Raw genomic sequence first — 53,677 nt, forward strand, 5'->3', positions numbered from 1 at the left:
CTTCAGGTTCTTTAGTCTTTCAGTTGATTTGTGACCAGGACCTCCTCAGCCTTCCTGGGGCTGGGGGTCAGACATATGGCCTCGTGCTTTCAAGAAAGAGAACTAATGTTTAATGGCCTACCTTAAACACCTGCTATCACCACATACACAGGGATGATAGCAAGATCAGATCGGAATTTTGATGTGAAACAAAGTCACTGTTTTTCTGGTTCCATGCAAACATTTATTTATTGATGTTATTAATAAAGAACAGTTGGAAAAAAGGCAGGCAGGAACAAGGGGTCCCCCTAAGAGGACACTACTCTTTAAAGAATTTTATACTACCCTGGAGGGAGCCCTCCACCCTTTCATGTGTGATAGGTAGATGACAAAACCTGAATTGGGTGATGGGCACATGGAAGGCTAACCAGATTAAAACAGTCCTCCAACAAGCCCATAAAAACCCCTAGATCTAAATGCCAAATCTGCAACCCTCTTGGGTCCCCTCCCTCTTTGGGAGCTTTGTATTATAGCTCAATAAACTTTGCTGCCTACCATTCTGCTTTTGGTCTACCTCTTCATTCTTCGAAGCTGTGTGCCAAGAATGGCAGGCACCAAAGTAAAAGAAATCCTGAAACATTATGGTATGCTATGTCATAAATGTTAGTAATTTTCTATCTGTCTGTACTGCAGATACTTAAAGGGTTTTTGTGGTTATTTTAAAATAAAGAAAAATGAGAAAGTCTGTGTCTTCCATTCATGAATCTGAATATAATTTCCAATTTCAAGATAATGTAAAAGGAAGTATGTTTCATCTAGGCAGCATGGCTAGGAAACAAAAAGCAACACAACAATCCTTTTAAAACAATTAATCTTCTTCAAAGTAGTGTCTCTGTTGAAGACATAATCCAAAAGGAACCTTGGTCATTTATCTGCTGCCATTTGAGGTGATAACTAGAGCTAAGATATCCTTGGAGCAAGTGCTAATCACACAACTTTTATTTAAACATTTAAAAATCAACAGCAAACTGTTATTTTGGGAAAAAATTGCGACTTCTTTTAAGCTTCTTTATATTCACTGGGGTTGAGGGATTCAAAATCAAGGTGGAGGAGCACAGAGAATTTTTCAGGCAGTGCAAATATTCTGTGTGATGCTATAATGCTGGAACCATGTCTTGATGCATTTGTCCAAACCCACAGAATGTATGACACCAGGGTGAATCTTCTGGTCTCTGGGTGCTTATGATATGTCAGTGAAAGTTCACCAATAGTGACAAATGTCCCACCCTGGTGGGGGATGTTGATTGTTGAGGGGAGGGTGTGCTGTGCATGTGTAAGGATGGGGATATGTGGCAACTCTCTGTACCTTCCTCTCAATTTTACTGTGAACTTAAAATACTCTAAAAAAATAAAATCTTAAAAACAAAACAAAAACAAAAACAAAGGGAGACCAATTGTACTGAATAGCACTTCCCCAAGGTAGGCTGAGAGCAGCTGCATCAGAATTACATGGGCTGCTTCTTCACCACACAGGTTTCTAGACCCCAACAAGGACTACTGAACCAGAATCTTTGTGTTTTGGACCCAGGAAGCTGAATTTTAAGAAAAATGTTCAGATGAGTTTCTTTCCCTCGCCACCCACCCCCACTGATGCTTGGAAGCTACTGGTGTAGAGAAGAAAGGCCTGAGCTCTATTGTCTGATGGACTCGTATCTTGATTTTGTCATTTTGTAGCAGTGTGACTGTAGGCAAGTGCTTAACAACTTGATGTTCCAGCTTTCTCAACTGGAAAATGAGAATAATACTTTTTCCTGGAAAGGATAGATGGTCTGAACAACCACCGCCTGGGATAGCACTGGCACATTGTGAACACTTCACACCTAACAGCTACTGTTGTTACCCACGTGTCATCAGAGTGAAAGAACCTCTTCTGAAGCCAACAGAACTGCGAGTCTTGTAGTAAAACACCGAACATTTTCCATCAATTTACTTTTCAGGGTGTTACTTGAAGGAGAAGGAAGCAAGTGATCACATGGAAGTATGTGTTATCTTAAAAAGTTCTTCTTTTAAGCTGTGGGCACCTGTGCTTTAGGGGACATCATCTGCCAGAACAGGGGTTCCCTCCTACACCTCAGAAACTGCCAGAGACTCCCAGGGTACTTGTTGGACACCTGGATTCTGGAGCTCCAGTCCATATTTGCCAGATCAGACCTCTGACGCTGGAGAATTGGAACCTGTATATACAAGGAGCTCCTGCATTGGTTTTTAGGAAACCCAATGAAGCTTTCAATCATAGACTGACTTTGGGAAAGCACAGCCCAGCCCACAGTGTTTTATCTTCTGACATGATATCACTTTTCACTTCTTTCCAGTCTGAACACTGAGTCCAGGGAATATGATTGCTAGTGGTAGTGCTAATAGGAGCAGTAATAGTAATAATTACAGCTAACGTTTATTGAGCACTTCCTGTAAGCCAGACGTTGTTCTAAACTTTACATGCATAGGCTCTTCAATCCTATAGCAATCTTCAAAGATAGGTATTATAATTACCTACATTTTATAGGAAGGAAAACTTAGGCACAGCTGTTAAGTACAGAGACCTGGGAGCCCCTGCTCTTAATCACTAGGCTACCCTGCGTTTCTCTGGTTAATTAAAGAGAAAATGAGTTTGGGAGTGGACTGGATGCAAGCAGCCCCCTTAACCTGCAGCTCGGAGGTGAGGGGGCTTTCCTTCTTCAGGATGAAGGCGCCCCTGGGATGATGGGTGTGGGGGCAGGGAGGCCTGGAAACAGCAAGTACATCTTGGAGCTGCATCATCCCATAGTGTGGCCGGGATGTTGCTGAGGGGTTCTCTCCCAGCTGCTGTCACATGCTGGCATACCGCAGGAACCAGGGGCAGAGAACACCAGGTCTGCCGTGTTGAGTCCATCAGAGTGACTGTGAGCTGAGAGAAACATCTTCCACGCTCACCTCCTCACTCCCATCAGGAAACACAAGGATCTTCCTGCCTGGAACTCCCCATGCCTCATTTTCCAGGACTTGGAGGCCATTTTGTGGAAGCCCCAGAGCCTAAGGCTTCATTTATTCTCTGTTTTCCGACTCTTCCTTCAAAAATGGCAGGTATTTCCATCATCCATGTCCCTGCAGATAAACACATAAACTCTTTTCTGTAGCTGGTTTTGTTAATAATTGCTAAAATGAACAAGGAGATGGCAGGAATCAAACCAAATGCATACAGTCACCTCGCAAGGGGATCAGGAATCGCAGGTTTTCAATCCGGTTAATATATCTGGGATCCCTTTCTTATAGACTCCTCAGATCAAATTCTTCTCTTTTATTCATTATCTCACCAACCCTCCAGAGCCTCAGCCTTCAGGTGCTCTGGGAGACTGTTCTCCACCTTGAGCGTATAGCAGAGTCTCCCAGAGGCCTTGGTATAATTGCTGGGCCCCAGGCATGGGTTAGGTCTGCACTGGGAAGGAGGATTTGCATTTCTAACTTCCCAGGTGCACGATGCAGGGACCGTCCTTTGAGAACTGCTGTTCTGGTAGACACAGGCCTACAGGTACAATTCAGGCAGAAACATCTGTTATTTAAAGGGGAGGAGGGGCCACCAGACAAAATACAGAATGCTCAGTTGAATTTGAATTTCGGATAAACAAATAATTTTTTAATGTACATATGTCCCAAATATTGCATGGGACAGACTTCTATTAAAAAATTATTTGTTGCTGATCTGAAATTCAAATTTATTGGAGTGCCTGTGTATCCTGCATTTTTATTTGCTAAGTCTGGCAACTCTATTTCAAGGGCATAGCATTTGCAAGCTTCCTGATAGCATAATAGCTACTCGGTGATTCAGGCTATTTTCTTAGATATTTTCCTTCTACCATCTAGCTCTCAGGCTCCTGAAATGGATTTTCTAACTCTAAGATGGGTCTGTCCTGTCCCGGTCTTCCATTGAGACACCACTCTAGGATCTATCTACCTGTTGACTTACCACATTCTAGGGTTTAGTTTACTATAATCCCTTGGAGCTTACTATTGCCATGTCTTCCTACTAGAATATTCCTTTTCTGTATGTGAATCTTTCAATATGCTTTAGAAGTGGTGATTTTAGACAAGGCAGGGGAGAAGTTAGAGCCCAAAAAGCACACATGGTCAGCTCCCTACTTTGCTGATGCCAAGACTGGTCAAGCTGGTATACCTAAGAAGACCCCCAAACAAGGCCAGAGAGGGAAGGTGTGTCTATCAGAGCAAGCAAGCCTGGTGACTTTGCTATGCAGAATAAATATTAATAACATAGTGTGTGTGACTGCTGTTCGTTGGTAAGTTAAGGATTGCAATTTGTGTTTAATTTAAAATCCCATTATTGTGCCTGTGAAGGCATTTCTGAATTTGACAAGCTTACTTTGCTAGGATGTGTCAATTTCAGAATATTGTTCCTAAAAGCACAAAAGATTTCTTTGGCGTTGACAATGATGATGATGATAATGATAAGATAGATAAGGAAATTATTGAATGGAATCAATCTCACAAGCCTTCAGTTTAGTTGGACTTTAATGTCTGAGAGTTCATCTGCCACTTCTGGTCATTTCCAAAAGGAGCAACTGTATTCGAACTCACAGCCCAGCATTATTGTGAAGACCACAGAGTTTGGGTCTGACTATTTCCTGCAGATTTCTTGAGTGAATATTTAGAAGGGCAACATAGTTCTCTTCTTTCAAATACTAATAATTCTGATTCAAAGAGCAGTAACTTGAAACGTTTTTCCAGGAATGCAGCCGTATTTCCAGACACTCTAATAAAGCTAATCGGAACCTTGAGGGTTTATTTTTGTTTTTCTCTGAAGAATGGATTCCTGTTAAGTATTTGCATTATAAGTATGAAACCTACCATTGTTTGAGAAACAGATGTTAGAAGAGGATGCAATCAAAAGTAAGAAGAAATGACTGTAGCTGAGAACAGATATTTATTTTCACGTGATGGCTATGTATCTAGTGGCTTCCCATAATAAGCCATCAGTGAATGAAAAATCAAATAAGAAATGTGTCTGTTGTTTGTGTGCAAAAATGTTATTACTAACCCGCCGTTAGAAGTGGTATGCGTTTTGGGTGTTTTTCCATGAGTTCTGATGTATTTGGGCAATGTCACTCATAGGCTCTTGCCTCATCATACTATTAATCAGTAGCAGACATCTGCAAAAAAAGATAGCCATGATTTCTTGGTGTTTTCTGTGGTCAAGGAAAAAGTCCAGGTTTCTGCTCCTAAGGGGATTTGAGCCCATTTTCTCAAGCCCACTGGCATTGTCCTTTTGCATCGTACAGCACATGCTGCATTGCTATCTGGCAATAGACAGTGATAGCAGAGATTTGGAGGGTTTAATAAACGTGACAATTGAAAGGTATCATGCATTTTCTTACCCAGAAAGCCAATCTACTCTCTTTCTGCTATACACTTTGTGAGCTAATGAAATGCCAAATATAGCAGCAGGGAAAAACAGTAGTCCATTAATACATTCCCTGCTTACATTCCATACCGATAAGCTATTTTGTTTGTTTGTTGGGTTTAACAGATTGTGCTTTAATTACAAGCCATTAGCCAGTCATTAATACATAAAACAGTTTGGATTTCATAAATATTTTTGAATATTATTCAACTCATTTAACATTTTAGTATACGGAAAGAATATCAGATTTAGGTGAAATACTTGGGTTAACTGACATCGTGTCACTTGTGGATAGCCCAGCCCTTCTGACTCAGTCCAGAGGGGCCCTGAGGATGGGGGTGGGGGTGGGGGCTCTCTGGAGTTGGACAGCCTTTGTTCCAGTCCTGACTGCCTCTTACTGGTGAACGGCCTTGGGCAAGTTCAGTTCTCTCTTCCTCCGTTTCCTTATTAACCAAATGAAGGCAGTTGTATTACTATCATCCAAGAAATGTTTTTAGCATTAGTGAGATAATCCATGTGAAGTGCCTAGCACTGAGTGAGCACAGAATAAATATTAGATAAAAATAGAATAAAAAATTAAAATTTTAACTGTGTCTTCACCATATTTGATGGATCTCTTATTATATTTTGCAGTTGTGGAATGAAGTGGAGAGTATGTTGGCTACCTAATAAAATGTAACTAATGAGTATTTGAATTTTGGAATAACCTTATCTTAAACACTGGGGATTCATTGGATACTGGTAGTAAAAGTATTAAGGGCATATTTAATAAAATTAAGGATCTCTTATATTCTGTCGTCATTCAAGAATCAACTCTTGCCTATTGCCTAAAGCCATAAAGAGAACAGTACAAAATAAATGTAGTTTTATTTGGCTTCATTAAAAATGGTGTTTCTAATCTTATTATTTTCACATTGATTAATAGGCTTTCGTATTTTAAACAATTCTCAAGGTCTATGATTCTTGGACTTGGGCAGTGGCACCATTAAGCCATTGGAAAACCAGTGAATGGAAACTGCACTCTTCAAGGATGTGGTTTCTGTGGTCTGGCTCTCCCTGCTATAGCAGTCATGGCTTGGTGGGCAGGAAAGTAGGCATGGAAGGAAGCTGGGCAAGAGAGTGAGGTAGTGTCAGTGGTAATCTGAGTGGTTAGACCACTCGAACTGTGAAAATTTAGTGTTGGTGATTTCCTGGCTGCAACAGTTTTCTTTGATGTAGTCTCCAGTCTCTAGGACCAGAGAGATGCAAGAATCAACAGAGAGGGAGTGTTGGAAAGGGAGGAGGTAAGCTAAGAGAACACACAGAATAGTAAGTCTTCTCTATGCCTTATTTGCTTTCCCACTGAGCAACTTAAAGACCTGGGGATTTTTTTTTTTTTTTTAATCTAATTGGAATGGGCACTCACAGCTACTCCTGTCTCATTCTCTATGGTTAGAGATGAAGACCCTACCTTGGTAATTCTTGCCCCTATGAGGGACTCCATGTGAGTCATGGACATTCTCAAAAATAGTTTCTGCAAAAGTAAAATGTATATTTGCTGGCTGACTTATTCAGTGAACTGATTTGATAAAATTGATTTCTGCTTCATATCTTAAATGTTTTACACAATCTAACAGAAGAAGAAGAAGCTGAAAAGCATTGACTCACATCTAACACACAGGTCTGGGTTTTTTCCCATATCACAAAGCCACTTGCTTATTGTGTCTTGTACTGATTCATCTTGTTTCCTTTTGTTCAATAAATTGCTGATGTCATTTCTTTTGACTATTTCTGAAGGGCAGCTAGGCTTGCTTTGTTTACTGTTTTATATGCTAGCACATATCAAGTCATATTTGACAGAACTACCAGAATTATCAAGCACTTACATATATGCTCTGTATGCTGATCTCTCTTCAAGAAACCTTATATATATGTTACTTCATATGTCTTGTTGCAAGGCTGCAGGAGAGACATGCCTTCCTTTCACAAACAGAGATTCTGAAGCTCAGAACATTTAAATACTGTGCTCAAGTTTCAACATGTAATGAGTGGTATTCAAAACTAATATAGTTCAACTCCAAAGTCCATGTTCCTTCATTAGGCTATGAAGACTTAGACCTTTGCCTTCCTAGCACTGGATTACTTTGTATGGAACCCAATAATGTTTTTATAGTATTTTGCTGTCTTTCCAGACAATGCTATCTTTTTATTCTCAGGTAATTTCCACATTGTTCAGCTTATGCACAAATCAAGATTCTTTTCTCTGTATTTCAAATGTATAGACTTGACCATGCTATTTGTAGCACAGTGCAGGGCACTGCAGGACATACAAAAGTAAAGGAATCATGGTCTACAACTTTAGGAGGTTCTATTTTAATGGGGAAAAAACTGAACATGATAAGACCTGCTTACAAATGTCTATAATATGAGGCAGAATGAAAGTAACATTATTGAAATATAATTCATGATAGGAATTTCCAAGGAGAAGGCAACCACAGAAGCCTTTTCCCCTTTGGATATTGGTTGAGGTTTGGCTTTTGTACTAGGTATTTATGGGGAAGGAGGACGAGAAAGCTCACTGGCCACATTCCAATGGTTCATTGTCACTGCCTTATCTCTCACACTTAGGGGGAGTGGGGGTTTCTGATGACTAGCTTGCACAGAAGGAGAGCTTGATTCATGAATGGGTTGGCTTGGTATGTTTATGAATGTCAACATTGAACTGCTGCTGCATGACAACCCCATTTAGGGGTGACCCTGTTAGAGGTGAGTGGAGAATTCTTAATGGACATATCTTTGGGCATTGTACTTAGTAGTCCACTTCACATGGAGAAATTGAGGTAAGGCTAAATGTAGACTTCTGAACAGTGGCAAAATGACTTAGCTGATTGATCATATTCTGGAAGGAGCAAAATTAGCAGAATAGGAATAAGTAATTGGAGCAAGAGGACCTATGGGATTAGCCACAGAATGTAAAGATATTTGCATCCTGCACTAACATGTACCAGAGAGTTTCTGCTGTGGAAGAGGTACTACACAACCAAAAGAATGACTCAGCCAGTTTACATCAGCCAGAGACATATTTTTTTTTTCAGAGACATATTTTGAAGTTAGAGGCAAAAGAATTTCATGATGGATTGGATGTGGAGTATGATAGAGAAGAATCAAAGATGACTCCCAGATTTTGGCCTAGGCAACTGGAAAAATGGAGTTGCTATTAATTGAGGTTGAATGAAGAAGATTTTCGCATAAAGATGAAGAGTTCAGCTGGGACATGTTGGTTTGGAATATTTATTAGACACACAAATGGAGAGGCTAATAGGCATTAAATATATGGATCTGAAGTTGAGGAGAGAAGGGGTTAACCCAGAGTGTAAGAGTCATGACATGCTAGAAAAAAGTCATGGAAATGAACAAAGAAGGACCCAGGACAAAGCCTTTCCCTCACCTGTGTTGCTCATGTGTATAATGAGAGGACAGAAGGGTGCTCAGGATAAGATTTTGTCAACTTAGTAGTTCAGATTTCTGGGCAAATTTTACAGAGTAGGAAAGATTGAGAGCTTGGGCATTTTTTTTATAGGTAGTGTCAGTGTGTAGAAACTTCTAGTGATCACTCATTTCTGATACACCTTTTTGTGGGGGGAGCACATGGGAAATTTAAACTTTGCTGCATCCCTTGCAGGCTTATCTAAGTAGTTCTGGCTTTTGGGTTGTGAGATGGTTGCCATTTCAATGCTGATGCATTCAATTGCTGGCGCAGGACCTTCCAGTGCACTCTCCCCCTGCTGTAGTGAACATGGAATCATGAGAAGAGGCAGGTGCCACAATATGGAAGTAGTCAGATCACTGAGGACTTATGACCTTGTGTTTTGCCCAGATGTGTAGCAGATTTTGGTGTGTGCTAAGCTACTGAGATTTTGGTGTCACTTGTTATCATAGCACAATATAGCCAGGCTACCATGACTGACATGGTCTGTTGTTGGCACACTTGTGGTGGAAGGTCATGAAAATAAGGATCTGGTCTCTGGAGAAGGGAGACACCAAATTTTACTCATGTCACAATTTGCCTCAGGGCTATGAAGAACAAAGATATCGTCTCTCCCATAATTGTGCTATTCTTTTCTATTTTTATTTGGGTTTATGCATTGTTTTTCGGTAATGTCTCTCTTTTTTCTTTTCCTTGGTGTTGCAATCAAGAACCATAAGACTTATTTTGACGACAATAAGTCTATAAATATTTACAACTCAGCTTCTCCAGTTTTAATGAACCAGGTGATTAGCGGAGACCCCTACGATGCTTAAAGATGTCACTCAGAGTGAAAGTTCACCTACTGAACAATTAAACAATTAATTCACTGATGGTTAATGGAGTTTCCAGTGTATCTAACTAACATTTATTAATGATAATGATGACTTTATGTTTTTAAAGCTTGTCAGTTAGATTTAAAATATACTACACACATCTCTGTCTCAATCTTTTTTGCCCTTGGTGGGTCAGGCCTGAGGATAAAAAATTTGTATGAATTTGGAGGAGGGAATAATTTTATGATGCACGGTTTTAATCATGTGGTGTTGTCTACTCACTCATAGTCTGTCTTCCTGTAATGCTGCAGCAGGAATACACTGCTGAGTTTTGGATTAAATAAGTCAGATATACAACATTCTGTGGAATTTGTAGTTGATGCTTGGTGAATATTGGTCTGAGTCCAACCCATATAAAAAGCTCAGCAAAACTAAAAAATATATAACAACAGCAGCAACAAAATACAGAAACAAACAAAAAAAAATCTATCCAACACATTTTTAGCAGAAGAAGAATTTCAGCACGAAGTTAAAGAATGAAACTCAAAATCATATGGCTTTGGTAGCCTTTCAGTACCAACAGCTACATGTTATGCGAAATCTATGAAATTGGCCAATTGATAATAGCAGAAAGCTCATTACCAAGCAAATACAAAAAAGCTATTCACCTTTGAAAGATTGCATTTTCATTACAGAAACAGCAGAAAAGGACCTAGAAAACTAATGAAAAAACATAAAAATGCAAATTACTGCAGCTAATTGGTTGTGTCTTCAAACATATTCTGAATTATTAATTTATAAAAGAGTAAATCTCTTCCTTTACATATAAGGAAATGGTATCCTTCTCTCACTGTTAGCATTAAAATGATAACACTCCATTCTTCTCTAGTGTAATTGTATCAAAATTTTGTTGAGGGGACAAAGAGGAAGAACCAAAGAATTCCATTTTTTTCCCTAAAGTTCTAAACTCTTCTGTCGAATAGCTAGTTATATGTTAAATTCCCAGTCTCTATATGCAGTTAATAAAGAACCAAACTGAAGGCACAAATTAGTTCTGAGAGGGTCGGTATTCTCACCTCTTGGTTCACTGGGGAAAACCAATCATTTTTCACTGTCTGGCATGGGGCCATTAAAACAGCTCTCATCAAGGTAATCAACATTTCCAGCTTGACAAATCAATAGTAATACCTCATCCAATGTGATATTTGACACAGATAACCATTCTCTTTGTTTTGAAATGCCTTCTCCTTTGGCTTCGGTGATATTTCTTATTTTCTTCTTACTTCACTGTATATTTCTTCTTGATCTACTGGCTCTTTCTGACATTTGGAGGATGCCAGGGCTCAGTCCTTCACTTTCCCCTTCGGTGATAGTGTTTAACCTCATGGTTTTAAATACCATGTGAATGTTGAGACTCCAGAATCTTGACTGTAGATCTGACCTTTCCTGGGAGCTTTAGACTTGTATGTCTGTCTAATCGCTGAGTCAACATTGCTTGTTTTATACCGAATGGGATTCCAAATCAATCCGCAACAACATGGACAAATCTCAAAAGCATTACGTGAAGTGGAAGAATCCAGAAACAAAAGGCTGCATATTGTATACTGTGTAATTCCATTTATAGGACAAAATTATAGTGATTCCCAGTGGTTTGTGGTAAGGGACAGGATTGACTGCAAAAGGGCATGAAGTAACTTTTTTAAGTGATGGAAATATTGTATTTCTTAATTATGGTGTAGGATAATGGTTACATGATTATAAACGTTTGACAAAACTCATTGACTACACACTTAAAATGGATGATTTTCTGGTACAAATTACTTGTACTAATTATTCTTCAATAAACTTGATTTCAAAAAATGCTCAGCTATCTTCTCATTGCAATTATGATAAAATAAAAATACTTATCATTCTTCAGCCATTTGATCTTTGTTCCACAAAGTAACTAAACTCCTTTCAGTTTCCCTAATTCTTTTCTTTGCCTGGAAATTTATTTTTCTGGATTTTTGAATTGCTAACTACATTTATTTCAGAAACCAATATCTTAGAGAGACTTTTCCTGTCTCCGGTGTCTAAAAAAGGTCATCTTTCTCCTTCAAGTTAAACTCCGTCTCAATATTCTAATTTAAGCACTCAGCACTACTTGAATAGTCTTGCTTATATATTTACTTGCTTCCTTGCTTCCTTCTTCTCTGGTCTGTACGTTTCTGGCAGAAATGGAAACTATCAGTTGGATTCACTGCTAAATTTCCCAAACTAAGGTCAGGATTGAGCATATTATAGGCACGAAGTAAATATTTGCTGAATGAATAAATAAATGAATAGCACGAACTTAATGTTTGTTGACTGGATGACTAACTGAACTCTAAACCACAATTGTAAAACACTGGCACTTCATACTTAATTGAAGCATATGGTGCAAAGAATGTGGATCAATGATGCTAATGGAGTATGTGCTTAAAACATGCACATCCACCAGCAGGCATTTATTAAGGTCTATCTGTATGAGTGTCACTGAGCTACATGTGGAGGTCACCTATTTAGAAGGAAATGTTCTGTCAATCATTTCTACCCATTTGTTCAAACTTTCTCAAATGAATGCATTTCATAGAAAACCTTCTTAGTTCAAACTGCTGCAAGAAACCTGTGGAAAATGTGGAAATAAGTCATTTTAGGTTTTCTTTTTTTTTTTTTTTTTTGTATGTGTGTGAAGAATTTTGTTCTTATACTGGCTGTTAGGAGTGGTTCATGAAAATTTTTGCTAGATTTCAGAAAATTTGAAGCTAAGTATTATTTTCTTTAATAAATCACTCTTGGCACAGTAAAAATATACTTAGTTTTTCTAAATAGGTGTATTTAAAAAATAAGCATGTAGCCAACTCTATTTTGAAAATATAAGGGGTAACCCTTCCTTGGATATCTGTTAGTATGAAAAATTGGGCAGTTAGTGATGGACTTTCCTGGCACTTAACTTGGTGAGCATTTTGATAATGTTTACAAAATTATACCAAAAATTTTAAATCTGAACACATGTGTTTTTATGTGTAAACAAACTTGAACCACTCTGTGCTACTATAACTGAAGGAATGGTACTTCAAGATAGAGCAGTTAAATCACCAGTAAGAAACACACATACACGCACACACACAGTGGAAAACAGAACTCTTCTTTATGATAGTTACAGTCTAGTATTGATTCTTGGACCTTACTTATTTCTTCTTTTGTTTTGTTATTTTGGTTTTGATGGACACATTAAGCCAAAGAAATCAGAAGGCAAAAGCCTCTTCTTGGAGTTCAGGGTTGTGGGACACAGAGCCCAAATGATCCATCGCTGCAAGAGCTCTCTTCTGGAAGGAGAGTTTGAGGTGGAAGCAGGTGACTGCAGAGTGTAGGTGGGAGAGGAGTTCAATGATGCTGACTGTCATCTCTGCTCTAGAGTCTCCAACTATACTTTTCCAAAGTGAATAATTATGCTTAGTGATAAAGATGATCAAAAGTTCTTGGCAATTATGTCTTCCAAAGTAGCACCAGGTCATGGAAAGTAACAGTAACAGTAACAGATGATTCTTGATGATGTAAATCTTGACTTCATGATTCAAATGATCGTATATTATGAGAGATCTGAAGTGTCAAATCCTAATTGTAAATGTTTTGCTGTAATTCGTATCTTATTGCAGAGTTTAGAATTTAACTTCCTTTAGTATCATCCTAATGTGAAACAAGTGTATGGTTTTATTTAGTAATTAACATGTGATTATGTGAAATTGATTAACCTATGTTATTTTCTTTTCCTTCCCTTTTAAAAACAAAATAGCATGTACTGACTATGTACTTTATGTTGAACCCTTTATAAGTGACATTTTAAAGATTCTGATGCCCGACATTCTTGGTAAAAGAGTAATCCTTTTGCTACCCCTTCAAGCAGTCATCTCTTGTCTCCTGAACTCATAATTTTCAAGATAAAAGCTGAAAAAATTAGTAAAAGCCATTATCTTCTATGCCATTATCTTGCCATTATCTTCCTGCCACTATCTTCTATGCCACCTCAAAACAGACACTGGCTCGTTAGGCCACATTTCTGGAGTAGGCATTGCTTACCCATTTTGCTTCTCGTCCTTGACTGAAGCAGTTTCTTTAACTCTGGATTTATGAGGAAAGCATAGCATTATTTGAAAGCAATTGAAGTGACACTACAGAATGAGAACCATGAAGAGTATCCTATTCATTTGTCTTAAAAGAAGACTTACTAGAACAATAAGAGAAAGAACATAATAAAAATAGGTACTACTTGCTGTCCATTTGCAATCTATCAGGTGCCAGAGCAGAAGCTTTCAAATAATCACATGTCATTTACAACGACATTTAAAGTAAGTGCTACAGAGGCTCAGAATAGTTCGTTTCCTGTTCTGAGGATCAAATAGTTAGTTATAAAATGTCAGAGCCAGGGTCTGTGCCAAGTTTGTCTGCTCAGTTTATAGACTACAGTATCTCTACTTCAGGATACTTCTATATAGTGTACAATGATATTCTTGTAATCATATCTTCATCTCTGAACTCTGGTTGAGTTCAGACTTGTGTCTTTGTTTTAGCTGACCTTGGTTTAGAATTGTCTTCAGGGTATCTTAAGCCATTCTTTTAGTGTGCTGTAAATTATGGGGCTGTTCCCTTCTGTTTATCAGGGCTCTTATTACTAATTATAGAAAATGATCAGTCTGTTGTCTAAAATAGCTCAAAATTCAAATTGTTAAATATTCTGCTCACTAGCCTGTTAAAAGGCAGTCTCTTATGCTTTTTTTTTTTTTTTTTTCTTTCTGTTTTATCCTGCTTCCAGTACTTCCTATCCTAGGATTTTGGGTTTCAAGGTCCTGGAGTTCTTTGTTTCTAAGCATACTGCTTGCTGTCTTTGGGTTCCCCATGGTCAGCATTCTGCTTGCCTGGGGGTGTTGGAGAGGATGTTTTAAAGGGAGGGGCACTACTAGGTTGGATCAAAACTGAAAATAGATGTTTGCCATCCCTCTTCTTGCAGAATGCAGCTAAAATCCTTGCTGGATACAACAGTTACCGGTTCTACGCTTCGATCATTTTATGTCCCCTAACTGTATGAGCTACACAATGAATGTTGATTTTTATTTTTAAAATTATCATTATTTTTTAAAGATTTCATCCATTCATTCATGAGACACACAGAGAGATAGGCAGAGACACAGGCAGAGGGAGAAGCAGGCTCCTCTCAGGGAGCATGATGTGGGCCTGGACCCTCGGATTGGGATCATGCCCTGAGCCAAAGGCAGACAGACGCTCAACCGCTGAGCCCAGGCATACCTGAATGTTGATTTTTTAAAAATGTCAATCGGAGAAGGACAATCATCATATGGTTTCACTCATACGTGGAATATAAGAAATGGTGAAAGGGATCATAAGGGAAAGGAGGAAAAATTAGAGAGGGAGACAAACCATGAGAGACTCCTAACTCTGATAAACAAACAAAAGGTTGCAGAAGGGGAGGTGGGTGGGGAGATGGGGTGACTGGGACAGGCAATGAGGAGGGAGGATACTTGATGGGATGAGCACTTGGTGTTATACTATATGTTGGCAAATTGAATTTAAATTTAAAAAATGTAAAAAAATAAATTAAAAACGTTTAGAATAAAGCTGTGAAAAAAATTTAAAAAATTAAAAATACATACCTTCCAAACTGAGTTGTCTATAATTTTTCAACTAAAAAGTGTCCCTTTACTAAATATTTCTGTATTTTCCACCAGAGTAATAAAAATTAAAAATTGAAAGCCCTGAAACTTATATCATGATGAAAATAAATACCTAAGGCATTATCTGAAAAATCAAGATTGAATCCAAGCTGCTACAATGTATGTATTTTACTTTTTGAAAAGCCATTTTTAATACATTTCGTCAGGTATTTTACAAATCCTAATTGAATTTAATGAATATTTTTAGACTATCTGCTAATCTTTTGGGTCTGAGCTAGAAATTTGCCTGTGTAAAATAAGTACAAACCAGTTTCTCCACTCAAGGAATTTATCATCTATTTAGAATATGCTAATATATAGTGTATAGATATATGTTGGCTAAAATTCGTGATAGTGTAAGTTTATTTTTTGAATAAGGTATTTAGACAATCAGTGATTGAGAGCATTTTGAATAATGTCTTCAATGTGCTAGCCCTACTAATCCTCTCACCTCAGCTGTGAAGCTTTGACTCAGTTTTGGAAAAAAATAATATCCTCAACAAAGCAATTTTAAACCTATGGCTTTTTGGTATCTACTATTATTGCTTTTCTTTTCATGTAATAAAGGGGCAATGTGTTCCTTTATCCTTTTCTTGCTCTGGAGTCACTGAGCCACTTTTTATGGTCTTCCTGACTTCCCGCCAGTTGCATCTCATTTCTTATTTTGGTTTTCCTGACTACATTCCAAAAGGCTGACCTAAAGTCAAGTTATTTAGTTTCCTGGGAAAAATAACTTCTTTCCTATTCTTTTCACCTTGTTCTCCAGTTTTCTGTTGAGAGTTTAATTCACTAATTGGTATATTTCTTTTATGTCCCTACTTAAGAGCAGCATAAGGTACCATAGACTTCTTGTCTTAAAATATATTCTTTTACAACTTATTATCTTAGAATTATAAGTTGCCAACATTTGTGTGTAACACATTTCTAAAAAAATACGTGAGGATATTTGACACAAATCTACAAATATGATATTCAGGATTTGTACTGTAATAAAAACCTGAAACTGCATCATTAGCTGAAAATGGTTACTTTTTCTGATGAAGTCACACAAACATCCATCTCATGCTATATTTAATGCTTTTGTAAAGAGTAAACTTTCGAGAAATAATCTGAAAATGTGTCTAGCCAGAATAATGGAAAAGGAGTGTGGAACATCATGAATCAATATAAATTTATTTTTGAGGAAAGCAAAATGACCAGCATGGACAATGAAAATGTTTCAAGCACTATAAAATGTATTGAGTTCCAGAGACTAGACAATTTTGTATAAAATGCCCTTTGGATTTGTTTTCCCCAGGATGATAAAGAGTGGAAACAATGTACTAAAAATACAGAAAAAAAATATTCTGAGAAGCATATTAAATCAGAGAAATGATAGTGTCATAATTGATCCCATAAAGAGACTCTCAGAAAAGTAAACTTGATACAACTAGTATGAAGCTTACAATGGTGAATCCAGCTATCAGTGGTCAATGAGAAACAACTGAAAAATTCTATTAAAAAGTTTGGAAAAAATAAAATAATACTAAAAACAAACCCTGAAATCGCACTGGTATATGTGTTTAAGATGAGGTTTCTTTTGTCTTTGTCAGGGAAATGCAAATCAAGACCACAGTGAGATATAACTTCACACCTGTCAGAATGACTAAAATAAAAAACACAAGAAACAGCAGGTGTTGGCGAGGATGTGGAGAAAAAGAAACACTTTTGTACTACTGGTGGGAATGCCAACTAGTACAGCCACTGTGGAAAACAGTATGGAGGTTCCTCAAAAAATTAAAAACAGAATTATTATATGCTTCAGTAATTTCACTACTGGATATTTATCCAAAGAAAATGAAAACAATAATTTGAAAAGACATATGCACCCCTATGTTTATTGCAACATTATTTACAATAGCCAAAATATGGAAGCAACCCAAGTGTCCATGGATAGATGAATGGATAAAGAAGTGGTAGATATATTGCTCAACCATAAAAATGAATGAAATCTTGCCATTTGCAGCAACATGGATGGATCTAGAAGGTATAATACCACTTGAAATTTCAGTCAGAGAAAAACAAATGGCGTATGATTTCACTCATACATGGAATTTAAGAAACAAAACAGATGAACAAAGAAAAAAGAGACAAACCAAGAAACAGACTCTCTCTATAGAGAACAAACTGTTGGTTACCAGAGGGAAGTTGGGTAGGGGGAATAGAGAAAATAGGTGAAGGGGATTAAGAGTACTATTATCATGATGAGCACTTAGAATCATCAAATCAGTATATTATACACCTGAAACTAACATAACACTATTAACTATACTGAAATTAAAGTAAAAAAAAAATAAGATGAGGTTGTACACTCTTTTATTCTGATAATGTGCCTGCTTATTGGCTATGTATCCTCCATGGCTCTGCTCAAAATAACCCCTCCAAGAAACATAGAAGCTTTTACTACTCTCTTGAGGTTTGACCTTTCACTCTAATTTAGATTTTCTTGGTCTTGACGTTTTTTATTGATATGTTAATATTATTGATTTTATTTACTGGAAGCCATTTCACATCTTTATGTTAATAAATTTAACATATGTAACATATGCACAATGATCACCTGAAGAAGATATAGGGATTATAGCCTTTTAGTCTAACTGATCAGAGATCTCTCTTATGTCATTCAAGTTTTCACTTATCTAGAAAAATAACATAATTGATAATGATGAATATAAACACAATTAATAGTTACACCCACGCTATTGCTTTAGAATAAGATTTGAAATATAAAAACAGATGAACAGACTAGTTGTTATCAATTAATCTAAAAATTCAAGATAATACTTTTGAGGATAGGTTAAATGATTTTTCTGGAATCTTTCGCCTCCATTTGAAAGGTGGCTTCTTCAAATATTAGTTTTGTGATGTCAGGCAATTTATTTAATCTATGCTTCACTTTTTTCTTATCTGAAAATGGGGAAATTAATGGCGTCTACCTCACAGGATTGTTTTGAGGATTAAATGTGTTAATATTTTTAAAGTGTTCAGAACAGTAAGCAAGTATTTAAACATGATCTAAGTGTTTGTGTCTTGTTATCCATCTCTCTCAATTCAATGACTATCTGTCCAGCTATGTCAAGTATGGTATCATACCCATCCATTAAGTCCTAGATTGCAATTATTGAGTATTTTTAATTGATGTTTTATTTTTTTAAATCTCACTTTTTTTTGCTTGTTGCTCAGATTTCTAAAACAAAAAATTCCTTAGATATATTAAACACAATTATTTTATATTCTGTGTTCACAAAAACTCTCAGTTGGGAGATATTTGTATTTAAATTTTTTGCTTGAAGGTTTTTGAAATATCCAGGAAGAATGGATTCAGCTGGGGGACTCATACAAGAGCTGAATTTTGGTTCAGAATTTTCAAGGACATTTTTCTTTTTATTCTTCATCTGGTACAAAGGTTCATTCAAGATAGGAGGTTTAACTTGCTATAGTGTGGGCTGGGATTGGGCACAGATCTATTTCTGCCTCACTCTTTCTCTGAGTTTGGAGGATATAGTTCTTTATATAGGGTTTGTTTGTTTTTTAATACAGGGATCTTTTACTCCTTTGGTGGACTTCTCTCTCCTCGGCTCTGGAAGGCCTTGAAAAAAATCAAAGCTGAAGTGCTCCTGGATTCAGCAAATGCCTTTGGAGGTTCAGTTGATTATTTTATTTTATTTTATTTTATTTTATTTTATTTTATTTTATTTTATTTTATTTTATTTATTTTATTTATTTTATTTTCCTTTCAATTCTTAAACTTATTCTTAAATTTACTTTTTTTTAAATTGGGGTTTGAACACTTAGCATGATATCTGTCATGTAGATATTTTTAAGTTTGCAATACACTGTTGTTGACTATAGGCACTGTGTTGTGGAAAGATCTCTAGAACTTATTCATCTTGCATAATTGAAACTTCATACCCTTTGAACAACCACTCCCTGTTTCCCCCTCCTCCAGCCTCTGGCAACTGACCATCTGTTTTTAGCTTCTATGAATTGACCTTTTTAGATGCTGTGTGATTCCACCCATATAAATTTAGATATTTTATATAAGTGGAATCACACAGTATTTGTCCTTTTGTGACTGGCTTATTTCACTTAGCATAATATCCTCCAAGTTTATCCATGTTGTTCCATATGGCAGGATTTCCTTCCTTATAAGCCTGAATAATAAATATTATACAATGGAATCATTGTATGAATATATCACATTTTCTTTCTCTATTCAGTCTTTGATGGGCATTTAGGATGTTTCTATATCTTGGTTATTGTGAATGATGCTTCAATAAATATGGGAGTGCAGATATCTCTTCAAGGTCCTGATTTCAATCTTTTGATTAAATACCCAGAAGTGGGACTCCTGGATCATTTGGTAGTTCTATTATTAATTTTTTTAGTAACCTCCATACTCTTTTCTAGAGTAGTACCATTTTACATTCTCACCAACAAGAGTGCAAGAGTTCCAATTTTTCCACATTCTTGTTAACATTTTTTGTCTCATTTTCTTGATAATATCTATTCTAACAAATGTGAGGTGATACCTTATTGTGGTTTTGATTTGTATTTCTCTGATATTAAACATCTTTTCATATACCTGTTGATCACTTGTATATCTTCTTTGGACAGATGTCTATTAGGTCTTATGTTCATTTTTAAAAATTGGATTGTTATTATATCAAGTTATATGAATTCCTTATGTATTTTGGATATTAACCTCTTAGCAGATACATTGAATAAATGTTTCTTTGTTTGCTGGATGCTCTTAGACCATTTCCAGAGATTTTAAATGGTTCTTTTTACATAATTTTTCACCATTTTCTCTGGGAGTCGGGGAGGATTGGGTCAATGGAGCTCCTCGTGGTATCCTGCCAGAGATGGAACCCATGTATTTATTTTTAAATGGCATAATAAACACATGTGATATAAATGATACAAATACATGTGGATAGAGCATTGATACTCATTCAAGTCTTTCTATGTGCTCTTTATTGACATGAGACCCTGCTTTCCTCTCAAGTGACCAAATTTTGAAATTTTATAGTGTTCTTTACCTTAAAAATTTACTTTATCAAATAATGATGTAGGCCTAAAATATGTAATATTTTGTATTAATTGTTTTGGAAATTACATAAAGACTATTACTTAAATATAGCCTTCTGGAACTCAGTGTTTGACTCACATTATATTATTAAGATTTCTCCATATTGCAGTATGTAGTTGTCATTTGTTGTTTTACTTCTACACAACATTCCATAGGTCCTTTCTCTCTTTGATGGATGGTTCCCAGTTTTTCTTTTTATTCAGCGTTTGGCTCACTCTGCTATGATTTCCAACCCATGAACTTGAATGGAACTGGTGACAGCAGCTCATTAATTACTTCTGTAATACCCAACCAAATGGACACCTATCAGTCCTCATCCTACAAGACCACACACTGCCATTCAACTGAGCTAACTTCTCCCTCAATGAAAAACGTGCTCTCTTGGTTTTCATGACACCTCTAGGGTCATGAGGTCATGACACCTCTTGCTTCTCTGATCCCCTCTTTGAAATTTCCTTTGTCCTTTCCATCTTCTTTCTATAACTTTTAAATTATATTCCTGATGGCCTGATCCTGGGAACTCTTGCCTTACTAGGCTCTCTCTCTTTCAATGTTGAAAAGTATCACCCGAGCTACTTATTACAATGCAGATTTGCAGGGGAGGGGTTCCCAATGAGATTCTGTTTTAGTAAGTATAGGGTGAGACACAAGAATGCATTATTAACAAGTATACATCTCTGAGGGGATTAAGGTAGTTCTCAGAATTTATGCTACTGTCTCTTCTGTAAAAAATTCTTTTCTTAACTTGTGATGTGTTCTGGAGATTTTATGAAAGTTAATTTATTTTTAAAGAAATTGCTGGCACTAATAACACTTTTAAAAACCTTGCATTTAGAATTGCCTTTAAACAGAGCACAGTAGCTGTCAAACAGAGTTATATAATATTTTCTATGCTTTGGAGATGGCACCAATGGAAGAGCTAGCTGTGTGGCAGAGCCATTGGTTACTAGGACTGATAGAGTCATTGGTGTTGGTCAGGCTAAACAATTCTTTGAAGCAAAGGGAACTGGAAAAACTCAAAAACCATAGCCACCTAATACGAAAAAGTTGATTGATGGAAAAGACTTTCCCTGCTATCTGTAGTTTTGGGCAGTGTGGTGTTGATGTGCAAGATGATGCTAATAGATAGGCAGGAGTAAAAAAAAAATAGCATTTTGTAAGCCATATTAAGGATTTTTATCTTCATCTTGATTGGAATAAGATACCATTGGAGAGTTTTAGGTACAGCAGTCTCTCCCTTATCTGCAGTTTTGCTTTCCATGGTTTAAAGTTATCTGCAGTCATAACAGGAAGCAGGTGATTCTTCTGATGATAAGCAGAAGGTCACTAGTAGCCCAACACTATTACAATGCCTACGTCATTCCTCTCACTTCATCTCATCACACTGGCACTTTATCATCTCATGTCATCACAAGAAGAGGAAGAGTGAGTACAGTAAGATATTTTGAGAGAGAGGTTTCCTATTCACATAACTTTTATTGAAGTATATGTTAAAATTGTTCTATTTTACTATTAGTTATTGTTAATCTCTTCCTGTGTCTAATTTGTAATTTAAACTTTATAGTTATGTGTGTCTAGGAAAAAAAAGCATATGTAGGGTTTGGTACTATTTGTGGTTTTAGGCATCCATTTGGGGATCTTGGAAAGTATCCTCCACAAATAAGAGAGACTGTATAGTGATAAGGTGAAGGCAGCAGGTCCCCTGATTTCAGATGTATACTTTGAAAAGGTCACTCCAGCTGTGTGTAGTGAATAAAATGAGTGTAGGGTTCAATTGTGCTTATTGATTGAAATCAAGGAGAGATAGAGTGTAGCTTGAATCAAAGTGGTAGCAATAGAGATGAAATTTGATTGCACGGATAATTATGATTTATGATAAACTGGACTTATTGCAGGATTAGATAGAGGAAAGGAGGGAAAAACTGTTTGAGGAACTTACACATTCCTGACTATACTACTGGACGAATGAAGGTGACATTGATTGAGGAGTGGGCTGATGCTAAAAGTCCACTTTAGGGCCTTTGATTACATAAACATCAGTGTCTTTCAATCTGAATGATAGTGACCCACATGGACAAGTCATGGCTTGTGGTTTTCCTTCCTTTTTTTTTTTTAAAGATTTTATTTATTTATTCATGAGAGACACAGAGAGAGGGAGGCAGAGACATAGAGGGAGAAGTGGGCTCCATGCAGGAAGCCCGATGTGGGACTCGATCCTGGGACTCCAGGATCGCCCTGGGCCAAAGGCAGACGCTCAACCACTGAGCCACCCAGGCATCCCGTGGTTTTCCTGTTTTAGCAGATGGACAACTAAAGAAAATCGTTTTGTGTATTTCATGTGTCTTAATCTCTCATCATTGACAGTTATTCCCATATGGATGAAAACATGGTGCTGACAATTTTAATCCCCTGAAGAGAGAGTGCCTCAACTCTCTCTCTGGTTCTAAGTCCAAACATCCAAGGGGATGCACTCATTGTTCCAATTTGCTCAGCTGTCTATCCTTGGGCTACTCAAAAGTGCCCAGATGGGGGGCCATGTAAGTGCATAGCAGTTCCTGTGGGAACCATGTGAGTGAAAGAGGTAGGAAGAATTAAGGGATTGTAAGGGTTAAGGGCATACTGTACAGTAGGTGTCTATGATATACTTATTGAGAAAAGCAGGAGCAAAAGCAATTCACTCTCTACAGGACAATGATGGTTTTATAATGTTTGCCCCATTTTCTTTTGGGTGAAACATATGCACCCATAGTACTTTCCATATAATATAAAGTACTGTGTAGTACTTAACACTGTAAAATACTATAAAGTACATACCTGTTTTGAGTACTGAAGTGTGGGATGAATTGTGCTTTCTGGGTTAAAGCACATAAACATTTTATTTCCTTATGTTATGATTTTCCTTCGGTAGGTCCTTTCCATCTCTATAAAACTGGCCAAAAAAGAAAAAAGAAACTTGGATATAGTAAATGGGGTGTAATGTTATCTTACCACATCAAGAAATTGTCAGTTCATTCTATAAGAATGTGGATTTTATGTATTTCCTGTTGTGTGTATGAGGAACCCCCAGTTCTCTAGCCCCCTGTTCCCATATTTGCGTCCTCCCTCACCCCATCCTTTAAAATTGTACTCATTTTACTTCAGGAAATGTTAAATGATTTCTCTGATCCAAAACTGATTCACTCGGGTAATCATTCCATCATTTCGCTGAGGTTAAAAGAGTATAAAAATTATGATGATACTTAAGAAGGAAAATGGAAAGATAAATTGGTTATGACTAAGACAGAAAAAATTGAAACACAATTGCTTGAGTATAGATGACTTAGGCAAAGGGGAAAGCCAATTATCCTAGTCAAAAGATTATAGGCAATAATTGTAAAAGCTTTTCTACTTGCATAATCATTTTGCATCAGAGTAGGATTGTTTATCTCTCTTACGTGCCCATATTGATAAATTGTAAATTACACTTACTACAATAGTGACACAGTAAGATATCCTTTTCTCTTCATGTCAATACACTTTTTGAAAGGTAAGGAGGTTATTAGAGTATTTGATACTTCCATCTTTAAATACATTTGTTGCTCATGTATCTCTTGCATGGTTTTCTTTGGGAAAATCAAGGTGGTGTTGGTACACAGGGACACTGAAATTAAAGAATGTCGGAGGAGATCATGGAGAGGATGTTGTCACCAGTTGACTCCTGAGCTGGTCCTGGGCAACCGGAGGCTCTTCATCCTCTCTCCTGTCCTTGGAATGTACGTACTGTCCACCCTTCCTGCAGTGGGATCCATTTTCAAGGACGTAGCCTTGAGACAGCAATGTGTTGCTGAGGCATCTGGATGGTATGTGTGACTGGGACACCTTTAAGGCCTCCATTTAACTTCTAAGATTCTGGCGGGCAGGTATGGAGATCTGGTCTTACGGCACAACTCTGGCATGGAATAAGTTGTCTTGCTTATTCCGCACACCACGTGCCAATCTGGAGTGCTCTCCCTTTCCCCTCTAGCCTTGCACTCTGTGTATGGAGGCCAGTTTCAGATTTTGCTTAGGAAGCTCTGAGGTTTGTGAACCTACAGACAGATTAAAAGATATCTTTTGGTTCTGAAAAATAAACAGTAGGAGGCTCACATTTTTTATGTTTTTTAAGTCCTTTGAGATTTTTTCTTAAATTATAACAACTCCTAATTAGACATTTATGATATCTTGTAATAACAGATGAATAATATAAAAAGGAAAACCACTAACTAGGAATACTTTGATACTCTCATTTTATCATGGAGTAAATCTCCCAAATGCCAAATTTAAACAAGATAAGCCATATTTCATATATTTCTATCACTCTCCTCTTTTCCATTCACTGTAGTTGTGGGGACATGTTAAGGCAATCTTCTCCTAAATTTTTTTTTAATCCCTTGAGTTAGAAGCAATGTTAAGAATAAAGAGAGACTTACAGACTCTCATATAATGTGCCTTTCCTAGGTCCTGAAAAGAAAATGATAAAGGTATAGGGAGAGGAGGATTAATACATATTTTTCTCACTGTTCATGCCTTGATCCTATCATCCATCCATTTGTTTATTCATCAACATTTATTGAACATACCTTATGTTTCAAGGAATGAGGAAATAGCAAAGAAATGCAATCATAGCCCTGGTGGAATGTAAAAGAAAGATATGCAGACCTAGTTATTACAAGTCAGAATGATTAATGCAATGGGGTCGAGTGGAAGGTATAAGCATTCTAGGGGTTGAGGAGACCAGTCAGGGGAATATCTTTTGACAAGTGTCATTTGAATTTAACATGAAGGGACAAATTGCTATTGGAGTGGAGCAAAGAGAACAGATATTCCAGCGAGGAGGAGTCATGTGCATGGTGTGGAAAAGGTAAGCTCATTGTGGGTCATGTGTGGCTTTCCACAGCTAATCCTTAGGATACCTGAGAGAGGTGGTGTGTGAAACGAGATGAATGCCTGATGGGGGAAATGTTCACGGGGATGGTGATGGAAAATGGTCTTTTCGTCCTACTTATGAAATGCCATTATTAATCTTTTCTTAACTTTGTGAAATCTTGCCCAAAGCCATTGTCTACCTGGAAATTCCTCCTAAGTCAGATTTGTACAGCTTTGAATTTTCCTGATTAATGATCAGTTCTCCATTTCACTTTATAATATGTAGGGTTGGTCCAAGTTTCATAACTATTTCTTTACATTGATAAGCCAAATATGATTCCTTTTCTTCAGTCTTAAATACCAGTGAATGCTATTGTGAATTGATGAACCCCTGTTATTTGCAAAATTACCTCTATTGTTGCAGCCTGACAAATTACTAACAGATACACATCACAAAAATGCCAGGCACTTCAGCTCATTTAACTGCTTTCGTTGGCATTTTATTCCTTCCCCCCATGATTACTGTCATTTTTTTTAGCTCTGTGTTAAATCACCACCTAATTATGCATCATCACAGCAACTCATAACAGTTGAGCATGTCTCACTCCTAAATTCTAAAAGCAACTCTGTTGAGTCAGGCTCACGGGAGAGAGTGTTGTCACTTTTCTTGACTTTGCTTTACCCTCTGGGTATTTGGGATTTTTGAGCTCCTTTGTGATGGGAATCTGCTCTGGGAGAGTGGTGCACTTTGGAAAAGTTCATTGATCACATGAGTAAAGTGAGGAATAAGAAGCAAAGCAGGAAAGCTTCCCCCAGTTGTCTCACTGCCAAATTCAGATGACCTGATTCATCTTTTTTCCTTTCTAATTCACCTTCTAATAAAAGGCATTCCCTGATGGATGGAAACTGGAGGTTGAATCTTGAGTTTTGGGCCAAAGATGATCATGTTGTTACAAATCAATTAATCTCTGTTTCCTCATCTGTCAAATGTGCATAATCCTACCTTCCTATCTCATAGAGATGTGTGAGGATAAAATGTCCTAAATTATTGCTTGGTCTCCACCTGTGCAAGGCAGACTGTTTGCTGTGACTTTCAGGGAATGTTGCCTTTTTAAAATAGCTAGGAATATGCTTCTCAGAAATTGCACTATTGCTACTAACTTTCAGGTGGTAGATTTAGGGATTCCTGCAGAAAGAGTATCAGTTTTGATCCTGGTGAAATCTCAGTTAGAATTTGGATTCTAAGGTGAGTGAGGGGTGAGAGTGAGCCATTCATCAGTGGTCCTGGTGTATTTCAGGGGCTCCATGACCTCTATTTTCGCTTCTCATATATTTTTATTTTGATGCCTCGATAAAAATATCAAAGAATTTCAATAGGTTCATTTATAATCATAATCTCATCTGGGATCATCACCTGTTCCCATTTATCAGCATTGGCAAGGAAAAGTGGTACATTTTTATTTTTATTTAATGAAGAACCAGCTGCTTTAACAGATGTTTCATAAATTTAGAAGATGTCCTGCACTTCTTCATCAGGCAAAGAACACCTAAATGCTCTCTACATATTCAACAATGGATATAAGTACTTTGCTTCCTTGACCATTAAAATTTCTTGGAATAAATAAATCACAAATTATCCAACTTCCCAGATCAATAATCAATACATAATGGTAGATTACACAGGCTTATCTATGTAAGATAAGATACATAGTTTTGTGTTTTCCTTTGTGTTTTATCTGAAAGACCATTATTCAAAAAGAGATGATTATATTGTATGGTAGTTGGTGCTTCTATAGCCTGGCTTAATCTACAGTCCAGCAATGGAAGTATTATTATCTTTAAAGATGAAGAACTAGAGACACAGAGATGCTAAGGTCATTCAGGTAAAAATAGCAGAGTCTATATTCAAACTCAGTAACCTCAAAATGCATTTTCTTTTCACCCTTACTGGTCGTACCAGTCAGGTATAGTTCCATACAATTTTTCTAGTGAATGCATTAAAAATATTCTTTCATAATCCTCTGAAGAAATGTATTGTTCAAGGAACTCAAAAAAGTCCTTCTTAATGATCTCAGATTATTGGCATTGATTAGAAAAATAAAGAATCAGGGCTCTTACAAAGACAATGGAAATGAAGAGGATTTTATATTATCATGTAAATTTAGGAAAGTAGTATGCAGTCAGAACCCACTAGGCTGAGTGTCAGATTGTGAAGAAGGAATCTGAGATGTGCCTGGTAAGGGGTATAAGTGCTGTGTTCTAGAGAGGTTCATGGGCTTGGAAAGCTGTCCCTGATGTCAGTGGAAACATTTCCCCCAGGGTTCACTATGTTAAAGGTTAGGCATTGCTTTTCATGCCCAAATCTTCCAAGTTACTCTGCATCTCTGAAGTAACAACTATGCCCTGAGGTGGGAAGTGAGAGCATAGTCCATAATTTAATTTTAAAAACTTCACCATTTTGTTCTCAGTCAGCTTCACACAGATATTTGTTTCATTCAAGCAGTCATGAATGTTTTGTTTTGTGGCAAGGGAAGCTTTTGTTGATCTTTCCTACCTCTAATTCATTTTATTCTTTTGAAATTAATTAGAAGAGAATCAAAACATGACTTCCAACATTGTTTTCCTTGCGGTTTTTGTTTTGTTATGTTTTACTATCAAATATGAATTACTTCTCTGTGTGGCCTTGATCATTCTATAGAATCAGGTAACCCTGTTTTCCCATTTTCTCCTCTCATATATTTAACATCTCTTGCCAGGTATCTATTTAGTAAACATCCATCCTATCCATCCTCTATACAAATACAAATCTGTAGTTTAGAAGAGGGGTCTGGGCTACAGATTTAAATCTGGGAGTCCTTGGCATATGGTGGTTATTTAAAGCCAGGAGACCAGATGAAATCATGAAAGGAGTTCCAACATTGTGAGGATGGGCAGGCGAATGGAGCCAGCAAAGAACATGAGGAATGACTAGTGAAGTAGAAAGAAAACAGAGGGTGCTTCCTGGAAATCCTAATGAAGAGAGTGTTTGGAGGGAGAGAGCTACTCTGCCAAATGCTGGTGATAAGTCAAGCAGCTAAAGACTGACTGAGAGGCAGATCATAGGGTCATTGATAACCGTTAAAAGAGTAAACACTACATCTTAATGAGTATAAAAGGATTTTTTTAAAAAAGATTTTACCTATTTATTCATGAGAAACATAGAGAGAGGCAGAGACATAGGCAGAGGGAGAAGCAGCCTCTCTGCAGGGAGCCTGATATGGGACTCAATCCCAGGACCCCAGGATCATGACCTGATCCAAAGGCAGAGAGGGTCAATCACTGAGCCAGCCCATTGCCAGACCCTTAGATCTTTTTTGCATATATGGTCAGTATTTTTTATTGCAGCTATCATCACATCCCTCTCTTCCCTAATTCCTTAGTCAAAGGGAAGAATAGTGTAGACACTTTTTCATTTTTTCCTCACTAAATAATATAACTCAGAGGTATTTCTGCCTTAGTATACAGAGAGCTTCCTCATTCTTTATTTATGGCCAGGTAGTGTTTCATCTTAGTTTATTTAGAGAGTTTTCCTTTGATGGACACTTGGATTTTTTCCTGACTTTCAAAACTAAATAATGCTATGACTTTATGCATTTCACATGTGTTCAAGTATGTTTATGGGATAAAGTACCAGAAGTGAGATTGCCTGATTGAAATTTTTGTCAATTTTATATGCACTGTCAAATTTCCCTCCCTAGAGATTGTACTATTTTGTACTCCCACTGGCCAAAGTATGTGAGTGCCTGTTACTCTACAGCCTTATCAGCAGAATGTGTTGTCAAATTTTTGGATTTTTGCCAGTATGGTAGATGAAAAATGGTTATCTCTTAAGGTTGAGGCTGACCACATTTGTGTATGCTTAAAAACTATTTGTATTTTTCTCCTGTGAGTTTTATTATCATATCTTTCACCTATTTTTTCTATTGGGTTTTTGATGCCTTTCTTCCTGATTTTTAGGAGCTTTTACTACATTAGAGAGGTGAACTCTTACTTGTGATATGAGTTGTAAATATATTTTTTCTGTTGTCTCTTAGCTTAGATTATTATGTAGAAGTCTTTTTTTTAAATGCCACTATGCATTTGAATTTATAATTTATTTTATAGCTTGTAAACTTGAAGTCATTTAAAATGCCTCCCCCATGCCAAGCTCATGAAGAGATTTGCTGTTTTCTTCTAGTATATTTTTGATCCATACTAAGGTTGGCTTGGTACGTGGTGTGAACACAATTTGATCTTTTTCCAGATGGCTACTCAGAGGTCACAACTCCATTAATATATATCCATCAATATATATCTTTTTTCTATATCTATAATCCACAACTTTTTTTTTTTAGGGAAAGTACATGCATGTGCTCATGAGTAGGGGATGGGGTAAAAGGAGGGGCAGAGGGAGAGAGAGAGAGAGAGAATCTTAGGCCTCTCTTGATGTGAGGCTGAGATCTCAGGACCCTGAGATCATGACCTGAGCCAAAATCAGGACTCTGATGCTTAACTGACTTGGGCCACTCAGGTGCCAAGAAGTCCATATTACTTCTGCTGATTTGAGATTCTGCCATTATCATACATCAAATTCTCATATGTGTTTGGCTTTATACTTAGATTTTCTATTATCTTCTATTGGGCTGTCCACATGATCCCATTGCTTTAATTATTGTGACTTTATAGTATATTTTAATACAATAACGTCCTCATTCTTTTCTCTTCCACAGTTTTCATAGTATTTACCATAATTTAAATAGTTGTGGAATCATTTGGTGTACTTGTATTTATGACATTAAATAAACAAAAAAAAAGCTTTAAGAATTGTTTTTAGTTGATAGTTTACTTAAATCCTTTCTATCATCCATTTATTCCATCAATATTACTTGAGCACCTATTATGTGCTTAGCATTTATTACACATTTAGGAACATCAGTGAACAAAACAAACTGCTGCTCTCTTATAGCTTTGTAGCCACCTACATTAGTCTTGAGTCTTTCAAGAAAAAGTTCTATTTGATTATTCCTTACATCATCTGAATTGAATTAAAACAGAATGTCAACTTTGCCATCTTAATATTTTATGAAGGAAAAAATATTAAAAATCTCATGCAACATCTATAATAAATCTTCCTTGATTCAGAATAGTAAAGAATATAAACAGTATGAAGAAGAAAGTGCTAGAGAAATATGAGATACCCAAGAGATACCTTGTTTTTCAACTTACCTCAGTTGAAATTAAGTGTCTCGTTAGTGTCATAAATTTGCAGTACAGTGACCATAGGAACAGTTCAGTAATTGACAAGACTAAGAAATGATCATTTATATACTATGTTAAGCGTTTAAAATTTGACTTCTAAACTGTAAATAGATTGTAATAATAATTTTTTTGTTAAATTCAAGATTTATTCTCAAATCTCAAGAGTTATGACAGGATATTTGACATCAGGATTGAATTTGGCTGAATATTGCTTTTGCCACTTGACCCCTTAGTATGACATAAAAATATGTATTCTGGGGTTCTTTACTATTGATTATGTTTTCCAAAGATAGAAGCCAAAAGATGAGAATTACAGGTATTTGCCTGCCATGTCAGTGGCATCTCAGACTCATGACAATCTTTTTGTCAGTTAGAAGTGTTCTTAGCCCCCGATAAACTGTCCAGGGAGCAAAAGTTACACAGAGGCAACTTACCTGGACTTTGCCCTTCTGCCAAATAGGATCATTCCTTAGTTCTTTGGCAACTGCCACACTTGAAATAAATCATTTCAGGCCTTGTTATTACAAAACCAACTTATTCAAGGGCATAAAAAAAAAAAAAAAAACACCTCATTCAAACAGTATACAACAAACATTTAGAACTGAGATGCAAAGTAATTTTTCTCTAGGTCTTTATTTATGTCACTGCTTATGCCTTAGAACCTCCTTCCCATCTCACCTGCCTTACTTTTCAAATTTCAACAATCACTTCCACAAATTCATTGTTTCTGAACCAGCTCCCAGGGACTTAAGAACAATACATCTTTAGATATTCATAGTATAGTGATTGCCTCATAGCAATGGGATTAATACTGTGGTTCTCAAATTTGGCATCCATTAGAATCACCTGGCGGGATTGTTGAATCACAGACTAGTGGGTTCTACCATCAGATTGCTGACGGAGTAGGTCTGGGAGTAGGTCTGGGATGAGGTCCAAGAATTTACATTTCTGATAAGTTCCTCAGAACTTGGTAATGCTGCTGATCTGGGACAATACTTTGAGGACCACCGATACATTATTATAATAATGGTTTACCTTTGTTTCTCCACTTGTCTATAAGTTTATTGAAAGCAGATCAAATTTAGTTTCATGTCAATTTCTAGAGCCCTGAAAAAATACCTGTCACATAGCAGATGCTTTATAAACAGCTGTTGATTAAATTATGGAGAGCTTTGTTGAATAGCGCTATTTTGGATGTATAAATTTTCACAATTTTTGTACTTGTGAGCTACTTTTTTCCCTTGGTAGCTACTAGGTTTTTTTCTGGGACACTCAGTTTCAAAGGTAATTGATAGCTTTAATATAAAATATGAAGTAGTTTACCCAGGAAAGTTTGGATTATTTACTTTATTAATCACTAGCCGATATCAAAGATAATTTTTTTTGTGGGACTTGAACTCATGACCCTGAGATCAAAACCTGAGCTGAGATCAAGAGTCAGATGCTTAACTGACTGAGCCAACCAGGTGCCCCTAAATGATAATTTCAAACTAATGTTTTATTTATAAAAAAATGGAAATAGGTTCTCATTAGAGTACTGAGCTTCTATGTACTCTCAAAAAAAAAAAAAAAAACCTCAGCAGAGATTTCAGATAATAATAATAATCAATTTTACCATTGCCTTAAAGTGAAGTTGCATAGAATGAATATATGTGTAATAATGTTTCTTGATGCCAACCATTAAGACCTATCACATTAACTCTGGGGTGGTGATCTATGGATTCCCCAAGTAGAATGAATAATTGGCAAATATGTAGATAATTTGAGTAGAAAAATAGTACCAGTTTTCCAAATTGCCACCAACAATCACAGTCTACAGAAGGAAAATCAAAAGAATCAAAACAAAAAAACCCTAGAATATTTTGTACAAAATCGAAGACAGAGAGGGATGGAGAAGGAGAGGAATATCCAATGGAATGGTGAGATGAGCATAAGCCACAGCACACAACTTTACCTCCTCTCAAGGCAGCACTCTACACTGGTGTTGGTTTGTGGAATAATCATGTCTCCCCTGAAGTGTCTTCTCTCTTTCCATCAACACTTATCCACCTGCCAAGGCAACCTGCAAAGGGACCATAAGCTTTGCTTTCTTTTGTCAGGCTGGGTTACTCCAAATGTACCCCCTGGCCGTGTGCAAGTGAAGAAGCTGCAGATCAGACTGGGCAAACGTTTGGCCCATTGACCGTTGAGTCAAAACACAGCTCGAGACACACAATGTATATTTTGAAACAAATTATTTTGCAATATTTTTGAGAAATACAGAGCAAATACTTGAAATAAATCTTAAAGGTTAAATGTGTTGACAACAACATGTGCAATTAGCTTTCTTCCCATTTCTAGCACTTGCTTTAAAGATTTTCTTGCTCTCTGCCCAAATATTTGTTGATTTGGGAACTGATGAAAGAGATGGAAAAATACCCTCTAGTCTGTGACCTTATTCTTTGGCTTATGCTCATTGAAATGATAAAACTGAATGAGGTAATTTTCATTCTGCTATTTTCTCTCTCTCTCTTTTTTTTTCCCACTCTTCACCCCACTTTTAGATTGCTCTTTCTTTTACCACACATTCTCTAGATGCATCTTCCATTGTTAGTGCTACCCAGAGTTCAAAAGTCTTTTCAGATGTAAAATTCTCCTACATTCATTGTCTGGCATTTAATTTTAATGTTTTTCTTTTTCTCCCACACCTACTACTTGTATTTTTCTTTTCCATGGATTTGATCTCTTTGGCAGCTGGCATTGTCTTCATTATTTCATCCTGATCACATAAATATTGTCAAAGCACTCACCTCTGTTTTACCCCAGAAGGGAAAAGAGTGGATAAAGAATATGCTACACCTTTTCTTTATTTCAAAGAGCAGATAGCTCTTTTGTGTGAAATGTCTCCCTTGTAAATTTCTTTATATTTCTCTGAAATAATTAATCTAGTCTTTGTTATTTAAAAAGTGGTGTCATGCGCTTCTACAGATTTGTTCTATGTTGGGATCTCGTGAATTCTTATCACTCACAGAAAAGGAAAATATTATAAGAAATGAAGAAAGATCAAAAATGAGGAAGAGGGCTCCATTTCACCTATTAAATTTCTTCTCTTTCCTTTAGGACAATGGCGTCGGATTTCAAATTTTATGTAAAGGCCTTAATTCTATATTGATGTGACTTCTAGCTTCCATGAAACTTAAATACAGTAAGTAATAATATTAGACTATATCTCCTAAAACTTCAAAATATATATTTAAAATTTTGCTAAAATGGGAGTATCTCCAGGAAATATATTCTCAATGTGTTATCTGTAAATTTTCATCAGTAAAATTTTCTATTCTAGTTTTAACTACTTAGCTCTTCTGGCATGAATGGATTATCTTGTTGATTCCGTCTTCCTTGGATCCAGTCAAAGGATCTTTACATTAATTTTGTTGAGACTTTTCTAAAAGGTAGGAAAGGTTAATGCTACTAGCTTGTAAGATATTGGCCTTGCTGATATAGTTTGTGGACTGAAACAAAAAGGACATTTCTTTATTTAGTGTAGTTGGTGTCAACTATCCCTGTGCTTCAGAACCATCTGGAAAGTGTCTTGAAAACTATAGATGCCAGAGATGAACCCCCAGAGATTTGCTTTCAATAAGCTTGTAGGGAGGATGTGGAGGTAGGCAGGAAGTGAGTATTTTTAAGAACTTTTGAGATGCTTCTAATGTGCAGTTGGCATTGTGAACCACTGATTTATTATCAGATTGATAAACTGTGGATGTGCATAAAGGTGCAATAACATCTTTGTGGCACTAAGCATACCATGGTTTTTCAACATGTGTCCTTTTTTTTTTTTTTTTTTTTTTTTGATATATCCTTTGGAGTCCTAAAAGATGACTTGAACCGTTGCTCCACAATGGTTAAGTTTGCCTCTGTCTTTTCTTTTGCATGGCTACTATATACCATTCCTATAAGTATAAATATAAATGTCCAGATTATTGACATAAAATCAGGGTGAGGAACTGGGAAGTGGGAAAAGCAGAGAGAGTCTGTTACAAGGTGGATTAATGAAAAAGAAAGCATGTGCTTTTGTTTCTGAATCTGGCAAAATGTGCCTCTAATCTAGTTACATCCATCTTGTCAACCTTGCCTACAAACTTATTGTTGTCTGTCTACAGAGATGTGACATTAAGTAGCCCATATACTGTGTTATTTATTTGTTTATAGGTTAATTGTTTAGAATATTGATCTCCTGGGCTCATTTTCCCATTCTTTCTCAAATACCCTTTCAAATCAACAAACATAAACTAGGACAGATTCTTCCACACAGGAGACTCTTAAATGGTACAGATTCTTTCTACTTGGTGCCTTTAAAAAAACCCCACTCTGGTAAAAGAGCAAAATCCAGTATAAATATTGTCAGCACTCCAGAAGTTACTGTAATGTTTTTGGTCTTCACTCTGGGAAGGATGCAAGAAACTAGTTGGGAGGCACCAGTTTTTTGACCACTTGCTCTTTGATTAATTTAGCAGTGAATATATAGAAGGAAGCCTCTTAGTTGCCATAAAATTCTATAAATTTTTCCAAGAAATTACTTGAAGATGTATTACCCAGCTATGTGAGAGCTTCCGTGGGACTCTAAATCTGTCTTTAAAATTGGAATAAAAAATAAAAGCTTAATTCTGAGCAGCAGGGATACAGGCTGTTGCTTGTCTCATTTTCTACTTTCCATAGTCATTATGTATGACATGGTAACCTCTGTCTTCATTTTGTAATGCATTTTTTTAAAATTAGCAAACAGTAAATTCAAAGCCTCCTGCCTGACCACTGAGTAAGTATGTGACAAGAAGGTGGGTCAGGTGCTTGCTCAGGGATCTTAATTTCCTTGATGGGTTGTATAGGAATCCAGTTGGGAGATTCAGGGACTGAAGCACATGGTGGGCAGGCAGTGCCTGAAGCAGAACCTAAGAATCTAGGAGCTCAAGAAACCAGCGCAGAATCGGAGGGGACCTCTAAGAGTGAGGGCAGAGAATTGTGACAAAGAGAAGGGAGAGGCTACAATGAGGCTTCAGGAGTGAAGATGGGGGTGCGGGGTTGGGGAGCCAAGAGCAGGAGCTAGAAATGTAGATGCAGAAAGGAATTCCAGTAGCAAAGGTAGCTAGACTAGGGATGAGAGTTTGCAGAGGCATCAGAAGTGAAATGAGATGGGGGGAGATGGGTCAGAGCAGCCTGACAACAACAGTCTGCTCCAGCTGTCTCAATTTTGCTTTTGATTTTACACTAGTTTTTATTTTTATTTTTTATTATTTTTTACAGTAGTTTTTAAAAGTATATTTTCTTTGATATTATTTGGTTTTATGATTAAGTTTGGTTTGGTTTGGTTTTGTGATTAAGAAATGTATTTTGGGGATCCCTGGGTGGCGCAGCGATTTGGCGCCTGCCTTTGGCCCAGGGCGCGATCCTGGAGACCCGGTATCGAATCCCACGTCGGGCTCCCGGTGCATGGAGCCTGCTTCTCCTTCTGCCTGTGTCTCTGCCTCTCTCTCTCTCTCTCTGTGTGACTATCATAAATAAATAAAAATTTAAAAAAATATATAAAAAAAAGATTCTAAAAAAAAAAAAAGAAATGTATTTTGTTCTTGCAGGACCTTATGATGTTTGACATTGGATAAGAAAATTCTCCACCTGGATAAGCTGTTTCTGGAAAGCACTGGTGCAGCCTCTGTCAGGTGAGGTTTCTTCGGGCCATTTTTTTTCTTGGGTGTAACTTCTAGCTTTTTTTTCTCATACAAAAAATCTAGATATCACTAGGATCATATCTACACTTGCATGCTCTCATTGAGTGAAGTGTGTTTTTTAGCCATTAACAGGGCACAGGTATCCTGGTAGAGGATGAGTGTGGAACTTTGTGGAACTTCAGAATTCTTGGCCAATACTGAAACTTAGTGATATTGTCATCATTTAGGAATGTGTTCCACTCTAAGCAAAAGAGATCCTCTAAATGCTGGTTTAGACACACAGAGGCTTGCTTATGTGTCTCTGATTCTAAGAAGTCCAGAGGTGGACAGTAGAGATGGTCCCATGATATCGTGGGGTGCTGGTTCTTTCTCTTCCTTTACTAAATCTCTTCAGTGTGTAGGCTTTATTACCACGCTCATGGACGTATGATCTTCAAGTGGCTTTCACTTCAGTGTTCCAGGCAATAAGAAGAGGAAACAGTGTCATGTGGCAAGAATGGAGTTGGGGGTCCTTTCTTTCCTGTAACAGAAATCTTTCGTTTGAATGTCATTCACCCTAACTATGTCATGTAGCCACTAGAGCTACAGGGGTGTATGGAGAGGTGAGTATTTTTACCTTGGCGTATTGTCACCCTTAAACAAAATGGAAGTATTTATGTATGTATACATGTAAGTATGTATGTATTTATTTGAGAGAGAGAGAGAGAGAGAGAGAGAGAGAGAGAGAGAATGTACCAGTGAGGGGAGAGGCAGAGGGAGAGAGAGAAAGAGGAAGCAGCCTCCTTGCTGAGCATGGAGCAGATCGTGGGGCTCCATCTGAGGGCCCTGAGATAATATTCTGAGCCGAATTCAAGAGTTGTCCACTTAACCAGCTGAGCCACCCAGGCACCCCAAAATGGAAGTTTTCTTAAATGATGAGGAGTATATTGGATGGACAGCTACCAGTGTCACACAAAAGCTTATGCATAAGTGCAGGTGAGATTCATTTTTAATACATGAGATTTAGACCAGTTATAGAGCCAATGTCTAAATTAATAGTGAGATTAGTTAGATAATCCTCAGCATAGTCAGTGGATAAGGTCTGAGGCAGTTTTTTTCATAAAGGTATCAATATTTCTGTGAGTTCAAAAATAAGTATCTTAAAGTAAGGAGAGTTTTTCTTTGTATTTGTATTAGATTTATGAAAAGGAATAAAATATGTCTCTTTTTTGTCTACTTATAATCTTTAGCTCCAACCTATTCCACCCATTTTAAGCCAGAACCAGAATGCTGGCTCTTTAATACTATAGAATTTTGACCTGCAGTTCCATGCATTTGCCTTCAAAAAGCATTGTGTTTATTTCTTTTTTTTTTTTAAGATTTATTTATTTATTCATGATAGACATAGAGAGAGAGAAAGAGGCAGAGACACAGGAGGAGGGAGAAGCAGGCTCCATGCACCGGAAGCCTGACATGGGATTCGATCCCGGGTCTCCAGGATCGCGCCCTGGGCCAAAGGCAGGCGCTAAACCGCTGAGCTACCCAGGGATCCCGTTTATTTCAAAAATAGTACTAAAACTCACACTTATGTAGAACAAATCTAAAAGTACACAATTGGATTTCTTTATTTCATTTTTTATTTTGCAATAATAAGGTACCTTATTATTTTATTATTTCTTCTTCTTTCTTACCCAATAGGTAGCATATTATATGTACTCTTCATACTTTACTTTTTATTTTCTTATTTACTATTTCTTGGGAAAAAGTTCTTAGTTTATAAAGAGCTTCCTCATCCATTTCCACAGCTGCCTAGTACTTCATCGTGTGGATATATCAGAGTGCGTGTGTGTGTGTGTGTGTGTGTGTGTGTTTGTATATTTTTTTATTGGAGTTCGATTTGCCAACATATAGTATAACACCCAGTGCTCATCCTGTCAAGAGCCACCCTCAGTGCCGGTCACCCATCCCCCTACCCCCCACCCACCACCTCCCCTTCCACTACCCCTTGTTCGTTTCCCAGAGTTAGGAGTCAGAATGTGTTTAAACAATATCCTGTAATATCTAAATTTTTTGGAAATAAACTGTACATATGTATTTTGATATTGTTGTAAGTGTTTCTTCAGTGTCAATTTCTAGAAGAGAGATTGCTGTATCAAAATGTAAACATTAGCAGTTTTGGTAGCCATTGCCAAGTCCTGCCCCTCCCCCACATTAAGACTGGCAACAGTTTGTGTCAGATAGTTTGGGCTACTATAACAGATTAGTATTGACTAGGTGGCTTAAACAACAAACATTTATTTCTCACAGTTCTGGAGGCTGGAAAGTCTACGACTGAGGTCCAGCAGATTTGGTGTCTAGCATGGGTTCCCTTCTGGGTTGCAGACTGCCAACTGTTGTAGTCTCACATAGGCAAAGAGAGCGAGAACATTCTGAGGTCCTATTAATGAGGGCATTAATGTCATTTTTGCGGGCTCCACCCTCATGACCTAATCATCTTCCAAAAACTATCACATTGGGCGTTAGGATTTCAATGTATGAATTTGGGAGACACCAAAATGTAGTCTATTGTTGTTTGCATCCCAATTAGCAACGTATGATAGTGTCTCTGTCTCCCCACCGCCTCCCCAACAGAGTGCGTTGCTGTACTTCATAATTTTTTCCCAATCTGACAGGGAAGAAATGGTGTCTGTCTGTTTTTCATAGGTGTTTCTTTTGTCATGGTGAGGAACGTCTTTTCATATGTTAAACAGCCATTTGTACCTCTTTTTGTGAATTGTCTGTTCATGTCATTTGCCAATTTTTCTGTTGTCTTACTGAAACCCTGCTGTGTTCCTTAATCTTCCTGCAAACAGCCCAACGACCTGAGAAAGAGAACGTAAGTATATGTGCAAACAGAAATTTCCAAATGCTTGTCCTGGGTCTGGTACCTGCCTAGTTGCTTAACAATGAACGAAGTAATACCGAGTAACTCTATTATCTTCAAGTTTCTGATTCAAAAGGACTGGCATGGGTCCCAGAAGTCTATATTTTAAACAACTGTCCCCAGAACTGTGGTTTTGCTGCCTCACCATGTGTGGGAACTATTGATAAAGAGTCTTACTGGAACAGCAAGACTAGCTTCAGGACCCTTCATTGGGAAGAGAATGGGCTGGTTGGGTGGCTGGTGAAGGCTGCTTCAGACCTCAGGAATACACCAGAACATTTTAGCTTATCTATACATTTTACCAGGTCAGCTTTGTCCTCCCTGGGGAGAAAGGAAGTGCTGATTAAGCCATTTCTGGTCATCCAAATGCAACTGGATCACCTAGGTATCTTACCTCTAAGAGTAAATCAAAACCCAGTGTTGCATAAGATCCTCAATGTTTTTACTGATCTAGATTGCTCAACTAACTTGCTGTTTTCATTTTGCTGGCTTCTGTGTTCTCAGATTTACATTTTCATTTCTCAGGACTACCTCATGCTCTGCTTTTTGGGGTCACTTGATTTTCTAGACTACTGACTTTGACTCACCTCATTCCTTTTTATTTTATTATGGTCTCTTGGTTCCGACTGCTCCTTTGGCTCTGGGAAAAGAGATTTTCAGTCCTAAGAACACAGGGCCTAAGTACTCCATGCTTTCTATATGGGTAGGGCTTAGAGGCAGCAGCAATCTTGGGTTGAATGTGGGCCTGGGAGACCTCTCCTGAAGATGTGTTTGCATAGTGAAAGCCTAGATTTTGCTTAGATTTTCTATTTATTCAGATGGAGGTCATGGGGATTAATAAGTTAAGTGCCTCCAATTTGCTTCCTGGAGTAGCCATTAACATACATGTGGTAGGCTGGGCCTCTTTGCACAAATACATATTATACCTAGGTTACAATACAATATATGACAACCTGGTAACAATCTAAGCTCCTGATCCTCATATTTTCCTAGCTACAATTCTTTTCTTTTTTCTTTCTTTTCTTTTCTTCTCTTTTCTTTCTTTCTTTCTTTTCTTTCTCTCTTTCTTTCTTCTTTCTTCTTTTGAAGATTTTATTTACTTATTTTGAGAGAGAGTGAGAGAGCACAAATGGGGGTAGAGGCAAAGGGAGAGGGAGAAGCAGACTCCCCACTGGGCAGGGAGCCTGACATGGGGCTTGATCCCAGGACCCCAGGAGCATGATCTGAGCTGAAGGCAGATGCTTTACCAGCTGAGCCACCCAGGCACCCCAAGGTACAATTGTTTCTGAATAAAACACAGGCAGATCTAAAAAACGTAGAGCAATAAATTTTTTTGAAACAAGGAAAGCTGTACATCATGATAGCTTTCTTTTTAGTCAGAAGAAGATATCATGTTCTTATTTTTACAAGTGACTATTTAATCCAAACAAGATTGAAAAGGGCATATGGGTCAAAAGCGGAGATTTGAGAGTAGTTGGAGGTTATAGTAGGGAATTAACAAGAGAGCAAAGTTGGTTCACATTGGGGAAAGAATGTCTTCACATTGTGCCCACCTGGATTTTCTTGTCTTTGACTTTCTGAAACTCTGGTCTAATTCTCATATTTATAGAACTTTGCCTTAAAGGTCAAAATCACTGTACAAGAGGTGACATTAATATAATACCAGAAATCACTTAAAAAGAAGAGTGAAAGACCAAGTGTGACTTAAGTCTGAAACATGGACAGGTGTCATCAAAAGCAGAAAAACGGAATCAACTATACTATTTCTGTAGGTGGAAAGGCCACAAAAAACCACAGATGTTTAAACTTGGAAGGAAACATCTTAGAAGGGCTCTTTGGTATATGGCCTGAATATTCTTTTGGAATTCTACAATATCTCCAGGGGAAACAAGGATCTTAGATAATTTTCTTTAAGAAGATTTATTTTAGACACATAAAAAGTAAGGCATCTCTCTTTCTTATAAGTACAAAGAATATGGGATCCTTCTTCCTATTTTTTATTAACTTATTCTTGGGCTTGGTCTGCCTTTTAGGTGTATTTAATTTACCTATTGATCAAAATTGGGTTAGAATCCTTCACTGAGGTTATTGGTTTCTAGTCCTGTAGAATGTACCTTTTAGCTCTCTGATGTGGCCTTCCCCGTCTATCTCCTTTTGTCTTGAAGACCATTGCTTCTCTGTAGAAAAGTTCTAGAATATGTACTATTGGTCATTCTTAATCTCTTGTTATGGAGTCTCATTATTGCAGATAGGCTGCAAGTAGATTGTCTTTAATATTCTCCTGAAACATATCCACTTTGTGTGTCAATGGATAAATACCATTATGGAATAAACACAGCATTGTTAACTAAATATAATTGGTAGTTTGGTTATTTTCTCCTGAACGGTTGGAAGGAACAAAAATACATTCTTATTATTTTGGTTGGTCTGTTATGATTAGGCTAATCACAAGGAAACAAAGTACTTACATTTAATTTGTAGAAGCTACTAATTCTTGCCTTCTTACTATTCAGTTTTTTAATGAGGTAAAAAGTCAATGGTGCTATATGAAACAAGTGTTGTGCCCAAAAGCTATTGGGGTATCATTTGCATTTGCCTCCTAAGAGTCCCATAATTGTTCTTGAGCACCTTTAAGAGAAAGAAGATTTGAGCTTCAGGAGGCCTTCCAAATTTTGAGTCCATTCAGCAATGTTTAACAAAAGAAGGTTTAGCTCAGTATGCACTCAATCAGTGATAGCTTGTGTAAGAAAGGTGATGTTGCTATTTTCCTCTCATCCAATAAAGATTATTTTTCATCTCCACTGAATAAAGAATGAGGATATGTGGTTAGGTTAGATGACAGAAAGAGTTTCATTCTGGCTACGATTTCTTCTGTGGTTATGAGCTCTCTTTTCCAAGAGGGAAGTGGTTTTCAGAGTGTAGAGACAACTGACTGTTTCTTCAGGTGACCTAAATGCTGTTTTACCTGAAATATAAAAATGTCTGTATTTTGGATTCTCTTGTGTATAAATAATTTATTTGTAATTTAAAAATTTTAAAGCCCTAGGAAAATTTTGGAGACTAGCAAGTGAGAACAGATGGGATAGAGTCTTTGAAAACTATAGGGTCTTTGAGATGTTTTTTTAAAGATTTTATTTATTTATTTATGACAGACACAGAGAGAAAGAGGGGCAAAGACACAGGTGAGGGAGAAGCAGGCTCCATGCTGGAACCCTGATGCAGGACTCGATCCTGGGTCTCCAGGATCACATCCTGGGCTGAAGGCAGCACTAAACCGCTGAGCCACCCAGGCTGCCCATGGGTCTTTGAGATTTTTTGATGAGAATGAAGTCATGGTACAAAAGTCAAAAAACCTTTTCTTCAAGGACTTCAATTTCTGCCTCAAGGTGAAGTTATAAGATCGATTTTAAAAAGGCTAATTCACTTGCAAGAAAATTTGGTAAACAATGAAACTATGCATAATATACATAAGGGTTAGTCGAATTCCTTTATCTTCAATATCACCTGATTGTCCATGATGGGACCCAGGACTGTAGTTCACTGGGAACTCAAGGTTCTTCCATCACTATGTGTCCCACCTTGCTGGAAAAAACTGAGTAGAGGAAGACCCAAGAGTAGTCCATCTCTGCTCTGGTTTTCACATGGTTTGGAACAAAAACAGGACCAATACAATTTTCTCACTTGTTTATTTGAATTAAGAAGCAAGAAGGGAAATTGCTAGTTAGTGGTGAAACCTGAGGTCAAAGAGTCAGCATCCAGAGAATTGTAGCAAACTTATCAACTAGTATAAACCACAGAAACTTAAAAATTCTCTTCAGTCAAGAGAAGAGAATGGAACAAGCATCAGAGGATTTGAGAAGCCCCAGGGGAGAGCTTCTAGGCCTTCTCTGCTTTTAGTTTCTTAAAACCTCTTGAATTTTATTTATTTAATTTTTTTATTTATCTACGATAGTCACACACAGAGAGAGAGAGAGGCAGAGACACAGGCAGAGGGAGAAGCAGGCTCCATGCACCGGGAGCCCGACGTGGGATTCGATCCCCGGGTTCTAGGATGGCGCCTTGGGCCAAAGGCAGGCGCCAAACCGCTGCACCACCCAGGGATCCCCAAAACCTCTTGAGACTATACCACTAGTCCTGAGATTTCATATACTTATTATATTCTTAAAATACATTTCATCTTATTTGCAATATTATTTGTCTTCTTTGCAGCCAAACTAGCCAAACTAGGATAATCAGCTATACCTAAACACAAATAATTTTTGTATGGATGTGTTCAAGCAGCAATATTTTTCACATTCTTTATTCCATTGTTTCATTTTGCTTCCATAGCAAATACATTTTTTTCTGAGATAAAGTGGTTATTATTAATGTGAATAATTTTACTGATTTTATTTTTTATTTTTTAAAAAAGATTTTATTTATTTCTTTGAGAGAGATAAGGGGATAGAGAGGGAGAGCAATGGGGAGGGGCAGAGGGAGAGGGGGGAAGCAGACCCCTCCGGCTGATCAGAGAGCCTGATGTGGGGCCTGATTTCATGACCCTGAGATCATGACCTGACCTAAAGGAAATGCTAAATTGACTGAGCCACCCAGGTGCCCTTAATGTGAATAGTTTTAAATAATATGTTAGTGACATAAGTTTAGTCTAGGAAACTGAAAACAAAATACATTTGAGTATTTGGATTCAAATCTATTTGTACTTAAATCAATTTTTATTTTTAGTAAATCCAATACATGCTCTGTACTCTTTTTTTAATGATTTGTTTATTTTAGAGAGAAAAAATATTTATTTTAGAGTAAGATAGAGCATGAGCAAGCACATGGTGAAGGGCAGAGGGAGAGGGTGAGAGAGTCTCAAGCAGACTCAGTGCTGAGTCCAGAGCCTGACTTGGGGCTTGATCTCACAACCTTAGGATCATGACCCTGGGATCACAGCCTTGAGCTGAAACTAAGAGTCAGGCACTTAACCAACTGTGCCACCCCAACGCCTCTCTATGTGTTCTATTCTGAGTTATGTAAGTTGACCTTAGTGGTTAACAGAGGGATGATGACAATTTAATGGAAGGGGAAATGACAATCATCTAAATATGTAGAAGTAACAGCATTTGATGCAACTTTTGGGTTTCTATGTGTATAGATATCACCTCACTGACCTATAAAAGAAGTTGTTTTCTTTTATTGAATAATTGTTTCCAAGTGAAGAGTTAAATGTGTTTACTTTAAAGCTTTACTCTTACTTTGGATCAAATCTCATCTTCTCTCTAGTTATGGCCGGGGCAGCTGGATGTGGAGGAGGTGAAGGCTGATGCCTGGCTCTGAGTCCTCCCTCCACCCAGTCCTTTCCTGGGCATTGACTTCTCTAGTGTCATGGACAAGATAAAATATATGGGGAAGCAGACATCTTTTTATGTGTCAGCGTTGGGTCCGTGTCTTTTCTAAGACTCAGCCTGGTTCTAGTTGATGCTTATATCTGTTGGCATGAAAGTTTCCACCGAGATGGTGTGCTTTGTTTTCTTCAGGGGCATTTACCCTTACTCCAGCTCTCATTGTCACAGAGGCATCCCCCAGGAGAAGCAGACATATCTCCCTTTATGTCTCTAGAAGTACCTACTTCAATTCCTTTCTTGGAATGGTCATCTGATCAATTGGTCCAGCAACTGCCTGGGCATTCTCAGCCCATCTACACACAACTTTCTGTGGAGCTGGGATGTTTTCCTTCATGGTCAGAGAGATATGGAGGGCTGGGACAGGTGCCTAGGAACACCAAAGTCTTTCAACTCCCTTGGCACTGCTCCAATGATCTCAATCCTTTATGAACCTTTAAGCTAGAAAGAGACATCATTTTTTATGTTCAAGAATGACCTCTAAACTTTAAAGGAAACCTGGAAAGCACCCACCTCCTCCTCTCTATGGTGGGAGAAACACACCCCAAAAAGGTAATATGATGATATACCTTTGGAGTTCCAGAATCCCTTAGCCTGCTTTTCTCCACGGCATTGCCTGCAAGGGCCTGCATGTTCTGTGGCTGAGCAAGTCTCCAACCAGAGAACTAGATGAAATTAATTTTCTTTCTGGAATCTCCAGTCTTCACAAATGATTATCTTAACTTTTTGGAAGGGAAACATTTCTGATTCCACTCTCTTTTCTTCATTAGCACTGTAGTACCCACTTCATATGGCTCCCTGGTCTTCTTTTTGGATGTGGGGATTAGTGAGGGATTGACCATTTGGTGGAAAGTCTGCATTGTGTCTCTCAACAAGTCCTGCAGGGAGGTGCTGGCTTTAGCTCCAACTGAGGACAGCTCCTTGTCAATTGAAGGTCACTTTTGCCTTTGATCCAGAACAACACAGAAAATCCCACCTTACCTATAAATCAGAGACTCTATTTGTCCCCAACTCTCAATGTTGTTTTCTGTGCTTTTCAAATAATTGGAACTCAATAAACATTTGTTAAAAATAAAGACAGGAACAGTTTGGATAAGTTCAACTTTTATTTCAAGAAAAAAAAATTTAAAAAGCTTCCAAGAGAGATGGAAAAGGGCTGATAGAATGAAAGGCTATATAGAGGTTAGAAGGGATTTATGAGAAGAAATCAGGTCCAAGTAATCTGACATAATTCCCTGCTGACATTCTCTGATGAAAATTAATGATTGGAAGATGATATATTAAGATATTGTATGCAATTTAACTCAGTCAAAGTTGTGCATTTTATAAAATAGTAGAGAAAAGGGGCTTGGGAATCAGTATTAAACCAAATAGCCAGCAAGTAGAAATAAATAATCCAGTTTTAGGCTGTGCCTGTATAGGATGAAGATATCAACCATTTCAGTTTAAGTGAGTGTGTGTGTGTGTGTGTGTGTGTGTGTGTTATCTCATTTGACTTTTATTTGACTGACTTGACCAAATTGACTTGCTGTTTTGAAGCCATGGAAACAGACTTGTGATGTGCTATTGGAAGAGACAAAATAAATACAGATGGGCTTGGGTGTTTATGAAATTTTTTATGCTTCATATGGCTATTTGTGGGATTGACTTGTGTAATACAATTACTAGTTCACATTTCCTTTAAAGTTTCCCCACTCTTTTTTTTTTTTTTTCAAATGGAGATTTGTATTTGACGTAGGGTAGATTTTAGGAAAATTTGTAAAGAAGGAGTTATCAGTTTCTGCTTACTATAGATACTCAGGGCCTCCAAAATTCAGGAAGACCCTCCTCCATTTCAGAAGCATTCCCTAGTGAAATTTTAGTGCATTGACTTTCCGCTATCTCTCCCACTGCACGTGGTAGGTTATTTGAAAAGTAACCCCTTTTTATCTTTGCATTACCAGTGACTATCACAGAGGCTGGTACAAAGTAGGCACATTATATGGTTTAAGGCAAGAAACAACAATAATAATAATTATACCAGTCTTATAACCTAACCATGGTATTTCATATGCCTGGAGTGAGATCCTGGTTGCCCAAGTATTCCTGAGATTGCTGGCTTCTCCCTAACCTCTTATGTGATTACTCAGTTTCTTATTGATAGACAAGTTCATAACAGGGATTAGGATTGCTTGCTGAAATACATCTTGGTTAGTAGGCCACTACTAACTTCCTGGGCCTTGCCAGCTCACTAGTCAGCATCGACTCCTTCTGCTAGCCCTCAACTGCAGACACATTTCAAACGGAGCATATCTCTAGGGAACCATTGCAAAATCTCCTGTTCCACCATGACCATTGTCTGAGGGAGGCTCCTGCTTCCATATTTGTGACTGGAGTCTCACCCAGCTCAGACTCTCTGAATATCGGTATCATTCAAAAATTAGTTCCATCTTTCTTACTGCTGGGGCCAATTTCAGCTCATAGAGGCCAGTCCTTAGTTTGAGTAAGTCCTGTGGCTCCAGAACAATTTGTCCCTGGCTTCCTCCCTTGGCCCATAAGCAGACAGTCAGATGAGATAACGTTCAAGCTGCTCCAAGCTAAGGTCATCCTGGATAGAGTAGCCTTTTGCATCCCTCTGCTCTCCTTACAGCCACCCCTTCTGTCCACCAAGAACTTGCCACCCACACTGCTTCAGGAGGCTGAAGGGCTTCCAATGTATATTAATGTTATTGCCCTGCTGGCTAGAGTTTTCCCCTTGGACTGGTCATATCCCTTATTATATCCCCTCAGGATCATGATCTCTACTACTTGGATTGATTAGAGAAATTGGACAGTAAATGTTTAATACAGTCTGCAAATTTTCATAAGTCATGTATTATATAGAACCATCCCCAGAATCAATAAATGCATTCCCACAAATGATTGAAGTATGTAGAGACTCTTCTGAATAAACTACAAAGAACAAGAACAAATAAAAATTGGGCTTTATAAAAGCTGTTGTATCTATTGAATCATCTGAGTAAGAGTTGATGACTTAAAATAAGACACAAACATTTATTTATTTTTTTTTAATAAATTACAGAGCATTTTCTGATACAGCATTTTATTTTTTTTTAAATTTTTATTTATTTATGATAGTCATACAGAGAGAGAGAGAGAGGCAGACACATAGGCAGAGGGAGAAGCAGGCTCCATGCACCGGGAGCCCGACGTGGGACTCGATCCCGGGTCTCCCAGGATCGCGCCCTGGGCCAAAGGGAGGCAACAAACCGCTGCGCCACCCAGGGATCCCGACACAAACATTTATTGTGGGAAATATTTTCAAGGAATGAAAGCTAGTCTTTTTATTTGAGAAGAAGATAATACTTGAGGGAGTTGGAAAACTTTAATAAAAGATGTATTCAGTCTCCATTGAGGACTTCTGGTCACCTCTTGATAATTCGAGTTCTTTAATGTTAAGAAAGACAAATTGAATTTGATGAAATTGATATTTATTGCATTCTGTGGGTTTATGTATGTGGTACCTACCTCAGGGATTTGGTGGCTACCAAAAAACCCAACTACCGATAATTTATCTTCTTTTCTGATTGTGTTTCCAATGTGCCAGACGTCCCAAAGTTGCCCTCTTTCTCTCCTTTCTCAAACACAGTTCACTTCCCTTTTCCTTAGAAGATATCATTAAATGCTTTATTACTGAAATGGTTACAACCATCTGGTAAACTATCTCTATTCAATATTTTCACATTCTTACCAAGTTTTCTTCTATTTCTCTAAGATTTGGGAGGAAGAAATATCTCTTCTTGGGAAGACTAATCCTCCACTCTTGTACAGAATCTCATCCCTCAGCTTCCAGGGAAGAAGACACTGCTAGAGTCAGGTGCTATGCCATTGCACGCATCATCAGGTCTTTTATAAAAAGAATCTATTCGCCCTCTCTCTCACTTAATATTTTAGTCTATGTCACCTTCTTTTTACTGAAAAACAGTAGAATAGCTTTTGAGTACTGCTTGCTATTTTTTACAACTTTAACCTAGTCCTTTCTTAGTGAATTTCCATTAGCCTTGGATATTCATCATTCTACTCTGTTTTTTTTTCCAGGATTAACAATAATCTCTTAATTATCCCTGTACATTATTCTTAGGCTTCATCTTCCTCAACCTCCCTGCAATATAGGGGACAGTTAATCCCTTCTCTCTTCTTGAATAGCTCTCTTTGTTTTCATAACATCACATTCTCCAAATTCTCTTTCTTCATTTAAAAAATATCAGCTTTATTGAGATATAATTCATATAAATGATTTTTAGCCAATGGAATTTGAGTAGAAGGTATACATGCCATTCCAAGTCTCCTCCATAGACACTTGCAATGCTATTTTTCATGCTATTTCCATCTTTGGCTTGGTTTTTGAACCTATAAGGCACCATGTTGAAGATGGAAGAGATACCAAACAAAAGTAGAAAAAAAAAAAAAAAAGAGGCTGAGTCTCTGACTCACTGCTTGGAGGGGAGCCTTCTGCCACCCAAGAGCACTTCTGTGGATAGAAGGAAGGCAAAAACTACATGCCTTTATGTTTAAGCCATTGTCCCCTTTCCACTTTCAGGTTTGTTGGAATAAATGGTCCATCAGCATATTAAAGTCATCTGTGCCAACATTCTATATTTTTATTTGCCAACTTTATTACTGAGATTTAATCTTTGTGTAATTTTCCTTATTACTATAAGTAAATATTTTTGTAGATTAATTTACCATTTGTATTTAGTTTTTGCAAATTGCCCAGTTATTTCTTTGTTAATATGTCTCTGAAGTTGTTTGTTTTTTCCTTATGGGCTCTTCACATTTTAAGGACATAATATTTTATCTGTTAGAGAGATTGTCAATATTTTTTCACAACTTTGTACTTTGTCATAATTAAAAAAATTTTTTTTTGTTGGGGATCCCTGGGTGGCTCAGTGGTTTAGTGCCTGTCTTTGGCTGATCCTGGAGTTTTGGGATTGAGTCTCATATTGGCTCCCTGCATGGAGCCTGCTTCTCCCTCTGCCTGTGTCTCTGCCTCTCTCTCTCTCATGAATAAATAAATAAAATCTTTAAAAATAATAAATTTTTTGCTGCTTAAACATTAATAATTTTACATAGGAAATTCCTTTATGACCTTCATTTATGGTTTTCCTTTGTTGTTTCTATCTTTGGTGTCATTTCCAAAAAGTCCTTTCCCATTCTGGAATTATATTCTAGAAGTTTCGTGAAACTTTTAAAACATCTAAATCTTTCATCAATCTGAACTTTGATACAGTATAAAATTCTTTTAAAATTCTTTTTGTCTTTAGTATTTGGTCCAAGATCTTACTCACAGTAGGTACTTACTTAATGAATATGTGTTAAATTTTATTCTCTCCTTTTAAATATTTAGGATTGGATTAAGTCTGTTGTTCTTACACTGTAATCCTTAAATCAGCATCATCAACAGTACCTGGGAACTTGTTAGCAATGCAACTTCTTTTTTTTTTTAATTTTATTTATTTGAGATAAAGAGAGAGCACAAGTGGGGGGGAGAAGGGCAGGGGAGAAGCAAACTCCCCACTGAGCAGGGAGCCTGACACCTGCTCAATCATGGGATTGAGCATGGGACACCTGGGATCATGATCTGAGCTGAAGGCAGTTGCCACCTAGGTGCTCCAGAAATACAAGCTCTTGAGTTCCACTCCAGACCTATTGCAGGGCCCAGCAATCTGTGTTTTAACATGCTGTCCAGGTGATTCTAAAGCAGGTTAAAGTTGACAGCCCCTGGAATAGAAAATGTGGAAGACCATATTTGTAGCCAAAATATCTGAGAAATATGTTTTTTCATGTTAACAAAACCTGCTTCAGAAACATGATTCTCTCATTATTAGCAGAGTAGGAATTAGAAAAGAGTATGTTTAGTGCTAATCCTGCTAATCATGATGCAATGAGGGTCATAGTCCCTGGGTTTCTCAGCCTCCACTCTCTTTTCCTACAGGGTGCTTCTGGTTGCCTCAGATGCTCTTATTTTTTAGGAAACTTTCTCTAGAACATCCCAGCCAATCTTTTATTCCCATGCAGTACATTGCTACAAATGCTTTAAGCCCTTCTCTGTCAAAACTCCCTGCTCCCAGTGCCTTGCTCCAATCTGCAGTCTTAGAGGAGAGTTCCAATGCCCCAGGGCTCTTGGCACACATGTGCCAAGTGCTCAATCAACACAGTAACAACTCTGAATGGCTAGCCAGATCTAGGGTCTGTTCCTGGGGGGGTCACTCAGGTGCTCCTTGCATCCTTTTTTTCCTGACACTGGCATCCCTGGAGCTGGCACTGCAGATTTCTGAGGTTAAAGAATGCTTCTGATCGCGGTCCAGGGATATTACAGATCTCAGAGTTTAAGCAAGCATTTTTCATTTATTGTCTTCCAATGCTGTCTACACCTAGCTACCACCTTGAAAACAGCATTCTTTCCTTTTGCTCACTGTAGCTCTGGAAGACTCATGAGGAAGAGCTTATAGACAGTATACTGGGAGTTATGTTTTAACAGCATATTTATTTTTCTCCAACTTAACGTTAAGATGGATTAGTCTTTAGAGAGAACTCCTAGTCTCTACCACCTGCAGAGCAGTGGGATAGATGTTTCCATTCTAATCTGAAGAGTGGAATATGGTAGTGAGTGCTGGTCATATTCCTTCCAGGATGCCCTAAGGGATTTCGTATTATTTAGCGAAACAAACAACTCACCAAAAACAAGAGTTCAAGCTCTTTCAACATATGCCACACTAACCCCAGACACACATTTCTCTGGTATCAAAACTGATATTAACCACACCAAGGCAATGATGGTGAGATTAAGTGTATTTATGTGGAGGGGAATGGTGAATGAGGTTTAGGTAATAGGGATAGGGATTCAAACAAGAGGAGTAAGAGATTGCCACTTAAGCCACAAACAAGGCCTAGTTATCATTTCTGAGTGTGCATGTGTGCACGTGCAGGCTCATGCACATACTCATACTTCAAAAAGCCCCTGGGTATGCTGTTGCTTTACTGGGAAATCGGAAAGGCCTATCCTTCTTCTTAAGGATAGGATCCTGCTGCGGGGCTGCCGGCCTGGGAGAAGGCAGGGCGGTGCCTCGGGGTCCGCTTGCACCCCCAGGCTCACATTCAGAAAGTGATGCTCTACCTGACAGATGCTCACTGCAGCAATTTCTGGCAGCGTTCATCCTAAGGAATTTGTGTTTGGGGGTGTCGGGGGGGTGTAGATAATTGGCAGGCTGCTCATGCCCATCCTTCCGGGCCCCTCTTCTGCTCATCTTGCGGCCGCGTTGGGGTGGCTCGCGGTCTCCGCCCCGCCCGCCGAGCCGAGGCCCTGTCCCCGCTGTCTGCAGCGCGTGTCTGCAGCGCGTGTCGGAGCTGCTGGCACAGGCAGCGGCGCTCCTTGCCTTGACATCTCATCTCTCATCCTTCCTCAGATCTCGTCAACCTACACGGTCTGCTCCGCCAACAGCTAATAGCGAAATGACTGCGAGGAAGCCAGTGACAGCGGTAGCTGTCGGCATTTATTTTACCTTTGGTTTCTGCTGCACAGAAAATTCCAGCACTGATGAGGTCTGAGCTGTGGGGGAGACACGGGGAAGTAAGTGTGCACTGGGTTTGAAGAAGGTGGCACTCTCAAAGCTGCCCTTTCTCCTACAGTAACATGACACTTGGGCTGAGTAGTCTCCAGCAGTGTTAATGCCTCCTTTGGACGTTTGTCCATGAAGATCGCAGGCTTGACAGGAAGCATCCAGGGTTGTGTACTGTCACCAAGGCTCGAGGACTATGTATTTCTGTTTCCTGCATAACATTTGTAAGACCTTTTATAAATTCAGGGCACAACAGGGTAGTTAGTCTCCTACTATAGTTTGCATTTTTGCTTCTCTATTGTTCTTACCAAAATGACATCCCATAACATCTGCTTACCCAGCTCAGTGCTGTACAAAGTAGGAACAGACACTGCCCTGCCCTCCAGGGCAATCCAAGACATGCTCAGATAGAGAAAACATTATTTCTGCATCCCCTTCTTTTCTATCTAGCATACAGCTTGTCATAGTGCATGGGGTAGAGAGGCTTTATAGTCAGACCTACATCCCAGTCATGTCTTGCTGTGTGATCTTGGGCAATACATTTAGCTCCTGTGTCTCAGTTTCTTCATCTGTAAAGTGGGCACAACCATGAAGCCTATGTTTTAGGGTTGTGCAAAATTAAACCTAGTGTTTATAAACCAAGCTGCACTACAGTGAGGGTTCAATGCCTGGTAGTGGTTTTGACATTTTGGAACATTTATCTTATGTGTTGGATTTCACATTTCTTGTGATGCTTATGGAGGGGCCCTGGGTGAATACAAAGGATTTAAGCTATGAAAGCTGTTATTTCATATTAGCCATCCTCTCTTCCATGCATCCTTTCTGTGCCTTCTGCCGTTGAATCAAGTTATGGAGCTAGCATGGAATACTTATGAAGTTACCCACATTGACATGAAGGTATCAGGATACATACATACACACATATCCATCTGTATGATAGATTCATAACACACATTATCTGGATAGGTTAGTTTGAATATAACATTTCAATTAATCAATTTGTGCTTCTGGATGATTTATAAGATATTGGTCTTTTTTTATTTTTTATTTTTTTTTATTGGTGTTCAATTTACCAACATACAGAATAACCCCCAGTGCCGGTCACCCAGTCACTCCCACCCCCCGCCCTCCTCCCCTTCTACCACCCCTAGTTCGTCTCCCAGAGTTAGCAGTCTTTACGTTCTGTCTCCCTTTCTGATATTTCCCACACATTTCTTCTCCCTTCCCTTCTATTCCCTTTCACTATTATTTATATTCCCCACATGAATTAGAACATATAATGTTTGTCCTTCTCCGACTGACTTACTTCACTCAGCATAATACCCTCCAGTTCCATCCACGTT

At 37.8% G+C, this 53,677-nt stretch overlaps 1 long non-coding RNA gene across 2 annotated transcripts; it reads right to left on the reverse strand.

Annotated features, from left to right (window-relative positions):
* Window positions 1-1,696: 1,696 nt before the first annotated feature.
* On the reverse strand, window positions 1,697-31,563 carry LOC144324672 (uncharacterized). 2 transcript variants are annotated; one of them, XR_013390097.1, is made up of 3 exons: window positions 31,427-31,563; window positions 23,402-23,516; window positions 1,697-3,120 (listed from the first exon to the last, which is right to left on the reverse strand). It is a non-coding gene; the product is annotated as an uncharacterized LOC144324672 (long non-coding RNA). The 2 variants fall into 2 exon arrangements; XR_013390096.1 differs by lacking the exon at window positions 31,427-31,563 and adding an exon at window positions 24,056-24,643.
* Between the last annotated feature and the right edge of the window lie 22,114 nt (window positions 31,564-53,677).

The sequence above is a fragment of the Canis aureus genome, chromosome 12 (genome assembly GCF_053574225.1).
Source record: "Canis aureus isolate CA01 chromosome 12, VMU_Caureus_v.1.0, whole genome shotgun sequence".
Taxonomy (NCBI): domain Eukaryota; kingdom Metazoa; phylum Chordata; class Mammalia; order Carnivora; family Canidae; genus Canis; species Canis aureus.